Consider the following 72,089-nt stretch of genomic DNA (forward strand, 5'->3'; position numbering starts at 1 on the left):
TAAACTAATGATACGTAAGTAATCAAGTATGGACTTTAAACAATAACTCATTACAAGTTAATATAGATATCAGTGCAATATTGACAGGAAAAAAATCCTTGCCAATCGAAGTAACAATGACGTTAAATAAACGACAATTAGAGAGGTTATACATTGATATTGTTCTTAAATCATGCACTTATGCTAATGGGATTTATTTGGAAATGTTCATAATGTATGTTCCCAAGAGATGACCATTTAGATACTAGTAATAGTACTATCGTCATGATTTCTTCATTTTGTCAATATCAAATTAAATTCCAGACAAACTGCAGTCTCGTTATCTATATATACACACATGGTTGTCAATATCAGTTGCAGTCATTATACATGTGACCTTCATTAAATTATTACGTTCTTTAAAAAGGGTGAGTTCGATTTGGTTTTAGTCTGACTTCCAATTGAATTTAGCTTCATTTGAACATGATGGTCCGGATTGAAATATGGCATACAGATATTATGGAATATTTACGAAGTCTTCACATGACTCATCAGTAAGGATCAGATCAAAATAGTTAGAAGACCAAAACAAGTACAAAATTGAAGAGCATTGAGGACCCAAAATTCTAAAAAATTGTGCCAAAGCCTTATTATTTTGATCAATTCATACTTTTGCAACCCAAAAAACAGATCAATACGGTAGTCTCTTCACTTGTATGACATTAAGTGCCATTGTACATACATTGGTAAACCAATTTTGAATTAAAACGGTCATTTTGATATGAGCATTCTTTAAAAGACAATAACACAATTAGTATTTCTGTTAATTGTCAGGCTAATTCGCCATTTCTGAATCTTAAGGACTATAGATTATATCATTGTTCGTACACCAAAATGAAAATAACGCTACGCCATTGGATGGATTATCATTGTTTAGAACATGTTTGGCTAATCACAACGTTTTGGGGTACGCTTTTGAAAATGCTACTCAGAATGCATTAGATCCTGAAACGACGAATTCACTACGGTAAATCAAGTACTGTTTAGGTGGTACCTAACAAAACAGGGAGATAACTCTGTAAAATCAGCTAAACGTTTTAATTACGTTGTGTTGTAAAGGGAAAATAAAGCTTCTCAATGATCAAAATTGAGTTTGTCAAACTGCTATATAACCAGTGTTATTTTTCTGATAAAGTGGTTGGTTAAAATTTTTAAAATTTATATATTTTGGACAAAGGGTCAAAGTAAATACTTTGTCAAAATTTTATGAAAATTAAACGAGCCAAATTAATTTTAGTAAAAGTGTTGGGTTTCACCTTTAGCCAATCTGCTGGCAATCGCTTTTAAAAGCTGTCTTCAGTATTTGTCCACTCTCAGTCTGTATTTGCCTGTACAATACTGAACATCATTATGAATACAAACAACGATATAACTAAAAATATAGATAGAAACTTTAAACACATTGAATTAAACAATTTATCAACTAACTTTAGTTATGTACAGTCTTCCAATGTTTTTTTTGTGTACAGTTGATAGTTTTTGCTGAGAAAAAAACTCGAAATAAAACACTGTGAAAATATTTTTAATAAAAAAATGAAAAATTGTTTAAACACTCAAAAAGATGTAAGCTCAACCTGTTGTTATCTTTGTAACTAGTATAAGTTAAGGAGCCCCAGTTATGATTATATGCAGACTTTTTGAATACAATTAGTCAAGTAGTTTAAAATTGAGAATGGAAGTAGGGAATGTGACAAATGCAAAGAAACAATAGAAGAGAACAAAAATCAGCCATAAGCCATTGATGTGTTTTCAACACACAGAGAAAATCCAGCCCCTAGAAAAAGGAACACATACAAGAAAAACACAGTATGGTATAAGGCACACTGTTCTTTCATTTAAAAACAATATTCATTAACACTATAGATGTGTATAGCTTTTGTCCAGAGTTTTACACCAGTGTTATAATGCGTATAACATGATAAATATAGTTGGCAATCACATCAATTAGTTTTCAAAAACTTTTTTCGTATTTTAGGGGGAAATCAAATGCTTGACTGGACCCTTTCTGTATTATTTTGTAAAAAGAGGATCCATGTTCTACGTAGAGTTTGTAGCATGAGAAGTAGCCTGATGCTTCTTTGTCTGATATAAATTTTATTTTAATCAGTGAGGACTATTTGAATATTACCACACAGTATTCGTGATTTTCCTTTGTTGTGTAAAAAAAAGTTGACCTCTTAGTGTTAAAAAATATTTTTTACTTTTGAATATTTGGCGTGTTGATCTTGAACTTAGCTCTGTTTGCACCTTAATAACTTATTTTTGGATCTGACGCGTCTGCTGATTGGCTGACGTTATTATGTTATGAGCATTTAGACATAATTAAGTCATGTGACCGTGACGTCATCAACGTTTTTTTTATGGTTTTCTATGGTTTAAAATGGAATTTAGAATAAAATTAAAAGAAATGACTGTTATATTTTTTCTGTCTATTCGAAATATTATAAAAATGTGGTGCACACTGTTATATAATCCGCAACGCGCGTTGTTCAGTGTGCACCACATTTTTTATGTTATTTATTTATATTACAGTCATTACTGTTTGACCGGCTAACTTCGTGATTTCAAATCTTTTATAGTTCAGTTTCAGACTCCCACGTGAAGTAGTACGAATTCACTTTAGCTTCTTTAAAAACAGGAAAATGTGTATTAAATTTGCATTGTCATTGTAATTGACTGAAGTGATCAGGCACACTATGTTTTAATGAATTATTCAATAACTATTCAAAGTAAACATAATTTCTTGGTATATACTTTACGGAAGCTCTGATGCTTAGGGTTGGTTGGTGTACTATAAACCTTGGAGGTTTATGCTCTGACTGGTATAAGGTAAAGGCATTAACTTTAATACTATCATGAATATTGATAATGCACAAGGTACGGTTATAATATTAACTGGTTTGTCCAAATACTAGAACGTTTATCTTTGTTTCTGTGTTGTTATTTTTAAATACTGAAAAGTAACCAATAAACTCATCATAGATACCAGGACTAAATTTAGTATTTACGCCAGAACCGCATTTCGTCTACAACAGACTCATCAGTGACGCTCGAATCCAAAACAATTAAAAAGGCCAAATAAAGTACGAATTTGAAGAGCATTGATGACCAAAGTTCCTAAAAGTTTTGCCAAATACAGCTAAGGTTATTTATGCCTGAGGTAGAAAAGCCTTAATATTTCAAAAAATTCAAAACCTTGTGAACAGTAAATTTACACATATAACCAAATCAATGACAATTCATGTCAACACAAAAAGTGCTTACTACTCTACCAAAGGGATATTCAAACTCAAGAGTCGAAAATAATATTACAATGCCTTGGTTAAAAAAACTTTAAAACGACGATAAGAAAAACAACATAACACAAAACAGAACAAAAATGGAAAAACTTAACTCAAACCAACACGTACAAACTAGGGATAATCTAATGTGCAGAGTCTCATGCTAAATAATAATCAGGGAATCAACATTCGAATATAATAAAATACGTGCTTAACGATTTTGTCATCTTTGATTTTATTGCTCAATAATTTAATTTTGGATGTAACACGTCTTCTCATTGGCTGACGTTATTTTGTAATCAGCCCATAGACATACTTTAGTCATGTGACCGTGACGGCATCAGCGTTTTGTCATGGTTTTCTACGGTTTAAAATGGAATTTAGAATTAAATTTTTAAAAAATGATTTCAGAATGTTGGTGTCAGATTGATTGAAATAAATTGGCTTGAAAAGCTTTTATATATAATAACTTAATGGAATTTTACATACGTCAACCTTCATTCCCATGGGTTTTGTATTGTCACTGCACTGTAAATTATCTATTAAACTACAGACTTAAGTATTCTACAGTTATATCACCTTATTGCCCTCGGAAAAAACTCTTGTGTTGATGAAAACATTTTGAATATAAATACCAAAGAGTCTGAACAATGCTTTTTTTGTTAGATTTTGAAAAGCAACTCAAATCATTTTCTTTAGACGCACAGAAATTATTTAAGGTGGTATTTTATTTTAAAAGGTTTATGTTAACCCATAATATCAAATTGTAATTTGTTTTTTGTGCATAGAACCTATAACCAGATTTATTTAACTAATAGTATTTGCTGAATTTTTGATAAAATTGTCGCTTTAGAAAACAACAACTTTTAATCTACAACTTCTTTATAAATACTTCAAATTTATTAAAAGCGTTCGCAGTTGCAAGTGAAAGCCATCTTTAAGAAATAATGAATAATTTTCATTTATTATTCTAAAATCACAAATACAATGTACACACATGAAACTGATATTCTTTAAATTAATTAAGGTTACTTTTCGAAATGTGATGATTTATATGCCATATATAAACCTCCCAATGATGAAAAGGGTTTAAACTTGATTAAAAAAAAAGTTGCAATTCATTTAATTCTTCCCGATATCAACTGTTAATTAACGACAATCTTTGTTTTTTAAAACAGGTAAAATGTATTTAGGTCATTTGCTAAATAATTTCTGTACGATTTTCGCGTTATTTTGTTTGAATAAAATGATTTGCTAAAGATGTCTCATCTGACAGTTCTAAGCTCAATTTGAATTAGTATAAGACTATTTACCGGATTTGTTATAACATAAGCAACACGGCGGCTGCCACATGTGGAGCAGGATCTGATTACCCTTCCATAGCACCTGATATCACGCCTAGTTTTTGGTGGGGTTCGTGTTGCCTATTCTTTATTTTTCTATGTTGTGTCATGTATACTATTGTTTGTTTGTCTGTTTGTCTTTTTCATTTTTAGCTACAATGTATGGCGTTGTCAGAGTATTTTCGATTTATGAGTTTGACTGACCCTCAGGTATCTTTCGTCCCTCTTTGATAAACTATCAACAAAGGACCAATTGAAAGGAAATACAGTAATATGTATTGATCATGATGATGTAGGAATGTCTTCTTTAAAAACAAGCTGGAATATGTTTTTAATCCGATTCTATCAAAATAGTGTTAAAAAAGCAGACAGAAATTATAATCTATTTGGACATTTATGCATGATTTTAATCCCGCTGCAAATGTTTGCACCTGTCCTAAGTCAGGAATCTGATGTACAGTAGTTGTCGTTTGTTTATTTAATTTATACGTGTTTCTCGTTTCTCGTTTTTTTTTATATAGCTTAGACCGTTGGTTTTCCCGTTTGAATGGTTTTACACGAGTGTCTAGTAATTATGTTGCCCTTTATAGCTTGTTGTTCGGTGTGAGCCAAAGCTCTGTGTTAAAGGCCGTACATTGACCTATAATGGTTTACTTTTGTGAATGGTTATTTTGATGTAGAATTGTCTTATTGGCACTCATATCACATCTTCCTATATCTTATATCAGATTGTACACGACACTTAATCCCACAATCTCATGCGAAGTTCAAGGATGATTAAATCTATCATTGTTGTGGTTTAAAATGTGCTCCACTTGCAACTCAACCATGTAAGCTCATGGAAAATGTGGTTATTTTCCATATGTTCTAGAAAAACCTGTTTTAAGATATTTTTTATGTGTTTATACTCAATTCTAAGTGTGGTTGAGTGGTAGCTAATATGTTTTCTCTAATTCTATGGAAATTTATCCCTTTCTGAACCCATTGTATTGATTTTAAGGGTCATGACCTTTTTAGCGAACTAAATGATTCAAACTATTATAACAGGTGTTAATGAAATTGACAACTTCGTGCAATGTGAAAGGCACTCGAAGGGGATTTTCGGTTAACAAAAAAGAAAATGTCTTTTTAATCATTAGAGAAACAGATTCTTACATAGTTACTCGTGAATTATCGGATTTATCCAATCTCGATAGTTAAATTATAAATTTTAAAGTCCTCGCCGAGGCGGCTCGGACTTTAAAATTGATAATTTAACTATCTCGATTGGATAAATCCGATAATCCACTGGTATCAATGTAAGAATCTATATTTATCTTTCTGTATATGTAGGTGGTTAACGTTTAATGATATATATCGTATCTTGTCTTCGTTACTTAATTTGCTGTTACTTAATTTGCTGTTATTTTTCTTGTTTGAATTGATTTACATTTTGCCATGTCTTGACCTTTAATAGCTTACTCATACATTCAAGCATGTTAATTGTGCATTATCTTAAACCGTACGGTAACATATAGATGGTTACTTCCTCTATATATTGTTCTCTTGTAGATAATTTTCTCATTTCCAATCATACCAATTCTTCTTAAAAGTTTTATATCAATAAAACATGTTTTAAGTGCTAGTCTACCTAAGAATCAGGCAGTGGTGAAAACATGACTAACAAAAACCCACTCAGGTTGACATTAATTTATGTTCAAAATGTATAATGATGCCAAAATATACATAACCACTCGTTTTCTTATACTTTTCTGGTAATTGGAGATAACATTTGGTTACAATGCACTAGAAATTAACAATTAAGGGGATCTAACTATGTGATTTGCTATCATTCTATTAACCAAAGTTTATCTAAAGATTTCTCAAGTTACCAGACACTCAGACACTAAATACCTACCATTTCAAACTCAGGATGAGTGTTACTTCAAAATAGGATGGCTAGGTAGGTGGGTTTTTTTCAGGCATGTTTTGATTTTTATCAAAATTGCCTGGTTCTTACAAAGACTGGCACTTAAATCTACAAACAAAAGATACTCGTGCAATTATGCCATTAGTGTTACTGTATTCTCCATTCATACAGATTTGGAATTCGACATAACACCTTCAATGCTATTTTTAAGCGTAGTGTATTCTCCTTTTAAGTTATATAAGAACCTGGTAGACAAAAGAAATTATTCTATATATATTCCCGGAAGTAATTTATAAAAATGTGCTTATATCTCTCGACATCGCCCAATTGGTTAAATTTTAAATCTGTTATTATAGATTTCAAAAAGAAGCTTTTGTTATCCACTATAAAATCATAGTTAATGCCTCGTGCGATTATTATAAGATTCTCAATATTCATTCTAACACAGATTTTCGATAATGGTATAATATCACTTAACGTTAATGCTCTTGACTACTAATACAAAATAAACAATTAGTAGGGATTAAGTGGTGTAAATAAACATTCAGTTCAAAAAATATAACTATTAAAAAGAGAGATGTTGTCCAATTGAATCACGTAGACAGCTACGGTGTTCCATAGATATGCGTACTTCAATTTTGATATTTATAAGATCAGAGACTTAACATGTTGGTACCATGTTAAGCAAAATATTGGTATGATATCACTTAACGTTTAAGCTCTTGACTACTAATACAAAATAAACAATTAGCAAAGATTAAGTGGTAAAAATAGTAGAGAATAATAGTAAAAAGAGAAAAATTGTCAAAAGATTTTAAGAATTTTAGTAAGGTCGGCAAGTCGGCATACATTTTGCTGTGTTGTTTGTCTCGTCTTGTCTTTTTTTAATTTATTTTTCAAATGCTTGAAATAGATAGAAACGCAATATTGTATGAACAAAAAAACTATGGGCTCAAGTAGGATATAGGGGAAAATAGTTGCGATTAAAAATATATTCATACTCTCAAAATATAAAAAAAAATCATACGCGCAAAGATATTTTAAAAACTTACTAAATGTATTCGAATAACGTTGTAATTGTTTCTATCAGTGTGGTCGGCAGTCGGCAGTCACCAGTCGGCACATAAAGCATACTAATTAATAAGGTCGGCAGTCGGCACGTATTAGTGAGTAACTGTGACCTAAAACGGTAAGGTCGGCAGTTTGACAGTTGGCAATTATTAATGAGTATATGTTAACTAAAGAGAAAGGTCGGCAGGTCGGCAGTCGGCACTTATTGGTAAAGTTTACTATAAAATAGTAAGGTCGGCAAGTCGGCATATATTTTTCTGTGTTGTTTGTTTCGTCTTATCGTCGTTTTTCTAAAAAAAAAAATCATTTGTATTTTTTCATTTTTTTTCACTTATAATATATTATTGTCCCTTTAGTTTGGGTTCTTTTTGCCCTCGTTTACGAATATAGGATCAAACAATTTTGGTTTCTTGGCTTACATTCACGGAAATAAACGTATTATTCTATTCTAAATCACTGTAAGTACAGTTGGTTCAGTTATTATCCCTATTCCTAGTCAATAATATATTATTATGTTTTTTTCTTTCTAAATAGTCTTTAAGTTAACACGTAAATAAACCTACATGATATTGTACTATTAATATCTATTTATTGTTCAAGTGCTTAGAATAGATAGAAACGCAATATTGTATGAACAAAAAAGCTATGGGTCAAGTAGGATATAGGGGAAAATAGTTGCGATTAAAAATATATTCACACTCTCAAAAAATAAAAAATAAATCATACGCTCAAAGATATTTTGAAAACTTTAATACTAAATGTATTCGAATGACGTTGTAGTTGTTTCTATTAGTGAAATCAGCAGTCGGCAGTCGACACTTAAAAGCATACTTATAATAGCGTATTAGTGAGTAAATGTGACCAAACACGGTAGGGTCGGCAGTTTGGCAGTTGGCAATTATTAATGAGTATATGTTTACAAAAAAGTAAAGGTCGGCAGTCGGCACTTATTTGTAAATGTTTACTATAAAATAGTAAGGTAGGCAAGTCGGCATATATTTTTCTATGTTGTCTGTCTTGTCGTGTCGTCGATTTTCTAAAAAAAATCATTGGTATTTTTTTATTTTTTTTCACTTACATGTATACTATTTTATTGTCCCTTTGATATGGTTTCTTTTGGCCCTCGTTTACGAATATAGAATCAAACAATTTTGGTTTCTTGGCTTACATTCACGGAAATAAAAGTATTATTCTATTCTAAATCACTGTTACATGTAGTACAGTTGGGTCAGTTATTATCCCTTATCCTAGTCAATAATATATTATTATGTTTTTCTCTTCTTCTAAATAGTATTTTTTTAAATTAACACGTAAAAAAACCTACATGATATTGTAGTTTTAATAATAAGTACGATGCAGTTGACAAGATAGGATGTTTATATTTATCCAGTACGTTTCGTGCAGAGGCAATTAAAAGTAAAACAATAGTATGCTGATTGTAATTTTTTATTGTTTGTAAAACTCCTATCGAGGGTAAATGTTATTTGATCCTTTCTGTCAATGAATGGTATACAAAGAGTTAAATCGCTTCTATAAATATTTTACAATTCATCAGTTTCGCTTTGGGCAAAATTTTTGACATTATATTATTTTACAAATTATGATGAATTGTTTGCAATTATAAATTATATTTAGATACATGTATGCGTAAATGTTAACCTTTAAAGGGTGTTTCCATAACACTAAACGAATATTTACTGACAAGTTCTTACAAATTAAAAAAAAAATGTTCATTCATGTTTATGTTATTTCAGGGTGATTTTAGTGCACAGGGTCTGGGGAGCAAACTATCTACTAGTATTATGAGGCTCTAGGTGAGGTTTACAAGATATCAATGTCCATTTAAAGATACTGGCCTACAAAATTAAGAATACATAAAAATAGGCCGTAAACCAGGACTCAGTATAGAATAATGAGGGGAAAAAAGAGAATTATTTTCAAAAATTATTAAAAAAAATATAGAAACAAGAATGTGTTCACAGTACACGGATGCCCCACTCACATTATCATTTTCTATGTTCAGTGGACCGTGAAACAATTTGAGTCAAAATATAATTTTGCATTGGATTTAGAAAGATTATACCATAGGCACAATCATGTATACTTAGTTTCAAGTTGATTGGACTTCAATTTCACCAAAAACTACCTTGACCAAAAACGTTCACCTGAAAATTGCACTTTCATTTTCTAAGGTTAGTGGACCATGAAATAGGGTTAAAAATTATAATTTGGCATTTAAATTAAAAAGATCATATCATAGGGAACATTTATACTAAGTTTCAAGTTTGTCGGACTTCAACATCATATTCAACTTAATCAAAAACTACATTGACCAAAAACTTGAACCTGAAGCGGGTCGAACGAACGAACGAACGGTACGACAGAAAAGACGAACGGACGAACAAAAAGACGAACGGACGAACAAAAAGACGAACGGACGAACAAAAAGACGAACGAACGGACGGACGGACAGAAAAGACAAACGGACGCACAGACCAGAAAAGATGATGCCTCTCTACTATCGTAGGTGGGGCATGAATAGACCCCTAAATCCTAACCCTCTACTATTGCAGTAAAGATCTACTACATGTATGTTGTATTAGAGTTGTTCTATATATATCTTTGAAAACAGGGGCCTGGTTTTCGAAAGTATCTTATGACTAAGACATGTCTTATGATCGTCTTAGGACATGTCATAGTCGTAAGATATGTTTTCGAAAGTGTCCTAAGTTACGATTTGTCATTACTTTTGTCGTAAACTTAAGACCCCTCGCGACATGACTTATGATGGTCTTATGATTGTCAACTATAATTTTTATTACTTTTCATGACTTTTTTGGCATAATTTCATATTAATTGTAATAAAAATATTTGTTGTATTTCTCGGTTAGCTTTTAATAGTAAAGATTTTATTACTACGTGAATTAAAATTTGAATCTCCTGCGACATACAATTTGTAATTCTTTTTTTAACTTATGGTTTTGTACAATAAATATACATATTATTTTGTACCTAGTATATTTAATAGTACTATATCTTCTATGTGCACGGGCATTTCGTTAAGCGGGTACTCGATGTACCGAATCTAAAATGTATTCACAGTTAAGTACCAATGCATGTATGATGATACACGAAAGCGAAGTTCAAGATTAATCATATATTACAAACTAAATTTAAACAAATTATCAACTCATATTTCAATTCCTTTTTGCATAAAAGGAGTAGGTCCGGTAAGACCTTTTCATTTGCATTCTTATATTTTATTCTTTTTAAACATTATCTCAAATAATATAAAAAAAAAATCACTTATGACAGTCATAAGAGCACCATAGCTATGACTCTCTTAAGACAGCTTTGATTTACATCCTATGACATATCATATGAGTCATAAGATGATCATACAACATGTCCTAAGATATATCTTATGACATATCTTATGATACTTTCGAAAACCAGGGGTGGTGTTCTCGAAACTATCTTAGGATTAGGACGTGTCCTAAGTCTATCTTATGACAAGTCTTTGTCATAAGTCGTGTTCTTGAAGCTCTCTTAACTTATGGTATATCTAATTTTTCGTCCTAACTTTAGGACACCCAATAAAGTGTCTTAAGATCATCCTATCTTCATCCTAGCATAATAAAGTTTGGATTTCGCTTTTTGCTCATTATTTTACATGAAAATGAACATGAAATGAAACGCACCATCGGTTATTATCTCGTATATAAAGAAATTGTGCATGATTTTAAACTTTGAACTTCGTGTTTCACGATACGATTATACTACAAATTTAATTCTCATTTCAAAACAAATTGTTTTCGAGTTTAAATTACAATCCTTTTTGATATAAATACATTGGTAATTATGCCTTTCATTCTATACATGTTATTATAAAATTCGTAAACAATTTTATTAAATAATTTCGTCATTAATAAATGTTTTACAAAAAAATTACTTTAACGATTTAAAATTTCGACTTAGGATATGTTTAGGACATCCTAACATAAGAATCGTCTGAGAGAGCTTCGAGACACAACTTAAGAGTGTCCTAAGTCGATCCTAAGTCCACCCTAAAATTGGTCTTATCTATGACTTTGGACGAATCTTAGGATACTTTCGAGAACACCACCCCAGGCCCCAGTTGTACGAAGATCATATTCGGAACTTTTCAATACGATTCATCATTGCCACCAACGCTTTTGATAGAAACCGTCCTGTCCAATCACAAGAATGGCATTTATCTAACATTTACAATTCATGATTCATTCTAACATTTGAATACTTTAAAATATGTTAGTGTTGCTTGCATCAATTGAAGGTGACCGATTTTTACTGTATACGGTGTCTTTAATTAAATAAATAATAGATACATGTATATACAAAAGTTAGTGTTTTTATTCTCAGATGTACATGTACATATGATACGTGTGTGTGTCAAAACCTGCCATTTGATTTTTAAAAGTCGTAGAAATTTTATATATTGTAAATAGTATTTTATTTCATATTGTGTTTTATATCTATGCATTTTGATAGTCTCTTACAATTCTGTCTAGAATGGCTCTTATTTTATTTAGTGTTATTTTATAATGTATAAAGATTGATTGTACTTCTTGAGAGATGAGGCTTTAATAAAACATTGAATTGTATAATAGGAAAAAAAAATTGGGATGTCATGATCAATGTTAACGAACCAGTATATGATGCAGAGCAAAAGACACACCAAGAGCAAAGGAATTATTATAGTGCTTATACATGTATTAAAGACGGTCCTTCTACCAGCTTGAGCGGGATTCCTTTAAAAAAACAAACATACAACGTACTATTTACATGTACCTACTGTTCATTAGTTACAATAGAAATACCATAACAGTACAATTTATGTACTTTTATTTTTTTAAGTAGGACTAAATAACAATCATAAATTAATACGGGTAAGTAAAAACTATGTTCATTACCGTCATTATAATACTAAAATCCTCAAGCTAATGTAGAGAAAATATGATATATTTATATTTTGTTTCTATATGAATCTAGTAAATGCCAATTGGATAGATAATAAAGATAAAGAGCCTTATACATGAACAGTTATTGCAAACTCCATGTAGATATTTTAAAATGTCAGCTATACATAATGCAAACAGAAGGGGTTAACAAATTAGTTGATTAATTAATTTAAAAATCGAATCAAAATTGCAGTGGCAAGCACTTGACTACAGGTCAATTGTGGGTAGCTGTACTAAATCATATCGTTTGTTCCTTCAGTCTTTGTTATTCAGTGGGGGATCCAGGGGAGGGGTTAGGCGGTTCGAACCATCCTTTTTGGGTCGATCAATTAATTTGATTGGGGACATATAAATGCCCCCCTTATCCTAGGTTAGTTGGATGTGCCCTGGTGGTTAACCCCAAACATAAACTTGTTGATAAAAAAATAATTTCCTTCACATTGGAAATCATTTATTTACTATCTATCCAAATTCTAAGTCTGAGGAGGGGACGTACAATTGTGCTAAAAGTGGAAACGCTTGGTTGGGAAAAAAAATATTAAAAATTATATTTTCTTAAGTCGAAATATGTTAGTTCTTACATTTGTAGGCTTGTCGCACTTGTATCACAGCCGCATAGAGTTCTTTAAACGATGTTCTCATGTAATATAAATCCTTTTCGTACTGTGTTTGGGTTTTTTTTGGCTTATTTTGTTGAGTTATTTATACATGTACGTTTACCACTTAGTTTCCTGTTCTAAGTGTATCCTCTTTAAAGGTGGTATGGGAGTCTAAATTAATGCTGAGTTCACACGTAATTCGAATTAGTTTAATTTGCATTCGAAACGTTTGACGTCCTAACGTCAATTCTAATTCGAATTACAATTGCACGTCAAATTTGCTTTACTGTCCAAACGACGTTAACTTTTAAATTCACATTCACAAAAGCGTATTCTAATTCAAATTGGAATGCGCGTCAAATTGAAAAAAAAAGATAGAATTTGTTCATACTTTGCCAAAACGTGGTATTTATTGATATATGTTCAAAAATATATATAATACAAAATGATGACCGCGCATTTTCTCAAGCTACAGGTTGTGACAAGATGACACATTTTGTGGATTATGCAGGAAAAAACACCATTATGTGATTAGAAGCCTTACTAAATGATAAAATTGTAAATACAATACGAGAAGATAGTTTTTAGAAAATACTTTGAAAATATCAAAAGAAAAGATAGGCTCACTGTGCGTTTTTTTCGGCTAAAACAGAAAATAACAAACTTCCAAGTAGTTCTTCCGTAAAAAATGCACTATGATTTCAGTATAAAATTTTGCTAATTTGATTGAAAACCTGGACATAAGATTCTCTGTTTTTTACAATCCAAGTTGGCGAAAGACACAAATACCACCTGAAAAACTACATCGTATCCTCTATTAAATGCTACATCATTATGTTTATTTTTAAAGCATGTTAATTAATTTTTATCCAACAAAATTTAGTACGGACAGATTAACATTTACCAGAGACGTACTAAATTTACCTATATTTTGCGTATATTTTTTGTTTTTGTTTATATTAAAAAGGTCGTTAGTTTTCTTAGTTGAATTATTTGACACTAAGTCTTTTATGTTCGGGTCTTTTAAAGCTGACAATACGGTTTGTGTTTTCGAACTTTTGTAAGCAGCACGGTTGCTCTACACTTGCCTACATACACTTAATTTGAACTTTGGTGTATATTACTCTTGTTAGCAATCATACCACATATCCGTATTTGACTATAGATACATATTTATTTATTTTATTTGAAACCATAAAATGTGTACACTTGAATATACTATCTATAACCGAAAGGTGTTCTTACGCTAAAAAATAGCATGGTAATGCGATACGGTTAAATTAAAAAAAACCCAGAAAATTCAGTATTCTTTTCATTAAACGAATGAAGCCTACGTCATATTTTATGTAAACAATAATATTATTAATTATTATGTATTTATTTATTTCCATCATAATTATGATCGCAAGAAGCGATACAAAGAACTATACAAATTCAATGTTTTTTATGAAAGATTTTTTTTTAATTGGCGCGAAAATAATTATCATCATGCTGCCTTATGACAAACTTCTGTCAAATATTTCTTAATGTATTTGTTTTTTACACATAATTTGCATTTTAACGTCACACATCTACAACAAACCTTGCTAATCATGCCTATAAAATCACTTAAAAACAGAACAAAGACGGAAATCAATTCCGATTCAATTAACCAATGACGTAATATCAAAAAGTAAAATAAAAAGAAACAAAACGATAAAAATAAGACCAATAATTTTATCGATAATTAAAGACCAACTGCTAATTGCGTTAATAAATTCGAATATTTAATAAACTGTTAAAATCATTAGTGATTTTGACTTAACGAGACGTGAAATAATTATTATTCCTCAGATACTTTTGATCAATATAAATATTTTATATAGCATTTAACAATAAGAATCATCTCTAGGATTGTCATAGAACTAAAGAAACAAACTGTAAAGTGCGTGGTCTGGAATGATGCTATATAAGTAGAGATTTTATCGGATCTCAATCACTTAGATTGTCACCATCGTACAGTACTGATAAGCCTCAACATGATTAAAACATTTCTGATTTTACTTTGCCTCATTGAGAGTTCCATCATCAACGCACTTCCATTTAAGGTAATGTCACTTTCATTTTTTTATTTTGCCTCATTGCAGGTCATCATGAGCAGACGAACTTTTAAATTAATGTCACTTTTTTTTTTGCTTCAATGCAAATCATCGTTAACATAATAACATTTAGGGTAATGTCACTTTCGTTCTTTTATTTTGATTAATTACGGATCATCGTCAATGCGCCAACTATCATGTCACTTTCATCTTTTTATTTTGCCTTATTGAGCGCTCCCTTATTAGCGTTATTTCATTTAAGGTAATGTCCCTTTAATTTTAATTTTTATTTTGCATCATTGCAAAACATCGCCAAGGCACTTCCATTTTATAATATAAAGGCAATGTCCCTTTTATTTTTTAGTTTGCCTTATTGAGAATCATCGTAAATGCGCCAATTTTATAGCTATCATTTAATGTCACTTTTGTTTTATTTTGCCTCATTGAGAGTTCCGTTATAAGTGCACTTCCATTTTAAGTAATTTCCCTTTCATTTTTTACTTTGCCTCATTGAGAGTTCCGTTATTAGCGCATTTTCATTTCAGATTATGTTCTTTTCATTTTTTGGTATTTTGCATCATTAAAAATCGCCAAGGCATCACATTTGAAGGTAATGTTTCTTTCAATTTTTACTTTGCCTCATTGAGAGTTCCGTTATCAGCGCAATACTATCTATGTGTCATCGCATTCATTTTTTACAGATTAACGTGATTAAGCTAATGTCATTTCCATTTGGTTTTCATGTCTCATTGAAAGTTCCAACGAGAACGAACTATTATTACAGCAAAATAAATACTGTTTATTAAGAGAAAAAAAGATCGTCGTCAAATCAAAGTTTACACTTTAAACAGTAATTAAAATATTGAAGTTGCTTATTTAATAGAATAGTTTTTGAAGAAAAAAATAAAATAAATATGTTATGCTATGCTTTCGTTTTTGCAAAAGCTTATATATCAGGGTTGAAACATGTTATTCGCTAGAGAAGTCAAAACTTATAATACGGATACGAAGGGAGACATATCCTTGGATTTTATAAGTAATTATTTACTCCAATACTTTAGATAGATTGGACCGCTTTGGATTTTTAAAGTCTAACAATTCGTATAAATCAGATTGTCTCACGACATGTGTCCAAGTTTCGAGAATTTGATTGATGACTCTACAGATTTAGAAGGGATGTCACATTGACGGAAATCTCTGTTGTGCAAGTTCAGAAGTTAGGGAAGGAAGTCATAAAACTATGCTCAGTGCTCGGAGCACAAAATTCATGCTCAAAACATGAAATCCAGCGTTTTGATTGGTTGATTTTAGAGTATGAGTACAACAAACTGATTCGAAAGTTTTATGACTTCAAGCTTAAGGCTTGGTCTAATTGGTAACGATAATTTGAACGAAAAAAACATCAATCTTAGAAAAGTGATTGTCGAGAACGGAAGCGGGTATACATAATGATCTTTGTGCATTGGAAGTTAACGCTGAAAGTTAGTTTTATAAATAAAAACATAATTTATAATAGTTTAGAACAATTTTTTCTATACGTTTTTTGTTAATTCATTGAATATCAAATATATTTTTTTTAGTTATACAATTTTCTGTATAACTATATTATCTGCTGAAAAAACTCTCACATTGTAGCTGTATATTATTTTCATTTTATATCCTGATCTTCATAAACATCTCATAAAGGTCGGTTTTTTTTCTTTGGAAGATCTAATTCAATTGCCTTGTTACATTTAATACATGTACGTAAAGCCATGCTTGTAAGATAATTATAGAGTCTTTTTCATGGAACATTTTATAAAAAAAACTTCGAGATTAATGTTCGAAAAACACTTGCGGCCAATCAACCGAGAAAAATTTAACAGCGAAGTTTTCGACATAAGACAACCGATTTTTCAGGATCGTGCTAGAAACGCAACGAATAAGGGAACTTTTCTTTTAAGTTTCATTTCGCTGAACTTTTATGTATTACTGTAAAGGTGATAGCCAAAGCTTGCCCCCGAATGCGGAATTTTCTCGCTGCGTTGGAAGACTCTATTCTGGACTCCGGCATCACATAAATTCTGCTATTTGGTCGGGTTGTTAAATTCATCTCTTCTAGAGTTTGTTTAGTCTCTCCTTGAATTTGAATGATGTGGTAAAATTGTTCAGAAAGGCATGGTGTATTGATTATAATTCTTAAAATGAGTAATGCGTTTGTGAAATGCGGATTTTTATGCATTTTTATGATTCATATATTTTAAAAACCTGCGTTACATAGCTTCAAATATACTTAACAGAACAGTTGACACAAGCATATACTTTACCGTGTGATGTACCTGCATGTGTTATGTTTATGTAATGCCCAATAACTTTTTTAAATGTAAAACTAGTAATTCAGATCTTTGCAGATAGGCCAAAGAACTATAGAAAACTTGATATAACCGAATTGTATCTAGAAAACAATAGGCTCCGTAAAATATGTTTTAAACAATTGACCTCTGACATGATATAACAAATGCTTATAGAGCCATTCTACTTAAAAGTGATTTATATAATTCCGAAGTTTACCGATGATTTTAAAAGTTAGCCGAAGTCTGTTCGCGTATGTGTTAGGCTCAAAATTAACAATTGTTGACATTATCCACCAATATTGTATTCTAAACTTGATACTGCGTGCTATGTTTTGATGGTTTTTTTTTTACAGTTCTAACTTCACGTATCCAATTAGTCCTCAGGGATATACTTGCCACTGGACATTAATTAAATAGTAATGAATCACTCATTATAAACCATTTTTTAGCAAGTTGTGTGTGGAAAAGTGCAAGGAATATGAACGATAAAATGCAAGCATATAAAGGGAAAGTTGCTGCGACTTAAAATTTAAAGGAAACACAATAAGAAATTTAATTTTATTGCATAAGGAACTTCTCCACGAAAAATGTTCAGAGACAACATTAAGACATCCCCTGGAATACGTGTAAACTCGTTTAAATATCAATGTTAAATAAGTGTACATATATTAGCAAACTGCCTGAAATTCTTAAAAAAAAAACCTGATATTTGTGTAGAATTTACTTTAAATAGCCCTTTTTACTGTTATTGCAGCCATTTTGAATAAGGGGCAATTTTTTATTATCGATTAAAAATTACGGAAAAATAGAACATTTACATAGAAACACGCACATTAGATCGACCATTCCCTTCCTAATTGAAATCTTTAATCGGCTACTAATGCAACTATTATGAAAACAGATGCACTGAAAGCACTTATTCAATCAAATCGCCTGCTAGCAAATTGGCGGGAATTTTCTTGGTCACAAATAACTGTACGACCGTAGATTGACTTACTTTCATGCTTTGTACAATACAATTTTCATTATCAACAGGCGATGTTGCTTCATTGACAATTTTGTCGTAATGAAATGTTCATTTCATTTTAAATCCACTTTATGAAGTCATGCTTTAAATCTAATTCCTGTAAACTGATGTTAACAAGTTATTATTGAACTTTGAAACGTATTACAAATAAATGAAGTTGGTTTAAAACAAAATAATCTTGTTTATTCTTGTTATTCAGGTCACGTTGAACTTGTTTTTAAGTAGGGTGTCATGATGTTTTTTTTTTTTGCCTCGCCTTGTCTATATAAAGATTGAAATCAACACTATAGATGCGTTGAGAACCATGCAAATTATATAATCATGAAATTACAAAAATAGTTACATGTATACCATGCTCATTAATCAAATAAAGTGTGCCAGTTGCATTTTAGGTTTATAAAAGAAGATTAACCGGTGTTTTTTTACGTAAAATGCATATACCCTCACCTAAACATATTCAAGAAAGTAACATTTGTTTCCTATTCGATTCTTTGGATCATTGTCGAACGTTTAAATTTGTCCTTTTTAGTGATACTCGAGGCCATCATTTTGAAAGTTCATTTTTTTTGAAAATCAAAGTGCAGTAAGCACGCTCAGCAGGCATAAGTTGTTGGTTCTCTCCAAAACTCTCTATTTGTAAACATTCTTTCTTTTCAAAGAGCTGAAAGCACGCTCGATGTGCTTAAACTGGGTCATTTAAATATCGGCGGCTTGACTTCGGTATTCAAATTTATTATGATTTGTTTGTAATGAATTTGTAACCTTGGAAAAAACTTTATGTAAAAAAACAATTAGAAATTAACGAAGAATTAATCATGCTTGCATGGAAGTTCATGTACGGTGAAATTAAAACAGTGTCGCAACATATGTACATCACTGGTTCAGTGAGTTCGGGATTATTATTTTAATATAGTTATGTATATGACAGGTCCGCAAAACAGAATTGTTTATCTATGTAGGAATTTTTCACTACATGTATCTCTTAGCGAAACGAATTATCTAAGTAGAAATTTGACCAAAATGAACTTCTATTAATCCTTATTCTAAACTCTAAATTATCTTATTCTTTATAAAATATCATCAGCATTTTCATTAGCAAAGTCAACATGTCGTCTGATTTTCTCTGTTTTCTCCATGCAAATAACAAACTAAAACAACAACAACAATCGGATTAAACAAACACCCCCGTTTCTACTGTAGGTATTCAATTTAATTCAAAAGATAAATAAAACCTATCTTGATTTTAACATGTTTATTCAATTGCACATATATAAATATTTTTCAAAACGTTATAGTAAGAGCAAGAATAGAAAGCTACTGAATGAATGAACGTTGCTCGTTTGGTTAAGCCGTCGCATTGTGGGTGATACATTTCTACCGTTTCTTACAATGCATATTGTGTCAATCGCATTTTTAATTTGAATTAAAAATTCAAATCTAGTATTATACATTTCGGAGGCGGATTCGAGACAAAGTCGACGTTTGTACATTATAATAGAGCGGATGACTGGGGGTTTACAAATCTTCTAGTTATGTAGACCAATCATTTATATCTTAATACAAAACTTTGGTCGATCAATTTGCTCTGTGTGGTGCAAAAATACGCAGCCACGTCCGTTCGGATCAGTATCGGCTTTAAATCTTATGCCTAATTTGAGAGATATGACACATTCCCTACAAAAGAGAGAAACAGCTCTTCTCCTTTTCTCTTCCGGTCGACCAAATTTGAGCAGAATTTACCAATTATTTAAGATGCTATTTTTTTCTCGTTTTGAATTGACATGGGATATTGGCCACTGAACGTTTAGCAAACAAACAATCATCTGTGCATTGATGGCCAGACATGACAGATGACAACGAAAATTGACTTGGACATTTGTCAACGTATATGCTACATTTACACAGCACGTAATTCTGTTCATGAAATAGTTAATGCCTTATTCACCACGGATGTCATAGAACTAACCCTCTTAACCGTAATTATATCTTCACGCAAACCAATGCTGCTATTGTAATTGTTATACGATAATAACTGCAAACAAATGAAGCTCAATCCCCCCACCCTCCCCCTCTATCTGCCTCCCTCTCTTTTCTAATAGTCAGACAAAATCAAATTGTCTACTCTGGGACTCGGGTTATAAAAATACATTGTGCGTTGAACGAAAATATTGATTTAAAAAAAAAAAAAAAAAAATTTCCAGTAAATATATGGATCATAGTGTCAAACGAACTTTAAGCTTCTTTTTTAATTCTGTAAAATATGGATACTTATAACGTATTAGCAGAACTGAATGTCGCAAATGCGTTACTGATTAAAAAGCCATCTCTCTTAAATCAAACCAATTCCGTTAAAACATGTCCATGTAAATATCACATGTACATTTTAAACAACGTGAACTTCAAAGACTAGATATTTATTTTTTTCTTAAATCGTAAATCTGTTAAAAACTAATAATTTGGAAAATTATAGTCATCATTAAGTTAGGAGGTGTCTATGCAACCAACGTAACAGACGGATGTAAAACCTTAATTACCGCCAAATTATTATCTAAATTAAAATCATAAATATATTAGTAAGTGCAAGGCTGATTGATTATTTCAAAGGTGCCAGAGTTTCTTAATGTAGCTCTCAGAAATCTGTAACAACAGTTTTAACGTAGGTTATAATAGATGTAAATCAGCTGCAATATTTCATTCAAGTGTGTATACATTTTCTACGATATTTCCTGAAAGTTAAATACGGTATGATCGAATTGTCACTGTAAAAACTATGAAATTGACAGAAAACGGATCATGCACAATTATAAAGATTAAACTACATTATGCGGAATGTCATTTTGTCCTTCTGTAATACGGATTAAGTAAGCTTATAAACTTTTCATTGTGCAGTTTGAAATTCTGCGAATATTCAATCTGCCACGCTTGCCTTAGTTGCTTATTCTGTGGAAGCAATATTATTGTAACAAACTATGAAATCAACAGAACACAGATTATGCAATAATGAAGATTGAACTATATTATGCGGAATGATTTTTTGTCCTTTTGTAATACAGTTTAACTAAGCTTATAAACTTATCGTTGTTCAGTTTGAAATTCCGTGAATATTCTATTTGCAACGCTAGGCTTACTTCTGTGTAAGTGATATTATTGTAACACACTTTGACATTGTCAGAACACAAATTGTGCAATAATAAAGATTGAACTATATTATGCGGAATGATTGTTTAGTACTTTTGTAATACGGGTTGACTATAGAGCTTATAAACTTATCATTGTGCTGTTTGGAGTTCCGTGAATATTATAAAATTTGCCAAGCTGGCAGTGATATTTTACATCAAACTGTGAAATCGACAGAACACAGATTAAGCAATAATAAAGATTGAACTATATTATGCGGAATGATAGTTTTGTACTTTTGTAATACGGGTTAATTTACAGTATACACTTATCATTGTGCAGTTTGGAGTACCGTTAATATTGCTACACTCGTCCTACTTATTCTTTAGGAGCGAACAAAGTCATTTCCGCAGTAAAACTACGACAAAATCACTACACTCGTCTTACTTATTCTGTGGGTGTGAACAAAAAAATGGCGTCATTCTTTAAAATTACCCATTGAACAAAAGATATCTTGTAGGGTAATCAAAGGAAATAGGAAAATAAATAGAATCAGCGAGGACGGGGAAATGATACGTTATTTGATGCTGCGGTCATGTCAGTTTTCATCAATACATTAATTTGTCGTTAAATTTACCTAATCAGTTTTGCTCTTCTTCAACACGCTTCTTTCAGCAGCAAATGAACTTGCATAATTGATATTATTACATAAAATAGAAGCGCTTTCTTCTTCCTTGAACCATTTTGGCCTACAATAATTGGGTTTCTTACGTTTCGTTTCGTTCATGGAAAATAATTATAATCGATGACGAACTTGAATTAGCTGTATTACATTTGTATTTGAATGATAATTTGTTTTTAATGAAAATAACATCTTATATTTGACTTGTTTTCCGGCTCACCTGGCTCAAAGGTTCTAAAACTAATATACTTAGAGCAAAGCTGACACAAAAGGACACATTGAATTATTATTTTTTACCAATCTTAGTTGTGTTACAAAACATCTTGAAAACTATAAAAAAAAAAATACACTTAAACTTTAAAAGCAAGAATGATCAGCAACAAACGATATGCAAATAAATCTACAGCAATGAAATAATCAAGTGGCTCTTTACAGGATAATCTAAATTATGACACATTGTTCACTTCTGTTGATAATTGTAAAGTTATAATGGATAACCAAACTCTAAATTGGTCAAGCCAATATCATCATCAAGATAAATTAGATTCCAGAGATTTTCTTTTTTGTTAATATTCAAATCACAAAATTTTCAATTTTAATTCTATACATTTTACAAATAAATATTCGTCCGCATGTTCGTTTTGTATGTTATGTGAATACTAAACAAGTACGCTATTTTTAAATAGAGGCGTGCTACTCATCGATCATTCATAAATACCGTTGTATTATCTATTTGTGAATTTCAACTTCATAATTCCCTTGGACTGTCATAAAAGTGAGAGGTTTAGTAAGCTGTAAAACCAGGTATAATCCACCATTTTCTACAAAAGGAAATGCATGTACCGAGTCACGAATATAACAGTTATTATTCATTCGTTTGTTTTTTTTTAGCTTTTTATTTTGCCATTTTTAATTAGGGACTTTCCGATTTGAATTTTCCTTGGAGTTCAGTATTTTTGTTATTTCATTTTTACTTTTTACAAATTAAAGGACAGACATACCATTTATTCATATCACAATGTACTCATAACAGTACAGTTTATTTATCTTCACTTCCGGTAAACATGCTTGTTCTCTAATCCCCTCGATAACTCCAAACCACTGTATTGCTCTTAAGTTCGCAAATGTTAATGTAAAACGATATATGTTACTTAAGCATGATCAATCTTTATCTTTTCTAGTCTTTCTCGATTGAATATCTGTGATAGTACGGTAATTTACAGGATGGATTTAGAATCTATTGAGAATCATGAATAGGGACAAAATGACCCAAACATTTGTCAATCCCGTACAAATATCAATATAAATCTACTTTAGACAGACAATTGACAGCATATAAAAGATATTATTTCTGCATTGAAAACCCCGATTGACGTAATCAAAACCGACTATATCTATCGTTTATAGGTACCCAGGGTCATGACTTTAATCATAACAGGACGTATATCAGCGGATTTACGACCAATAATTATTTACAATGATAACGATAGATAAAACTGCTTTAGCTGAATGCTTTTATATACTTATTTTATACGATTAGGAAAATGTCGTCATTGGTAATAGTTTCATTTTATAGTTGCATTCGTTTGTCTTTCGCTTTTTGTTTTGTTTGTCTATTAATAAGTATAAAAGGAATCACCAAGAAAAGCGTCAGTCGTCAATATATTTTCGGATGAGAACTCTTTGGGACGAGTTGATGAACTAAATTCTTATTTTTATTTTGTGATTTAAATAATGAAATAATGGTCAGCATGTCTCATTGTTTTTTGCGCCATTCATTCTTAATGAAGTTCGCTTCTATCATTTTCAAACGTTTTTCCAGATATGTGGACTGTTTTCATCTTATAAAATCCTTGTTATTTTCAAGGTGTTTAAAAGAAAAGATGGAATGTTTTAAAATGCATGAAATGTCTGTAGAGATTTTTTCCCCGTCAAATGATCAATGGCTTCTATCTCGAAACCAAGCACAAGAACTTGCCATTATTTTCTGCTATTTAATTTCTTTTAATTCAAATACTATTGATTTAAAACAGTCTTTTAAAACGCTTCGTTTTTTTAAAACAAAGTAGCGAATATCTTTGAGGTAAAGCTTACCTACTTTTGAATGCCTATAATTGTAAGACAGATGTTATTTCAAGTTTTTTTCCCGCCAAACACCTGGTAAATAATTGCAGACGTTAAAAATTAAATTAATTTAATCTTGAGATGAAGTTACTAAGAGTAACAAATCGTTATGTTAATCTGATAACGGATGCTAATGCATGGTATCTTTAAACTTCTAATTTGTTTCTACAAGTGAATCGTTCAATATAAGGGTTGTTGACGTCAAACAAGTATTTATGCATTTAACTGTAGCCAACATGCTTATTACCAATATGGTATTTCTCCAAAGATGATCTGTTTATATCAGATAAATGGGATATTCCATATAGCATTTGTCTTCAATGATTTGTAGTTTCCATGGCCAGTTCAAGCTGTGTCGTTTGTTTTTCTCCAATCTAAGGGTGCATTTCTTTCTTAAACAAACTATGCAAACGACTAAGGGCGCACGTCTGCAGTTTGTCGTTTGTCGTTTGTTAGAAAAAACGCTACATTTGTTTCAAACACCAACCTTATTAATCGAAGTATTTGTTTCTACGTTTGTAAACAGTCTGTTTACCAACAAGATGTGCATGCATTACAGGGTCAGTAAAGACTTATCAAACGTTGCATTTGTTTCTACTTCTGTAGCGTTTAGAAAACAAACTACAAACGCGACACAACGTTTACAAAATGTTGGTTAGAAAGAAATGTAGCCTCAATAAAAAGAAAGACGAGAAAAAAACAGTCGACAGACGAATTACTTCTTATAACTTATACGTACATGTACTGTACATTAGTGTATTATTATTTGAAATTCAGAGATAAGCATTCATGCTTCTTTTGTAATTTGCATATCTAATACTTATATATTATGACATTGTAACACTACATGTTCGTCGATCTCACTGCAATTCACATAAAAAAAAGTTCTGTTCGAATAAAAGTTGAAATTGAATTAAAGAAATCAGAAATGTTTTGCATGATATATGTAGATACATAATGTATACATGTATTTATACAGCTTTAACACTTTTTCAACAGAATGATAGTGTGTAAACTTAATTGGCTTATCACAAATTAAACTGAATAAAATTTTGGAATATCTATTCAGTTTATCGGTTAATTGGCCCTCTTAACCTTTAGAAACATTTGGAATCATTCTATATCTTTTGATTTTATATTTTCATCGCGAATTAAGGTTTATTTATTGACACTCAGGTAACAACATTATCTTGTTATCTTACCGCTATGTGTTAAGAAATAAGCCACTTTGATCGAATAATATAAAATGTACGATTTATCAGAGAAGAGTTGAAATCGTAAGATTAAATTACAACTTAACGATGGTTGTGACGTGTTATTGATGTAATAACGCAAATTTCTCTTTGAAAAAGTAATTTTCATTTGTATCTCTATATGTATATTTGTATATGATCTAAGGAGTATATAGCATTTAGTAAAGTACATTCTATAATTACTAGTTAATAAAACAAAAGACCTGTTTGTAGTTTTGTTCCAGACATAAATAAATTAGTATAATCTGATTACGCGTAAATAAGAGGATATCAGGGGATAAAATTGTAAACAACAAACAGCTTACACAGTAAGAAATCACAGGTTCACAATATAGGCCGTGTGATTGTTTACTGTCGTTTCAAACTTGAGAAGAGTTACAGCCGATTTCAATAAATTTGTAGGCAAAGGTAATATATTGTGTTAGCTTGCTTGCTAGCTGAACCGTTAACTCATTGTTAGAGTTGGTTATCTTCCCTTTTTTAAGAGTAGACCAGTACGACAATCTATCTGTCTGTAGGACTATGCTACTTCGGCAGGAGGGTAGTATACCTTACCTTATTGAAATCGGCTGTAATACAAGAAATTATTTTAAGCACTAGTTCAGCAAATCTTCCGGTTGACTGTAACATTTTAAACAAATTGCATGTTTTACATAGTTTGACCTTGCACCATATGCACGTGTTTGCCCCAATGCAAGTTAGCAACCGTTATCACCAATATATATCTTGTCCAATCAAGATGCTTTGTTTTCCTTACTTGGAAAATTTGGGGTTGTCGACAGATCGTTTGCATGTTGCCCATTATTATTTCGTTTTGTCATTTTAGCCGATGGGTTACTGTTTCATTGACGACTAACCAACTGCTTCTTTTTTCAAATATAAGTCAAGGAATTAAAGTTATTCTATGGTATAGTCTATATAAAATTGCGGTTTTTATCCAACACAATCATAGGTTTCAACGTTCTTTTCAATTTAGACTTAGGAGATACATGTAACTGTATTGTATTTTAAGCTCCGACGGCATCAATTGGGGACTTGATGGTCGCAAATTATGTTTAGTTGCGACGCGTTAGCGGAGACAGAAACGGGTATTTGCGACCATCAAACCCCAAATTGATGCCGTCGGAGCTTAAAATGCAATATTGTTATCTCCATTTTAATAAAAAAAAAAAAAAATGACAGAAAACAACGTTAAAACATGTATTCATATGCCGTACGTCCAATAGCATCAATTGTCAATTGATGCCATGTAAGAAAGTGACGTTATCAAATCAAAATGAACGTTACAAACGTTGTTGCATTCGAATTGTTAATATTATATCAGGTATTACATACAACAGTGATTTACGAATGGATTTTGATAAAATATCAGATGATTTTTTAACTATTAACCCATTGACCTTAAACATTTATAATATCTTCATATTTCAATTTACGTTTACAATAATGTAAATCACGTCACCAGTATTGATATCAAATAACACTGAATGGTTCAAGTGCGAGATTTAACGGTAAAAGTACAACAGAGGATTAATAATGATCCTTGACCATTAAAATGGCCATCCGATATTACGTAGGGAAGTGAGATATTAATTACTGCTTAACAACATAATGACCTTATATGTCTGATAACAAATCACCGTAATATAATGCTGCATTCACACGTAATCCGAATTGGATTCGCATTAACTATTTGGAACTACACTGTAGTTGTATTCGCATTCGAACTTTGACGTCCAAACGTAAACTTTATTGCGAATTGCAAATGCGCGTCAAGTTCGCGTTACTGTACAAACGACGTTGCCTTTTTATTCGTATTAACAAAAAACTTTTTGTTAATACGAATTGGATAATGCGATTTAGCCAATTCGAATCAATTCGAATTAAAAATTGATTAGCGAACTCGATTCGTATTCGATCCGAATTAAATGTAAGTGTGAACGAGGCATGAAATGAGTATATGTGGTATGAATGTCAACTGTGACAACTCTCCATCAGACATTAAAATACTTGAAAGTAGCGGAATCATCCGAAGAAAGCCGATTGAACCTTTATGGCAAAAGAAATGGTATGAATCAAACGGTTTTAGTATTCTAAACAAGTACATGTAGACTTCACTCGTCCCGAATGAATATGTACCAATCAATGAGCAAACAATAGAAGTTCGACCAGTCTACCATGCATAAAAACGAATAACATAGAAACAACTAGTGAATGAGTTTTCTATGGTATTTGTAAACTCATTGTAATGTTGTATTATCATAAATAAAATAACAAGATGTGACATGACTGCTAAACTATTCTCCATAGACCAAAATTCAAAAGACGATTAATAAGGGGACACTCATCAGTCAATAATTAATACAGACGATACCGTATTACAAGCTACAATATAGTACATAATACCTTGTAGAACAGAACAGGCACAAAATAAAAATTAGATACCAGATGGCATAATTTAACTTGAGGCGAGATAAGTTGAAGTAACTTACGTTTTTGACAACAATTTTTATAATTTTAATCTTGGTTTCTAAGAGTAAACAAGATGTTTTTTTTTAACAGGGTGCTCAAAAGCATTTATGAAACTTACTTCTGTAAGCTCCGACATTTTTGCGCGTGTTTATTTTTTCATAAATCACATAATGCGACTGGGTCGGTATCGTACATTTTTTGTAGTAATAAGTACAAGTATTTTTGTTTATTCATGAAAAATCGATTTTTTTTATAAATTCCCTCAGTAATTTTGATTTGACAGTATTATAAACTTGAACTTTTTATTCTTGATTTTACTTTCCGGAACTATTTTAAATGAGTATATTATTCCTTTGTCCATAAACTCTCATTTTATCATATAATTCATTTGGTTGCTTGTTTATTATCTCATCCGTGATCGCTTTGTAAATTAATGTGTGCTTCTTTCGTTGCTGATCATAGATTTTGTCAATAATTTCTTTCTTATTGCAATATTTCTAAATTTTGAATAGTTGTGGTTTTTTTTTAAAAGAAATTGGTATTAGATCAAGAAAAAATTGTAACTGTACTGAGGGAAATATATACAAAACTACAAGAAAAAAAATATAAATAAAAACTATGTGACTTGAAGCATTGCATGCCAGATTCAGTTCTGAAAAAAAATAGATACATGTACTATACATGTATGTACCAGTAAATGTTTTATCTCCAAATCATTTATCTTAATGACGCATGCATATACCTACTACCCTTTAAAACAATGCTATCAGTTACATATTGATAAAAAAATATCCTTTCATACCGCTTTTTTTTTTAAATAAAAATTACCACCTCATTGTCTGGAAGCTTTCCTTAGTCCATTGATATGCCCGTAGGTAATTTGTATTTGTAATTCGATCAAAAAGACAATAATTGACCAAAGCTTTTACAATCCAATATTTGGTGCATTAAATGGATATATTCGCTTTCTAATGTTTTTAATGTTTTCATTTAATGATCCGAGGTAATATCAGATTTATGACCTAAAGGAATACATTAAGAATGTGCTAAATACGACTACTCGGTCTCCAGTGTACAAAAAAAAAGGATTGTTTTGAAATACTTCATTGCGTGTAAGAAAGCATTGATACATTTACAAGAAGAAATACACCACTTTACATCGTATAATATCATTTTTTTAGACTGATAAGTTAATATCAGTTGTCACCTGCAAATTGTCTCCCATTTGCAATTCATTTCCGTAACTTGAACTAAATACCAGCCAAACAAACTCTTTCGTAAGCGCTTCGTCGACTTTAAATTGGGTCTTTAACGAGTCTTTTGTTTTCTTTTTACTATTTTCAGGAAGACAAAAATCCTCCTGATGACAATAAAATGTTCGACTCTCATGTTTTCCCTTTAACCCACCCTCCCAGTTTTTTACGTATGTGGGATTTTGTGTAGTTCATGTGACTTTTATGTTCTTGGGCTTATATTTTTATCTATTTTAATCAGAAACAAATGTGTGAATGTGATTATTACAGGAAAACATGTGTGAATGTAATTATTACAGGAACAAAATATGTGAATTTCTTTTTGCAAATTGTTCCGCATTGTGCTTTCTTCTAGTGATTATTTCATACTCTATCATCATGACCCTAAATTCTCTGAGTGAATATCAATATATCAACCAAATAAAGTATAAACATATATAGACCATTAATACAATGTTTCCAATATTAGATATCCCGCAGATGTAAATAGTTATTTAATTGTTTAAAATTCTTCCGATGTTTCTCCTGTTTATATGTCTCATTGTATTACCCATTTATTACGGAATCATAAGTTACTGACAGGCAGTTCACACGATCTAACAGTTGAACTTGACACATTTATAATAACTACTTTGATTCAATATTCCGAATGACCGGAACTGACAGTTATACAATTATTAATGGCTTCCTTTGATAAATGAAATCACGCGTGATCTAAATGGATAATTACCCGATTACCGGAAAATATGATAGATTGTTGTTAGGGAAATTTAATAAATAAGTAAAAGTCACACACAGAAAGTTATCTGACTTTCGGGAAATCTTGTAAAACAATTAATTTTTGTATTGTATAAACTTGACATTTTTACAAATTAGAAGTCACCCTGGTTCCCAGAGCGATTTGATTTAAACCAAAAGAAGCCAGAGAAACATATTCTGTCTGCTAATGTGGGAAACAACTACCTACATTTTATTTAAGATATATAAATAAGAAATTTCAATTACATTTGAGTTTCGCCGGATAAAAATTGACCTTATGAAAGTGCATGTATTCAGTACATGTATGAGCCTTTGCATGATTTTTGAACATTGAAATACATGTACTAAAAAAATATGAATTTTAGTCTGTTTTGCAATGTTTTTTTTTTGTTTTTTTTTAATTAATTTTCAAACAATATCTGTTATCTAGCATTGTTTATTTATGAATTATCAATAGCTGAACTAAGAACAGAAATTATTTTTTCATTCTTTAAACTTGTGAAAATTTTATTCAGTTTTGAAACGTTGGGGTAACCGTGTCTTGTGTATATATATAATATAGTTGTCGAAATTGAAACCTGCAGGTTATGATTTAACAAATGATTGAAATTATTTGTTCTTCCTGTCGAATAACACCACATGACATCACATATAAAATGCCATTACCAGATCAGTCTTTAATTAATTCTAAAATTATACAAACTTCATGTAGGTAGTAAATAATTAAAAGTTTATATCAGAATTCTGAACACAGACTTTCAGGAGTGACGGAACCAAATATTTTTCAACATGTAAAATGCCAAACACAACATAGCCGAAGGACACATTTGTTTCAAACATGTCATGTGGTAATGGATTTTAATTGAAACTGAAACTCAAGAACTGCTGTTGTGTGTGGTTACGTAAAATGTATTCATTGGAATTATATAATGAGAACTCAATACAATATACTATCTTGTAATTTCAATTCATAAGAGAACAGATGTTTAGACATGCATATTAGCAATTAAACATCTTGCGTATAATTAAATGTACTTAAAAGTAAATATCTTTATAAAACATTTGTGACAGGTCATACATAATGATCTGTCAGAAATCGTATTAAAATTCTTCTCAAACAAAACCTCTCAAAAGCCACATTTTGAAGAGCCTTAAATAAGATAAATATAGTAAAAATAAAAGTAAAGATTTGAACAAAAGGGGTGAACAAAAGTCATCAGCAAAGTTTAATATTTTTTAATTTAAAATTTACCTTAAAATATATAACGTGTTTTTTTATTTCCGATTTTACTTAAAATGTTGAAAGTTATTGTGTCATCCCACGCGTATGTATTAATGAGATCTTTTCGTAAGAGCAACTTCACATACTTGAGTGTACGAGTGAAATATAACCCAATATTGACTGCAGTACCCCATTTTTTTTTCCTATGTGTATGTTTGTTTCGTTCACATCACACATTGTTTTCATTTCAATGGAATTTTACGCGACTGTTATGCAATTTGGAGGTTAAGCTAGCTAAAAAGCCTGGTTTAATCTACCATTTTCTACGTAAGTAAATGCCTGCGCCAAATCAGGTTATGATAGTTGTTATCCATTCGTTTGATGTGTTTGAGCTTTTGATTTTTTACCTTTTGATAATGAATTTCCGTTTGTAACATTCTTTGAAGTTGGATATGTTTGTCATTTTACTTTTAACAACAGCAGTGACGTTCTTTTAGATTAATTGAATAAAATACATGCCTTCCTTAGGTACAGCTTTATATTCAATTGTGCTAACACCTTTATACCGGTATTTCAAAGTAATTTTTGTTTCTTCTGTTTTCTTTTTTGTTATTCTTCTATGAATCTCTTGCTAATCCACTGCTACAGATTTTGTTTTCATTTCCTCCAGATCTTGTTATACCGGTCTAATGCCAGGATATAACCAGATGTTAATTCAATGTGGGATATTGATGATATATCTCAGAAAGTCTACATTTGGAGCGTTTATATTTGCAACGTTTGACATACTGGGTATTTGTCTTTTTTTAGGTATTTGTCATCAATAAAAAGTTTCTGTGTCTAATTAGTTATCAAAAGTACCAGGATTATAATTTTATACCAGTTTTGTGTTATAAAAATGTTTTGTTTTCTTTTGTAGAATACAAAGAAATATGACTTTCTTAAAAGAAAAACAAGAAGTACAAATGGAGATATAGGTGAATATAAACTAATCTTTTAATCATAAAACAAACTGCAAAAATGTCAATAAAATTGAGAATGGAAATTGGGAATGTGTCAAAGAGGCAACAACCCGACCACAGAACAAACAACAGCAGAAGGTCAACAATAGGTCTTCAACGCAGCGAGGAACTCCCGCACCCGGAGGCGTCCTTCAGCTGGCCCCTAAATAAATATATATATACTAGTTCAGTGATAATCAACGCCATACTAAACTCCAAATTATACACAAGAAATTAAAATTAAAAATAATACAAGACTAACAAAGGCCAGAGGCTCCTGACTTGGGACAGGCGCAATGTATACCGCACGTCTTCTATTTAGACAATTTATTCGGACTCCAGGATTAATGTTAGTATATTAGTTACTGACATTCAAAAGGAAAACAATAAGTAAATAATTCAAAAGAAATATCGACTTGTTAGGTTTAAATTCTTGCAAAAGAAGAACATTCTGCTCAAAGGTGAATATGACAGTCTTACTATACATCATCGTGAAGTCTAAATTAGATATATGTGTTAGATGTAAATAGTTATCAAAAGTACCCGGATTATAATTTAGTACGCCAGACATACTTTGATGCATCTGTTTTTAAATATCCGAATACTGATTGTCCAATTACAATATGTGTAAAAGAAGAGGGGCGAAATATACCAGAGGAACAATCAAACTCATAAATCGAAAATAGACTGACAACGCCATGGCGTAAAATGAAAAAGACAAACCCAAATATTCATGATATTAGTACACAAGAAACAACATAGAATACTAGAGACTGACCAACACGAACCCCACCAAAAACTGGGGGTGATCTCAGGTGCTCCGGAAGGGTAAGCAGATCCTGCTTCACATTTGGTCGTGTTGCTCATGTTATTACAAACCCGATAAAATGTCTAATTCGGTAGGTGACAGATATACGATATCAGACGAATCGTCTAATAAAGAATAATGGAAAACACACAAATATAAACAAATTCCCTGAGACAGTATATGTAACGTAAAGAACAATACTTTGCAAAAAGATAAACAATTACCTCAGGCATATATTACCGTAGCTGTATTTGGCAAAACTTTTAGGCATTTTGGTCCTCAATGCTCTGCAACTTCGAAATTCAAATTTCACAGCGGTCGCAATTATCAACAGTACTACATAACAGGATTTGTTTTATTATTTAACGATAGACAATTTGTTCGTCTACATTGGATATTAAAAAGATGTGGTATGATTGCTAATGAGGTAACCCTTCACAAAGGACAAAAAATACACAGAAAGTAACAACAATTGGTCACTGTACTACCTTCAATAATAAGCAAAGCCCATATCGCATAGATAGTTACAAAAGGCCCCGAAATGACAAATGGAAAATAATTCAATCGAGAAAATTTACGACCTGATTTTGTGCGAAAAATGAACGAAAAACAAATATGTGACACATCAACAAATGAAATCCACTAAATTCCAGGCTCCTTCCATAATTTGACTCGTTAATGGCGCTCGAATCAACGCATTCAGAAGGTTAAACCAACAACAAAGTTGCAAATTCCTGACTATAAAAAAAGAAGAACAGCGTGAAAAATCCTATGCTTTGCGGTTGTAAAACCGCAATGTTTCGAGTGATTTTATCGTTTTTCTAAGTGACAAATTACAGAATATGACAATAGCGATGACATATCATGCCAGCACAAAAGTGCTGACTTCTTGAATTTCGATACCCCCGGGATGAAATGTACACAAGCAGTGACATTGAACGAGTGAATTTAAAACTATATTATTGATAAAAAAAGTACGAAAGAAGCTTTGTGTCAAAGATAGTTATTAGTCTTTTTTGAAAAGAATCAATATAGGAAAAAAGTAGGTGAAAATACTGAAATCGTATGATGGTGTTAACTTTCATGCATGATATTCCCCGAGTGCCAACCATACTCAGCGTAAGCATGTCAGTATCAGGAAATATCGTCTTGTAATGAAAATACCAAGGCGACAATCAAAGTATACAATTCTAAATTTTTATTGTCAAAAACAAAGGTATGGCTTGTCCAAAACAATATTCTTAATTTCCTCTAAAGATTAGACCGATTTATCTTCCAATGATCTTGGACAAACATCACTGACAATGATTAACCTATTGTCTTTTTATTTCCTAAGGGATTTTTTTTTATACCACGACAATTTCAATGTCAGCTTAGATCAGTACAAAGAAAAGGAATATTGTATTTCAGAATATTTTAAGTACCTATTTCGCAGCATTATGTGTAGCAATTTGTGTTGTCCTTCAATTTAAAGATCGTGTAACGAATGATTTTTTTCAAATGTATAAGTTTGAAGAATTTTAGCCAGACAATTCAATTAGGTTTCCTTTATACACGTCATCTTTTAAGATACTGTTATAATCATAAAAAAATATTGATATATTTTTGCATATATTACACCTACTGAAATTCACAGTTGGTTTACTTAACAAAAAATCAACTTTACGGTTCCTACTCTCTCAGATAAATTTGGTAAGAGATTACTTTGTCTATTGTTTTTAGATTCCGTTTGTTCTAAAAGCTTGTCACATTACCAAGTATTTTGATTTACATTTGCGTTTTGCTTTTTAGAGTTCATAATTGTGGTTATCAATACATAAAATTATATAACTTCTTAACTTATTTCTTAAAGTAATATTTTAATTCACGCCTTAATTACATACTAACACTATTGTTTTTATCTCCCTTTATAGGATGTATGCATATGGCAGCTGAACCAGGAGATTACAAGTTTTCATCTGACGGCAGTGGTTCCGTATGCGGTCTGTATTTTATAGGTCCACCAGAAGACGTCATTGAACTACAATTTTTAGATTTTGATATAAATTGTGAATCAGGATTATTAGCTGTAAGTTTGTTTTGTATCTTTATATGATATTTTTTTTACAGATAAACTATTCTATTGTTCATAAAATTAACAGTACCAATTTTCTTGCACCAGATGCGCATTTTGACAAAACATGTCTCTTCAGTGATGCTCGTAGCCAAAATATTTGAAATCCAAAGCTTATATAAAAGATGAAGAGCTATAATCCAAAAGTTCCAAAAAGTATAGTCAAATCCGTGAAAGGAATCAGAGCTTTGCATGAAGGAGATACATTCTTTAATTTATAACAATTTCTAATATTTTGTAACAGCAAATTTTAATAACACAAAAAATCCGTATTTTCATGCCAGTTCCGCATACTACGCGGTTTATTCATAAAACATGTTTCCACAATTCATGTAAAACGAAAAGACCGAGATCCTTCAACCATCGTTTCAGTATTGATGGTTTGTTTTAAATTTGCGGTAAATTTCACAATGTAAAAAAAATGATTTCATTCTCCTACTGTTATTCGTTTTGTTGTCAAACTTCAATAGAGTTGTGTGATTGATCAAGTACTTATTTTGCACATTTGCTATACTAACTAATATATTTAAGTCAAGTTCACATGATAACCCCGACTACAGGTTTATCTACCTTTAAACCAGATCAAAATATAAGAAACAGTCATAAGAATAGTTTTCCCAATTGGTCCGTATACGTCTTGCAATAACAACACTTAAAAGTTTAACGGCTGTAAAAGTGATCTTGAGAAATAAATATATTAAGCATTTCAGACAGTACTGATGATTCTAAATAACACCCCCATAATCAAGTTAAATGAGACTCGGAAGAAGAAGCTAAATCACTGGTAACACTATCGAATGGCTTTTTACTTAAGTGTCAAGCCAAGATCAAATTATTGTATATCTGAATGAAGAGGAGTCGAGCATGCAAACTAACCAGCTAAATCCAAACTGTATGTCGTCATGTCCGATTAAGTAGACCACAAGAATCTCGTCGTCAGTAATAAGGTATAATCTAATATATGTTTTACCATCAATGAGTTTGTCAATGTAAACCAATACTTCTCTATCTGTTAGAGGAACACTGAATTATAATGACTCTCAAAGTTAGTAACATAATTTTTCGATGTTTTGCCATCAATGAATTCGTCAATGTAGACCAATAGTTCGCTATCTGTTAAAGGAAAACTGAATTCTAATGACTCTCAAAGTTAGTAATATAATATATTCGATGATTTACCATCAATGAATTCGTCAATGTAGACCAATAATTCTCTATCTGTTAGAGGAAAACAGAATTCTAATGACTCTCAAAGTTAGTAATATAATATATTCGATGTTTTGCCATTAATGAATTTGTCAATGTAGACAAATAATTCTCTATCTGTTAGAGGAAAACTGAATTAAAATGACTCTCAAAGTTAGTAATATAATTTATTCGATGTTTTGCCATCAATGAATTTGTCAATGTAGACAAATAATTCTCTATCTGTTAGAGGATACCTGAATTCTAATGACTCTCAAAGTTATTGATATAATTTATTCGATTTTTTACCATCAATGAATTCGTCAATGTAGACCAACGATTTTCTATCTGTTAAAGGAAAATTGAATTCTAACTACTCTCAAAGTTAATAATATAATTTTTCGATGTTTTGCCATCAATGAATTCGTCAATTAAGACAAATAAATCTCTATCTGTTGGAGAAACAACTTGATTCTAATGACCCTCATATAAGTTCTAACAATAGCTAATTGGTTGAGATTGTTTATATATTCCGACTTAATTTTATTAGATTACATTACGGAAACAGGCTTACCGGGTCATGGAGAAAACAGTCATTATATGTCGTTTGATGTTATCCATAGATGATTTGTAGAAATCTTTTATTTCGGTCTAATCTGTTCATCGTTTATTTATTACCAGAAAATAGATTTTGAGGGATAAAGTTCGTACGCAGAAGATCATTTTCAATCAATTTTGCATTTGATATAGTCACTTTTGTGCTGTTTTGATTTATAAAAAAAATAAAAATAAAAAGAATGTCGAACTTTATAACTTTCTTTGAAAAAGTTAAGACGGAAAGAAAAAAAAACTGTCATATTTCTAACTTGAAAAATATGGGTAAAACCTGAATTATAGCTATTTAAACTGAAAGCAATGTGAACTTGACTTCAATAAATAAGTTAGCAAATGTTCGAATGTATTACTTGATCTGTTACACAACTATAAGGAAGTTAGACAACACCACACTTAAAAGTAGGAGATGGAAATGATGATCAAGAAAGAAAGAAATAATCACTTTAAGTGATTTACGTCTATTGAACCTTTCAGATGTTTGGCTTTGATGCCTCTTGATTCGTGAAATTGCGACAGATGGATACAACTTATAGTATTATTTTTTTATTTTAAATTCGTTTGGTGACCATTACACACATTTTTATTGTGTCTGTTTATCTTTCTCACACTACGTTGTCAGTATAATTGAATTTGATGCTACTATCATACACGTGAGAGGTTTAGCTAGGCTATAAAACCAGCTTCAGTTGTTATCTATTCGTTTGAGATTTTGATATTGCCATTTGACTACAAACTTTCTATATGAATTTTCCTCGGAAAACGTATTCCAATATATGTACAACTTATCCACTGCCATTTTTTTACGGTAATTTTTATGTGCAGTAACAGTTCAAGTCGAAAATTGAACCGAATAATTCTTGATGCATGCATAAATGAGATGCCTTTAATTTTCAACTTTCAAAGTAGATTTTTTCGCTCACAAACAAGTGAAACGTTTTATATAAAGTTTTTGAGTGACAGGGCTAGTATAACTTAAAGTGTATAATTCCATTAAAATGCATTTAAACATAAATAATTAATGACATTATATATTATTCCAAAAAATTGCATTAATATATAAATACCCATCGAACAATTTCATTTACCTCTACCTAACATTTCTAAGTTGCAAAACTTGTGTCTAATCCTATTGTCAATGTTTTGGACAATAAAATATGTTTAAACTAACATTTCAACCCGTGTATTAATTCATGATTATGACGTCACATAACAGATAAAGTGTCTTTTTGTTCTCTTGTCGCTCACTAGTTTTTGCATTTTCACTTGATCATCTCTTAAGGTGGTATCCAACACTTTCACTAAAATTAATTCGGCTCGTTTAATTTTCATAAAATGTTTACAAAGTATTTACCTTGACCCTAAGACAAAATTGTAAAAATTTCAAAAAATTTGAACCAACCATTTCATCAGAAAAAATACACTGGTTATATAGCAATTTGACAAACTCTAATTTTGATCATTGCGAAACTTTATATTCTATTAACAACACAACGTAATTAAAACGTTTATTTTACAGAGTTATCTCCCTGTAGTGTTAGGTACCTCCTTAATTACAGTCAAGATTATATATAATTCCGGTGCATACTAGGAAAGAAGAAAATATTGCGTGATAATAGCATTTTATCAGTTCTCTAACTAGGAAGTTAAATAATTCTTCTTGTGATAGCTTTTAAGTTTGAAATGACATGTAATACAACGCACACAAAAACACTTACAATATGTAAGAAATTAATTGTAATATTTATTTCATGATTCTATAAAACTTAAGAACTTACTACAGAACACAAAAGCATTTCATTTTCGATAGCTATTCCTGTTCTTATAACCTAGTTGTATTTGACATGCAATTTAAAAGGCACACACAGTCAGAAATTAAGTTTTATATTGTCGCACTAATTATATATAATTTAGGTGCTGACATCAAAACACAAAAGTATGTCACAGGCTTACCGGGTCATGGAGAAAACAGTCATTATGTCGTTTGATGTTATCCATAGATGATTTGTAGAAATCTTTTATTTCGGTCTAATCTGTTCATCGTTTATTTATTACCAGAAAATAGATTTTGAGGGATAAAGTTCGTACGCAGAAGATCATTTTCAATCAATTTTGCATTTGATATAGTCACTTTTGTGCTGTTTTGATTTATAAAAAAAATAAAAATAAAAAGAATGTCGAACTTTATAACTTTCTTTGAAAAAGTTAAGACGGAAAGAAAAAAAAACTGTCATATTTCTAACTTGAAAAATATGGGTAAAACCTGAATTATAGCTATTTAAACTGAAAGCAATGTGAACTTGACTTCAATAAATAAGTTAGCAAATGTTCGAATGTATTACTTGATCTGTTACACAACTATAAGGAAGTTAGACAACACCACACTTAAAAGTAGGAGATGGAAATGATGATCAAGAAAGAAAGAAATAATCACTTTAAGTGATTTACGTCTATTGAACCTTTCAGATGTTTGGCTTTGATGCCTCTTGATTCGTGAAATTGCGACAGATGGATACAACTTATAGTATTATTTTTTTATTTTAAATTCGTTTGGTGACCATTACACACATTTTTATTGTGTCTGTTTATCTTTCTCACACTACGTTGTCAGTATAATTGAATTTGATGCTACTATCATACACGTGAGAGGTTTAGCTAGGCTATAAAACCAGCTTCAGTTGTTATCTATTCGTTTGAGATTTTGATATTGCCATTTGACTACAAACTTTCTATATGAATTTTCCTCGGAAAACGTATTCCAATATATGTACAACTTATCCACTGCCATTTTTTTACGGTAATTTTTATGTGCAGTAACAGTTCAAGTCGAAAATTGAACCGAATAATTCTTGATGCATGCATAAATGAGATGCCTTTAATTTTCAACTTTCAAAGTAGATTTTTTCGCTCACAAACAAGTGAAACGTTTTATATAAAGTTTTTGAGTGACAGGGCTAGTATAACTTAAAGTGTATAATTCCATTAAAATGCATTTAAACATAAATAATTAATGACATTATATATTATTCCAAAAAATTGCATTAATATATAAATACCCATCGAACAATTTCATTTACCTCTACCTAACATTTCTAAGTTGCAAAACTTGTGTCTAATCCTATTGTCAATGTTTTGGACAATAAAATATGTTTAAACTAACATTTCAACCCGTGTATTAATTCATGATTATGACGTCACATAACAGATAAAGTGTCTTTTTGTTCTCTTGTCGCTCACTAGTTTTTGCATTTTCACTTGATCATCTCTTAAGGTGGTATCCAACACTTTCACTAAAATTAATTCGGCTCGTTTAATTTTCATAAAATGTTTACAAAGTATTTACTTTGACCCTAAGACAAAATTGTAAAAATTTCAAAAAATTTGAACCAACCATTTCATCAGAAAAAATACACTGGTTATATAGCAATTTGACAAACTCTAATTTTGATCATTGCGAAACTTTATATTCTATTAACAACACAACGTAATTAAAACGTTTATTTTACAGAGTTATCTCCCTGTAGTGTTAGGTACCTCCTTAATTACAGTCAAGATTATATATAATTCCGGTGCATACTAGGAAAGAAGAAAATATTGCGTGATAATAGCATTTTATCAGTTCTCTAACTAGGAAGTTAAATAATTCTTCTTGTGATAGCTTTTAAGTTTGAAATGACATGTAATACAACGCACACAAAAACACTTACAATATGTAAGAAATTAATTGTAATATTTATTTCATGATTCTATAAAACTTAAAAACTTACTACAGAACACAAAAGCATTTCATTTTCGATAGCTATTCCTGTTCTTATAACCTAGTTGTATTTGACATGCAATTTAAAAGGCACACACAGTCAGAAATTAAGTTTTATATTGTCGCACTAATTATATATAATTTAGGTGCTGACATCAAAACACAAAAGTATGTCACAGGCTTACCGGGTCATGGAGAAAACAGTCATTATATGTCGTTTGATGTTATCCATAGATGATTTGTAGAAATCTTTTATTTCGGTCTAATCTGTTCATCGTTTATTTATTACCAGAAAATAGATTTTGAGGGATAAAGTTCGTACGCAGAAGATCATTTTCAATCAATTTTGCATTTGATATAGTCACTTTTGTGCTGTTTTGATTTATAAAAAAAATAAAAATAAAAAGAATGTCGAACTTTATAACTTTCTTTGAAAAAGTTAAGACGGAAAGAAAAAAAAACTGTCATATTTCTAACTTGAAAAATATGGGTAAAACCTGAATTATAGCTATTTAAACTGAAAGCAATGTGAACTTGACTTCAATAAATAAGTTAGCAAATGTTCGAATGTATTACTTGATCTGTTACACAACTATAAGGAAGTTAGACAACACCACACTTAAAAGTAGGAGATGGAAATGATGATCAAGAAAGAAAGAAATAATCACTTTAAGTGATTTACGTCTATTGAACCTTTCAGATGTTTGGCTTTGATGCCTCTTGATTCGTGAAATTGCGACAGATGGATACAACTTATAGTATTATTTTTTTATTTTAAATTCGTTTGGTGACCATTACACACATTTTTATTGTGTCTGTTTATCTTTCTCACACTACGTTGTCAGTATAATTGAATTTGATGCTACTATCATACACGTGAGAGGTTTAGCTAGGCTATAAAACCAGCTTCAGTTGTTATCTATTCGTTTGAGATTTTGATATTGCCATTTGACTACAAACTTTCTATATGAATTTTCCTCGGAAAACGTATTCCAATATATGTACAACTTATCCACTGCCATTTTTTTACGGTAATTTTTATGTGCAGTAACAGTTCAAGTCGAAAATTGAACCGAATAATTCTTGATGCATGCATAAATGAGATGCCTTTAATTTTCAACTTTCAAAGTAGATTTTTTCGCTCACAAACAAGTGAAACGTTTTATATAAAGTTTTTGAGTGACAGGGCTAGTATAACTTAAAGTGTATAATTCCATTAAAATGCATTTAAACATAAATAATTAATGACATTATATATTATTCCAAAAAATTGCATTAATATATAAATACCCATCGAACAATTTCATTTACCTCTACCTAACATTTCTAAGTTGCAAAACTTGTGTCTAATCCTATTGTCAATGTTTTGGACAATAAAATATGTTTAAACTAACATTTCAACCCGTGTATTAATTCATGATTATGACGTCACATAACAGATAAAGTGTCTTTTTGTTCTCTTGTCGCTCACTAGTTTTTGCATTTTCACTTGATCATCTCTTAAGGTGGTATCCAACACTTTCACTAAAATTAATTCGGCTCGTTTAATTTTCATAAAATGTTTACAAAGTATTTACTTTGACCCTAAGACAAAATTGTAAAAATTTCAAAAAATTTGAACCAACCATTTCATCAGAAAAAATACACTGGTTATATAGCAATTTGACAAACTCTAATTTTGATCATTGCGAAACTTTATATTCTATTAACAACACAACGTAATTAAAACGTTTATTTTACAGAGTTATCTCCCTGTAGTGTTAGGTACCTCCTTAATTACAGTCAAGATTATATATAATTCCGGTGCATACTAGGAAAGAAGAAAATATTGCGTGATAATAGCATTTTATCAGTTCTCTAACTAGGAAGTTAAATAATTCTTCTTGTGATAGCTTTTAAGTTTGAAATGACATGTAATACAACGCACACAAAAACACTTACAATATGTAAGAAATTAATTGTAATATTTATTTCATGATTCTATAAAACTTAAGAACTTACTACAGAACACAAAAGCATTTCATTTTCGATAGCTATTCCTGTTCTTATAACCTAGTTGTATTTGACATGCAATTTAAAAGGCACACACAGTCAGAAATTAAGTTTTATATTGTCGCACTAATTATATATAATTTAGGTGCTGACATCAAAACACAAAAGTATGTCGTGTTCAATGACTATTCATGTTTTTGTCTAGTAATATTTAATAAGTTTTCATGGAAATGCTTTAAGGTTTGATATCGAATTTAAAACTACGCCTAACAACACAAATATGTCATGTCAGAAATTAACCTTTACTATTTAATACATGATTATATATAATTTAGGTGCATACTACTTAATACAAAAGTATTTAGAGGTCAAGGATTATTGCTGTATTTCTAACCTTATTTTATTCGAAAAGTTTGAATCGTATTGCTTTAAAATTTGACCTTTAATTTAAGACGCACACAATTATAATACACAATGTCAGAATTTTTAATATTTATTTCATAATTGGATAAAAGTAAGGTGCTTTTTATGTAACACACAATATTTCATATTCAATCACTTTTTCTGTTTTTCTAGTGTACATAAAATTAATTTTAGATTTAACGTTCAATTTTAAATGCACACAAACACACTACGCAATGTCAGAACGTTACCTTTAATATTTACTTCATGATTATATATAATTAAGGTGCAATCTACGCCTCTGGGTGCGGAATTTTCGCGCTGTGTTGAAGACATATTGGTTGCCTTCGGCGGTATTCTGCTATTTGGTCGGATTGTTGTCTTTTTGACACATTCCTCATTGCCATTTCACTTTGCAATTTCATGTTGTACAAAAGTCTTCGTGATCAATTACTATTTCCGTTTTCTAAACTGGTAGTATAACATATATTTACATGTGGTTGCTTTTAAATTTGACATGTGATTAAAAACAACTCACAAGACCTCACATACACAATATCAGAAATTCATTTACTAACCCTCTATGGATCAGGTGTCAGTAGCAAACCATATAAACTATGATATACTTAAAATCATATATAACACTATATTATTTTTCAGTTAGTCGATGGTTGGGAAATGAATCATGAGTATTTTCCAAGCCCAGAAGATCATGAATTACCTTTAGAAGAACGTTATCAGGAATTCTGTAATAATAGAAAGCCGTCCAAAACAATTGTGGTTTCACAAAATGTTGCCTTAATACAACACCTTATTACCGAAGCTGGACAGGGATTTAGAGTTAGAGTTAGATTTGTTAAATCGCCACAACGTAAGTATTTATATGTACCGTGACAAGCTTTGGCATGCCACAAAATCAGGTTCAACCCACCATTTTTGTCCTGTACCAAGTCAAAAAAATGGCAATTGTTATATTATAGTTCGTTTCTGTGTGTTATATTTCAATGGTGTGTTTCTGGTGTGTCATTGTTCTCCTCTGTGTTTGATACATTTCCCTCAGGGTTTTTTTGTAACCCGGATTTTTTTTCTTTTTCTCAATCTATCTATGAGTTTCGAACAACGGTAGACTACTGTTGCCTTTATTTCAACACCTTGCTGTAGGTCTTCTACTTTAGTATTCTCTAACTTGTATTAATATTTTTTTGTTTGTTTTGTGGTCCTTTATTCTGTATTGTTTGTGTATGTTATAGAACAAAAGGAATATTGAGGTATCCATTCAGACACAAAATCAGTACACCCAAATGAACGAAAGACTTTGCAAGATGTAACACCGATATAAACTATCAGCGGCCTGAACGGAAATCTTTGCAAACTATCTAATGTTACATGGAAAATCTTATTTCAACTTGCTTTGTCACAGTTTTGATAATTTACAGATCAGTTTAAGTTGTAAATTATTTAATAGAAAACAGTAAAATGATGTTCCGTATTTGTACCTGATAATAAGATGGATGAGGATATAATATTAGAAATTTATTCAAGAACATACCAATTGTTACTTTATAATTTAATCTACTTTCAAACGCGTTGAAATTTAAGACTCCATCAAATTACATTTCTATTTTTGTTAAATACTTGTCACATTGCAGAGGTATGTGACACTTTGCACAAACCAGATAACAACATTATGAGCTTTGTAAGATTGGAATTGAAATTGTTACGTGCACAAAAAGATGTCTGATTTTTTATGGGAGATCATGTACCAAAAATCCTTATCACAATTGTTAGTACATTAATACAAGTACTTCATTTTTTAAATGAATAGTACTAACAACAATATTTGATTTATTTATTTTTTGTTTTAATGCTAATTTTAAGCGTCATTTATATTTCTCGGTGGCCATTTTTTATATCGGTGGAGGGAACCAGGATTGCCACCGACCGTCGATAGTAAAACTGACAATACTAGTCAATTAAGATTTTTCATTTGTTAGTGCTAGTGCCCCCGCGCGGATGGGAATCGAACTCACAACCTCAGTGATTACTGGCTAGGGATTACAGTAGTACAACTACTTAGGCAACTTAGGCCACCGATGCCCCTATAAATATATTTGAAGGATACACGTGTAACTATAACGTATTTAAGACAACACTTTGAAAATGTAAACCATACTCTGAATCTATAAAAAGTCAAGTTGGGTGAAGGGAAGAGGATGCATGCCCCCGTCTTCCTTTTTTTGGCAAACAGTTGTAAGACAAATCCGCCCCTATCATCATGCAGCTTTAGACCATTGACAAGAGAATCAGAAATGTATAAAGTCAACATTTTTCATTAATATTTAAAATTCGTAATTTTATGTGACACAATAGTCCTCTTCAAAAATTATATAAAATTGCATTGATATATATTACGAAAACTAACCATTTTACTATAATCTGCTTTGTATTGTATATGTTTGAGTGGATGGGTTTGTACGTTATTGTAATATTTTCCATGAATGGGAATCAGTTGTATTACATAATTGTAGTGATGGAGTACGTTCTTCGAAAATCTTTGGCTTTTGTGAAATAATTGACCATGCTGCATGTAGTTCCATCAATAATAATACTAACTATTTCAATTCTCGATGCACTGTGTTTGACGTTAATACGATAATGGAATATCAAGAGAATTTCCATATTCGAGTATATTAGAAACTTATTTTAAGACTTCGTATTATCACTTAAGATCAAATATCAATTTATATATCTTTAATTATCGTGATGATTATTTCAGTGACGTTATTGGATAATTCCCTTCTGTCTAATTGTTATATTTGTATTAAGTATATACACTCTTTCTTTACATTTATAATTGACCGTATGTTTAATTGGAACCATATAACTACTCGAAAGTCAAACAGCATGTGTCGACTAGTATGCTAAAAGTGTATATCAAATTTTAGAATTTTTTGACATACTAAGGATTTTCTACCTCATGCATAGTTTACCTTAGCTGTATTTGGCAAAACCTTTAGGAATTTTGGTCCTCAATGCTCTTCAACTTCGTCCTTTATTTGGCCTTTTTAACTTTTTTGGATTCGAGCGTCAATGATGAGTCTTTTGTAGACGAAACGCGCGTCTGGCGAATATACAAAATTTAGTCCTGGTATCTATGATGAGTTCATCATATTAGTCGAGTATGGGCATTTATGAAATAAATGTGGAAGTAACGAGTCTTCCTTCATGATCTAAGTCAACTTGCAAATTATTGTTTAAGGAAATCTTAAGTTCATTGTTTAAAGAACGTTTCAAATGTTTCATGCTTTTAACAATGTATAGTTTAATTAAACAATGGTTTACCAGCATCTCTATATTTCAAAAACATACAAATTAATTTGGGAATAACAAAATAAATATGTAATAGACTGTTTTATAATGGTTTTCATTACATAAACAAGTTCGTCAATTATGTATGAAAGGACATGTGAATTTTTGCCATATAACCTAATTAATAAAGAATTAAATATTTTTTTTTAAATATTTGGAATGCATTAGATACTTAAGTGGACCAATATTAAATAAATGTTTTTATTCATTTTCTCTTGATATTATGGTCATAATGTCGAAATGTGTTCTTGTTTGTAAAACCAATTCATTAAGAACTGAGACCTTCTAGTACATAATATATTGAAGTTCTTTTAACATTGTAATATGATATTGTTTCTTCTGTTTTATTAAAACCAAATGTGTCGCTTAAGTTATCATGTAAACTCATGTTGTTAATAATGAGCATCTTCTTTTTGCTACATTACTCGAACCTTTAATACAGATTGTAATCTTCAAACAACGAGTTTTAATTTCACAACTGGTTAATCTAAACGGTATGCTTTTATTAAATACATAGTAATCCCTGCATCTGCAGATTCATAAATGTTCTTTTGAAACAGTTTCAATCTAATTATGTAGTGGTATCGTATTGATTCATTTTTTTAAGTCAATATGTAATTTGGGATTATTGGTTGTACTTTTGTGGTCGAATAATTATTAATAATGATTATAATGTCATATGGGTTATTGTAATTATTTTTTTTTAGTTTTTGACTATGACAGACTTCAGACTTATAATTTCTAATTATGGGTCGATATCTTAAGTCAGGAATACGACAGTTGTTATCCAGTCGTTTGATGTCTTTAAGCATTTTGAATTGCCATTTGATTAGACATGTTAGAGACTTTCCTTTTTGAATGTTCCAAAGAGTTCAGTATTGTTGTGATTTTTTTTTTGTATGGTTTATGGTAATGGTATTTTTTTTGGTAAATACTATCAATCAATAAATATGTATTTGATACTGATTTACATCATCAATGTAAGGTAATAAATCAATCAAATATGCACAAAAGAACAAATTCGTGCTAGGCATGTTCACACAATGTGTTAATACTTTACATTAAGTATCAACAAAAATACAAGTTTTATTTTAAATCAAAATTGATATCCATAAAAGATTAGTCCACTGTTCTTTGTAAGTTATGTTCTAACAGCAATAAACAAAATAAACTTATGCGGGAATATCAAACATTGATTTCGGTTTTTTTATGTTACAGCTTGCAATGTGGTATCATCAACAGAGACAGGAATCCACACACTGAAGAACTTTGGATCTAGACGAAACTGTTCTGTATCCATTATCTATCCAGAAACTGTCAAACTAGACTCTGTAGACGTTGGGGTCACACCTAAAGGTGCACTCATGGAGGCAGACTTCGGAATAACTAACAAAGTAAGTTACATACGACGTAAGACCCTTTAATCAAATATATTTAATATATTTTTCTTCATTTCATTCGTCATGAACATTTAGGTTTCGCTTAGACAAATATCAAAAATCTTATATATACATGTTTGTTTTAAAGGAGAAATTTTCCCGACTACATCACCCGTCGATGACACTGTGTTATTACGTAGCCAGGTACCTCAGCTCCATATCTACTCTGACATATATATCAAGAAAATTATGCAGACGAAATACACATATCTAGAAGTAAATGACAATCCTGGCATCTGCCATGAGTTTTAACAAGCTGCTGCTTAGAAATCATATATTTATGTAGACGGTTTTGAAATAAAAGCAAATCTCAAGTCTGATTTTTACATTTCAGTGTATGACTTCCAATGGTGTTGATTTTGTTGAGGTTATGGGAGGGAACAGCTTTGAACTGAACAAATCAAACGACAGAAAAGGAATCGTATGTGGGATGAAATCAAACACAGGTATGACAAACCATACATCGTATACCTAAAGGCACTTAAATATTTATACCTAAATATATATACCTTAACCTTACGTCAGACACGCAAATCAATGAATGTGTTTGTAGACAGATGTTTTTGTGTTCTGTTAAATTTTTCTGTTTGAAATTGTTACACGATGATGACTGCTGTACCCTACTTTTGACTATTTTATCTAGTGTGTCTGTTCAGTTAACGCATCATTGTAAATATAACGGAATTGGATGAGACTGTCATCAAAGTGAGAGGATTAGCGTTATAAGACTAGGTCTAATCCATCATTTTCTACATTTGAAAATGCCTGTACCAAGTCAGGAAAATGACAGCTATTGTCCATTCGTTTTTGATGCGTCTTGTTATTTGATTTTGCCATGTGATTATGGACTTTCCGAATTGATTTCCCCCTAGTTCAGTATTTTTGTAATTTTACTTTTTAAGTGTATATTGATTTGTAATATCATAATTAGTACATACTATACAACTCGCTTTTTCTATAGAAGTAGGAAGAAAGATGTTGTTTTTTTTCAAATTTCAATAAGATCCAAACACCATTGTGTAGTAATAATTTGAATAGTTACATGGTTTTTAAAACAATGCTCAACATCATATGAACATTAAACATTTGTTTCGCTTCTTGTGTTTCCTTCAATGATTATGACAATTGTCAAACATACTTTGTTTGATTGGCACTCATACCACATCTTCCTTTTCCTATATACAAACTTAAAATTAGATTGTCTTGCATGTATTTTCAGGACCACTGGAAACAATCGTCGGATGCCAGAACACTGTTATTAGATTAGTATCAAGTGGAAACTTCTACAACACAGTTACCTTCTCCTACCGACCACCACACGGTGAAGAATTTGCAATGAGCAATGCTGTTTGTTGAAAAAAATGGTAGGTCCCTTTTAACGTACTAAGAACATACAATGGGGTGAATACAAGTTGAAAATACCATATTCAATAATAAAAAAATCGACTAGACATACAATTTACTACCAACGACTACATGGAGCACTTAACAGTTATCAAAGGTAACAAACTTATAATGAGATACGCTATACGCGCGATTTTTATACATAAGACTCATCAGTGACAATCAGATCAAAATAAGATAGAAAGCTTAACAAGTTTAAGGTTGAAGCGCATTAAAACACTGATCGACATGAACCCCTTGAACAAAACAGATTTGATGACAAGGGTACCGGACAAGTGACTAGTTCCCTGTCACACTATATATAGCGGCAATATTGTTCAAATGTACATCTTATTTCATATAAGCTTCAATGTGAATTAAAAGTTCTTGAAAACACATAAGCTATACATATACGCAATCAAATGTCTCCGTTTGCATATACATATAATGATGAGGACAACCAGTTGAGTAATTGTATGCCGCCAAATTAGTCATAAACTATATCAACGATTGATTAGGGAGCTACTACTTGACTATATGGGACAGAGTCGGGGTTTGGTAGCTAGAATGAAATTTGAAGAAAGGGCCTTACAGCAGTTTGGAGTATAAAAAGGGAAGGACGAACAACTTTACAAAAAAAAGTCAGGATAACAAATTAAGAAAAAAAGTGAAAAATAAAAAGGCAGGACAGAGATAACAAAAAAGAATGCAGGACAAACTCTTTATCGTAGTCCCCCTCCCATAAAAACCAAATGGTAGCTCCCTTACCTTAAAAAGTGTACGTATAACCTTTTTGTATATCATGCAGAATAGCGTTCTGTTTGATAATCATTCTGCCTAAAAATACTTGTAAGTTAAAAAAGATGTGGTATGATTGCCAATGAGACAACTGTCCACAAAAGACCAACATAACACAGAAATCAACAAGTATTAGTCACCGTACGGCCTTCAACAATGAGCAAAGCCAATACCGCATAGTCAGCTATAACAGGCCCCGATAAGACAATGTATAACAATTCAAACAAGAAAACTAACGGCCTTATTTATGTAAAAAAATGAACGAAAAACAAATATGTTACACATAAACAAAAGACAACCACTTGTAAGTTTTAATATTGTTAGTTAATCTTTTTCATAATGCAATAATCCGAAATATTTGTTTAAACTTTATTAAAGTCGTTCTTATTTTCTTTTATAGATCAATATGGCACACGGATGTTGGCGCAACTTTATTTGTTACACAAATCACTACTGTTAAAATGGCAATCATTGTTTGGGAATTGACTAATGAATTATATAAAACCAAAATATGAAATAACATACAACATTTGTACAACTGTATATGTTTGAAAATAAAATAAAATGTGATATCTTAACTTCCAATAAAAAAAAAATGTGTCACCAATTTAATATTTTTGAACATTTGTAATGCTTGATTTAACTATGTATTGAAATTAAAAATGAATTGCTTCACATGAGTTTGTTGACAAATTTGTGACATTGACACAAAAATAAATATGATTATGACCCACCTAAAGGCATAGTATTTGTTGTGTTATATTCTCTTGCTTTTTATGATATTGATTATTCCTTTGTTTTTTCATACTTTTCCATAAACTCATCATAGATACCAGGAATAAAATTTAATATTTACGCCCGACGCGCGTTTCGTCTACAAAAGACTAATCAGTGACGCTCGACTAAAAAATGTTATACAGGCCAAATAAAGTACGAAATTGAAGAGCAATGAGGACTATATAGGTACAATTCAATCAAATCATATTGCGTCACATACGGTTGCATACTTAACAGGGTCGTTCAAATAAAAAAAATCATCGAGTTTGACAATTGTGGGAAATTAATCCTACAAAAAAGTGCTTGGTCATAAAAAGATATCTTGGGTGTATCAGAGCACCATAGTTTTCCTTTTTTGTTGTTGTTTTTATATAATATTGAAACTTGAGGTGACATGCTTCTAATTCTATTTAACGATGCGACAATTACTGATTACAGTGTATTAATGTGATAATTACAAGTTTTACATAGAATTAAAACAATTCTATATCAAGATTTAAAAAAAAACATTTGATAAAGGGGCGAAAAATACCAGTGGGACTTGAAACTTTTAAATCAGAAGTAAAACTGGCAATGTCATGGATGAAGAAACAAAAGTCAAGCAAAAGTAACAAACACGAAATAGGGTCGTTAAAAGAAATATTCCATTGAATTTGACAGTTGTAAGAAATTAATCCTACATAAAAAAAAGTGCTTGGTCAAAAAAATATATCTCGGGTGTTTCAGAGCACCATTATTTTCCTTTTTTTGTGTTTCTAAAAAAACGTTGAAACTTGAGGTTACTGATTACAGTTTATGTATGTGATACTAACAAGTTGTAATTAAGGAATGGCTATGATATTTTTCTGTCTATGAAGAAATAACACTAAAAATGTGGTGCACACTGAGTAGCCCACGTAGAGAGTTATTTGAAAGAGGGACGTCATGGATGAAAAGACAAATGTCAAACAGACAAACAATAGTACTCAAACCACAAAATAGAAAATTAAAGACTAAGCAGCACGAACCCCACACAGCTATACTTAATTTAATATATCTTTAAAATTGTGGCAGAGCTGTCACTGGCTCAGTTATACTTAATTAAATATAATTATTTTCTGTGACTGTATCTTACATTAATAGATTGATGCGACTGTCATAAAAGTGAGAGGTTTAGCTAGCTATAAAACCAGGTTCAATCCACCATTTTCTACATTAGAAAATGCCTGTACCAAGTCAGGGATATGACAGTTGTTATCCATTCGTTTAATGTGTTTGGACTTTTGATTTTGCCTTTTGATTTTTGATTTTCCATTTTGAATTTTCCTCGGAGTTTAGTATTTTTGTGTTTTTACTTTTTCTTTGATCTTTTACGATAGACAATTTAACTGATTTGTAAAAATAACATCCCCATGCTTTATAAATCATATACTGCAGTACGACGCTAGATTAAAATTTACGTGGAGAGGTAACACTCGACCGATGAAAGCTTAATTTTTATGAAGCCCAGGTGGTCGTGTGGTCTCGCAGGACGGCTACAGTGCCTATTTCTATATGTTGACGGGATGGAGCATATAGACAATAGATGGAACGTTATTTCATAACAACGTTACGATCGAAATTAAATCCAGAGAATTTTTAATAACGAACAATGGCGGAACGTCATAAACCTCCTTAACGACGTCGCCTATAGCGACACTACATCAGCTATCCTGAAGAGTACCAATGGAAGGATGAAACCGATTGAATAAAACTGTTACCTTTTCACTTTTTTACTATTTCATTTAATGAATATATATATGGAAAATGTTGTTTGTGCTGTTTTCTTACCCTTCTACAACGAAATTTGTTTCACATGCACACGTATAAAAAATTGCGATTTTTATCTTCTGTTATCGAACATTCCATTCTAATCAAATGAAAAAAAAAATAATAAATTTTCACTAATTCGGTTTGATAACCTAATTCTGAAATTGATTTTACAGTAAGAAACCTAAATAACTGCTTGGTGTCTATAAACGGAAAATTGACCGAGTTAATGTTCATTTTAAAGTTCAGAATGTGTTTTTGTTTTTAATGCTTTTGCGACGTCTTCCGATATAAAATATGTCAAAAAGGTGAGAATTTGAACATGTATATACAAGGTTTTTGATAGTAAAAGAAGCGTTAATTGGTTTAAGTAGTTAATATGGAAATATGTGGAATTGATAAAAATAAAAATTCCAATATCAGCTTCCTTTATTTGGTTTTCAATGAATAATTAATCCATATAAGATGAGCGTCCCCATCTGTTAACGAAGATTTATGAATAACAAGAAAAAGACAAATGTTCACTAAAAATCTAGTTGGTAAAAAAACCAACATATGTTTATCACTTTGTTTGTCCTACTCCAAATAGACTGGTTAAGATGTTGCGTTAGCGAGGAAGCATGATAAACAAAGTTTAGACTTTGGTTTGATGAATCGAGAATTAAAACCTCCAACTCACGTATATAAGTTGAATACACTAACATGACTTCATTGTTGCAATTGTGAATTTGAAACTTGCTTTTGCGGCATCAATATTATGCTAACACTAAAATCCCCCAAAAAATCAAATGATAAAACACATCAAATGAATGGACATCAACTGTCATATATCTGACTTGGTACAGGCATTATCAAATGTAGAAAATGATTGATTGAACATGTAGCCAATACCGCATAATTAGCTATAAAAGGCACTGAAATAACACTATGAAACAATTTAAACGGGAAAACTAACGGCCGTATGTACAAAAAAGTAACGAAAACAAAAGTTTGGTTCAAAAATGTTTTTTATATTCCTAAAGTGAACCATTTAAAAACAAAATCAGCTGAACATTTTAATAAGCAATAAATTCCTAGTCAAAGTCGAACAGCAAATATGAGTTCGGCGTTATGACGTCGATGTGAGACGTCAAAGAAAAAAAAATCAACTTACAAGACGTCGTAAAATTTGGACTTTAACATACCATACTTAAGATGAACCGTTAACATTAAAGCATTGTATGAATTGTATGCACCGAATAATTTCCCAATAAGGATGTATCGTGTTATCAATTTAGTTGAAAATATAATATGCATTTCCGGACAAGAATATTATACTTATGTTGTACTGTTATACCACTATCCCAGGTTAGGGGAGGGTCTGGATCCCGATATAATATTTAACCCCGCCACATTATTTATGTATCATGTGTATGTGCCTGTTCCAAGTCAGGAGCCTGTAATTCAGTGGATGCCGTTTGTTTATGTGTTACATATTTGTTTTCGTTCATTTTTTTTACTTAAATAAGGCCGTTAGTTTTCTCGTTTGAATTGTTTTACATTGTCTTATCGGGGCCTTTTATAGCTGGCTATGCGGTATGGGCTTTGCTCATTGTTGAAGGCCGTACGGTGACCTATTTGTTAATGTGTGTGTCATTTTGGTGTTTTGTGGATAGTTGTCTCATTGGCAATCATACCATATTTTCTTTTTTATATTAAACTAAACTGAATTTTTGAACGTGCTAATTTATACTGTAAGAGTCCGCAATATTTCATTTCACTTTACCCAAATACAATATCAAAAATTCACAAACTTTGCTTTCAATTCATATTCAAGTCTTTGGTTTTCCTGTTAGAAATCTTACCAACACACTTGAGTTGAGCCACTGATTTTGACGACAACAAACACTGATCAATAGATGTTTGACAAGTAGCAATTAAAGGAAAGTATAAAAATAAATGAGAACTCTGTAATATAGTGTTAACTTTAGCAGGTGCACTCCATATTCAGGTTGTGCTTAAATGTTGGTAATTGGTATGTTTAGATTTTTATTTCAAAAGCTGCAAATATCTTTTTTCACAAAATTTCGTTCTGAGCGGATCCTCCTAGTCAAATTTTAAATTCCTCTCACTATATTATGTGCATAAATTGCATCTGAGATATTAAGCTAAACAAATGGGCACATGATGGGTCTTTATGAAATAAACGGTGAATTCTCCATTGATTTATTCATGATATTATAAAACTATGCATTATTTCATCAGACTAATAGGACTTTTCAATTTGGTGAGATTCCAGAGTTTTGACGTGATCGACGGTGTTGAAATTTCATACATGGCTTAAGTTTAGATTATATCAAGCTGATTTAATATACTAATTAGATCATGAGTACAATGATTTGCACAATTTAAAGTTATATGTGCTATTGGACTCTGTTATAATTGATTGTAAGTGACAAGAGGAAATTTACAGTATGGTTTTACAATGCTGGTTCCAGATCTTATGACAAGCTCATATACATACTAGAATATAAAAAAACAAAAACAAAAAAAACAACACAAGAATGCATGAATTGGAAAATGTCTAACTCTATTTTAATGAAGCATCAATAACTTTCTACAAAGTATTTGATGTTTTAGACTTTCAATAACTAATAGCGAGCAATATATTGATCCGATTTAGAGAAAAGAGTTGTACATATCTTTACACTATGAGCACATGGGAAAACCAACAAAGAAACAGGGCCTAAAAGATACCAGTGCCAAGTTTAAAAATGTTTATATATTAGTTACATGACGACCGACATATAACCAAATGTGACGGTTCTAAAGAAGAAGAGCACATGCGATATACACTAGATGTTTAACCGATGAGTCCTATAGTTAAAATACTAAGAAACAGTATTCACAAAACTGCTGACAGTTGTAAGTATAATTATTCATTATCAGTCTGCATTTTTTCTGCTTGATAGGTCAAACGTTTCTCTTAAAAAATCATTTTCTTTTTATCTCTTATAATTCAATGGATCTGTAGCCCCGATCTTGTGAAAAAAACGGTAGGAATCATAATTTGTTCTTTTTGATTGAATTGATTTAAAATAACATGAGGGAGTTTATGGACAAAAGTGTCAAATGCTTGCTGTTAATAAGTCAAGCATCTTTAGACAGTTACCATGTTACACTAGAACGAACATTTGCTATATCAATTTCGAATGAGACAGGACGAAATTGTATTATCCCTGTTTTGTTAGAGGACGTTCCTCTTCCTCCTGTATTACGTCACATGACATACATCGATTGGAGACCACATGTTCAGGGAGATGTTGTAGCTAAAATTCGCGACGCGTATTGCCAGTCAGGTGATCTATCAATACTGTATTTATACAATTATACTTTATTTGATACGCACTCATATCTTCGAGACTTTAAAATTATAATAAAACATGTAGAAAGATGTGTAGGGAAATTGTAATTTTACCATAGTACACAATTCAACTAAATTTGTTAAGGTAGTCATCACAAACGTCTTTCGAACTTATAAATCATATTGAAACTATCATATTATATGGTTCTCCACACGCGCTTTGTATCTAACCAGACTAATCAGTCACTTTCGGATTAAAACATGTATTGCATTGAAAAAAGATGATTTACAAAAGAAATGCCAGATACGGATATTGCTTTCTTTGCCTGGTTTTACAAAAACTTCGAATACTATTACATGTAATAAACAGCAATTTTACACCAACGTACAATCTTAATCTCTATGACCGTCAAAGTGTAGAGGAACTCGACCAGTTCACTATTCTAAAAGCATAACTAAAGGCTAGACATGTTGATACAAATGAATTTGTGAATGAATACAAATAGTTGTTTGTGAGAAATGACAAATACGCCTTCGAATACCTCCGAAGATTAAATATATTATATATGACATACATGAATGATAGTAATGAAATTGAGAATGGAAATAATGACAACCCGACCATAGAGCAGAAAACAGCCGAAAGCCACTGATGGGTCTTCAATGCAGAGTGAAACTCCCGCACTCAGAGGCGTCTTTCAGCTGGCCCCCACACAAATATGTATACTAGTTAAGTGATAATGTTCGTTATAATGATATAAATGAAAACCAGAACAAACATAAACTGTAAGAAATTGTTATTTCTAGATGAATAATTTTGACATTCCTCCTTTTTGCTCTTGTACGACAACATTCATAAAAACAATTGTCCATATGTATTATAACAATTGAATCATATTCCCGTTCTTTTGAGAAGGTTGTTCTGAAGTAGTTGCAAGTTTATATCATTTTTTATTTCATATTTATTCAATATAAAAAATGTCAAATGTTATATTTCAATAACATGTATACTTATTTAAAATTATTAAAGATTGTTTTTTTCAGCTTATCAGATTGGACTGTCATCAAATTTAAATCAATTTATAGGTAAGCATATAATGTAGAACACATATTTAACATGTTATCTGATTTAATACGTTTTTGTAGTTTTATTTGTTCAATAGGTCAATACGTCAAATTAAAGGTGCATCATTTAGATCTATCAAACAAATTACACATCGAATTGATGAATACAAAGGAAACAACGCGGACAGTTACAACGCTGTAAGTTAATGATGTATATTATATATAACCCAACAATTTACTGATATTGAATTATGAACAATCTTATATTCCATGTTCAATTGTTGATTACCGTCGCAATATTGGAAATTACCTGTAAAAATATGCTGATGAAACACATCTGCTGATATTATTTAAAGGGGCACTAGCTGTCAAATTCATGGTCACCGACTTTTTTTTATAGTCATATTTCATATTTGATTTATAACAATATAAAACATTTATCCAAACTATCAAAAGTCTAAAATAAACAGTTTACAGAGCATGGCGTAGACCATACATAGGTTCATTTCGTGTGTATTTTAGTCCAGACGCCATCTAATTAACAATCAATTTGACCTCAGATGACCATATAAGCGATGTTACGATAAATAAAAATATGAATAGATTCAACCAACACGTGCAATTGGATGTTTTAGGTCTGTTTGGGTTTATTTTAAAGATTATAAATATATGTTTCTCATTGTTTTTAACCGTATAAGAATGATTTTATATGGATCGAATCAGTAATCAGATGATTTAACGTAGTTTCCCTTTCTTTGTTGACATTCTTTTTTTTAAATAATCAGCACACGTGCAATGCATTCGTTGTCAATCTCTAGCAAGGGGTTAAATTGAAGTTCACATGAATACGGATTTAATGAGGTCGACTAATTCACTTGCAAGTGAATGAGTATTTAACAATGTTCCTTCGCTTAATTTGACAAAATTGAACCATTTTGGCTGCTAAAAGCGAATTTTTATTTCACTATTTCACTTTTATTACCGATTGAATAAAAAAAATCTTACTTTATTTTTGTATAAATCTAATAGCTAGTGCCCCATTAACATTGCCAGATTTGAACTTAGTTACAGTCTAGATTGCAAAACGATATGTTATCGGTGTTTGTAAATCATTTAAACTTTGATCATGGCCTCGACTATGTGTTTATTTAAAAAGCAGATTTAAATGGTTACATTTTGTGTCATTTGGTCACTCTGGTGGAAAGTTGTTTCATTAATATTTATAACATATCTTCTACTTTTTGTAACAAAGCAAGTTACAGGTTAATCAAACAGTTATTACGATTATGCTATACCTTCATTAAAGAAAATGTATGACTTTAAATAGATTTGAAAATTTGGGAATATTGATTGTAAGTAACAGAATGTTACATCTGTGTCTGAAACAAGTATGTAATATTCTTACGACAAATTTTTCTGAACACTTAAATGGTGTTTTTTATGAACATAATACGAATATTATAGCAGATGCAAAGCTATGTTGCGCTGAATTAAATAGGTGAGGAATTTTTAAATTAATGTTTTTTATAAGGCATGAATGGTATTATTAGGGATATTATAATAAAAACGTAGATCTCTATACATGTACATCTACATCACTTTTTCAATACTATAATTTAAGGTGACGACAATGGAAAGCCTATTGGTTATATAAAGGGTTATCACGGTTCCTCTAATTGTTGTGGCTGCCGGTTAAAATTTGAGACCAGCAATCTTAACTATGAGGATATCGACCAAGAAACTAGAGGACATGCAAGTCTTTTTATAATTATATTTAAGATAATATGGGAGAAAATCAAATATTTATAGAATATTGTGATATTTTGTCAAAATAAGGTAATATAAAAATCACGAATAGTTGAGAGGGTGATATAACAGGTTGTTAACCGAGACGAAACCAAGGTTGGCAGTGTTGTATTAAGAGGTACATATCTGCTCTTTCATCTTCTTATATCTGTATTATCCAGTTCAGTATACTGAATGTCCTATCATTATCGTATTTTTCTTTTACATTTTTTAATTGAAAGAATTTGACTATAACGTAGCAGTTATTAAAAAACAAAACGTAAAGCAAGATGTTTTTTCAATTGCATTTCTTTAGAAGACTAAACAATCTAAGTTTGCATACGCAATAATTATATCATATTTTACAGTAATGCAATTCTGCTAACTTTTTCGAAGAGATATAAGTATCAATCTGAAAAAAAATATTTCTATTTCAGATTGAACAAATGTGTTCCGATACAACAACAGCTCTCAATTCATATTCCGGTATGAAATGTTATGGTTTATTTACAATGCGCCGAATGTGTATAGGAATGCTAATTGCTTCTGTGGTGTTTGGTGTTCTGGTTGTGGGTGTATATGGAATATATGTTTTGGCAAACAAGGAAGTTTTTAATGGAATGATTATATGGATTCCAATCATGGTCGGAATGCTTGCAGTTCCATTTTTTTACCTCGTGTTTGTTGGAACAGTTGGGAAAAGGGTGAGACAATATTTAACTATGTTTTTTAAATTTTATCAAGGGTATGCACAACCTTAGAGAATGGGCAAAAACGTAGTGTTTTGAGCGTGCGTTTTTCAGAAACAATTCAATTGTGTTTTGTACACCTCCCTAAGTATACATAATCAACATGATGAGAAGAAAGCAGAATCAATGTTGGGAACAAATAACAAGAGGTTGCCAGACCCTTCGTGCGTAGTTTGTTGGAGTCTTATTTCGCTCCATTTTTTGTAGGTAAAATTATGACGACCATGTTAAATGTTTACAGTCTTTTCGTTTATCTTACATATTATGAAATAAAAACCAAAACTTAAATAAATATTGTAATAATGGTGGTAGTGTATATTTAAAATGAAATGGTTCCTACTGTCAAATATGTAGAATATTTTTTGGTTATTTTTTTTTTACATAACAGCTGAATACCTGGTGGTTATTGTAGAACACTTTTTTCGTATTATTTTCATACCGGAATATGAATTTGTATTATTTAAAAAAAAATAATTTCATTTTCCTGTTTCTCTGATCTAGATAACTGTTTTGGTGCTACCGAGGTTCAAGGTTTATATTTAATATACAAATTATCAGAAAAAAGTGTACTACAATAACCACCACGAATGTATATATAATTTGTATTAATAGGAGTCTTTAACATAGAAAACAATGGGGTTATAAATGATACTCCTATTCTACCAGTTGAGAATAGACGTTCTACTGGTCCGAACTGTAAATGTAAAATGAATTTGTTTTCCAATACGTTAGTGTTCCTCTTAATTTTGTGAGTGTTATTTAAGTGAATGTTGACTTGTCCATTGAAAATCATACCATTGAATTTTATATTTATTTTGAGATTTTGAAATCATTATTTAATGTATTGAAACTTATATTCAAATTATAAAGTTGCATCGGTTTCTGTTACCGTGATTGTGTTTCTATTAATAGCAGTTCTCTGTAACCACCAACCGAGTTGCGGCACGCATAGTCTCAGATTTTCTTGAATCTTGGTCTGTTGGTAGCTATCGATAAACTAACAAGAAAAATGTTGACAATTTTTTTTTATGCCCCCGTTGCCATGGTTACGGGTCCCCTTGGATTTTGCCTCAAAAATGCATATTTTGAGAATAAAAAATGAACTATTTTAAGCAGTTATCATGCATACATTTCAATTTTTATGAATATTTTAATTATAATTCATTAAAATATAACACTTTATGAGTAAGATAAAAGATAAAAATTATTTCTGACAAAAGGGGAAGAAGGGGGCAGCACTGGTTCAAATAGTGGAATTTTCCCTGAATTCAAAAATACAAATTTTTAATTCATTCTTCTATTTAGACTCTCAAATTTCTTTAAAGAACAGGTATTGTGTTTTTAAATAATTCACATACGTGAGTTTACTCGTGTAAATTTCAATTAATCGCCAGCAACTTTGTTTCCTGTTCTTGCTTGAATTACAAATGCTGTTTTTTCCAAAGTATTTCATCAATTTTACGAAAAAATACCAGTTGAATCAATATATCATTTACTAGGGGGCTCCTGTTTTACATTTATGTTCTTAGTCTTGAATCTTCAACGCATGTAGAAAAGTAATGGTACAAAACATTATTTTTATTGAAACTTATATGGATAAATGAACAACTTATTAGTTAAAATTACCAACAAGAGTCAATCATTTTCTCAAATATTCGAAAATTTTATTTTACTCCATATAGGCGGTTTGCCTTTTAATGAATACTAGTACTTAAGGAAAAAAATTCAAATAACAGCATTTTTTCTTGTTTCCTTATCCCAATTATGTACTCTTTTTTTAGTTACTCTTGTAGCTATAAATGTTTAGCTTATTCTATATTAATGTATTTAGGTTAATACTTACATAAACGATAGTAACCCCAAATTGACCTTAAAGGGTATTTACAAGGTAGATTCATGGTATAGCGCCATCTTGGATTGTACAATCACATTACCAATTGGTATTGTTATTTGCCTAAATCGGCAAAGGATAAGGTACTTATGAAAAGGGGCGTTTTGGCCACTCTCAAAAGAAGTCTTAATTCAAACCATTGCTAGCCTTAGTATAGACACTTTAAAAACAAAATTTGGTTCCGGTAAAAAAAAAGGTTGCCTAGCAACCATTTTTACTACATAATATAATTAGCACATACGAATTGATGTATCTGTACAAATAACCATATTTTCCATATAAGATGGTTGGTTTGAGAATAACCTGAAGTTACAAATGAATATTTACTTCAATTTGAGTTCACAAATTTCTAATCAACTACTTAGCTACCAAAATATTCCTGAGCAACGGTTAATAAAAGGTGATTTTTGTCCTTTGAAGTATGAATCTAGCAACATAAATTTCATAAAAAACAATTGTCCTTATTTTTTTATTGAAAATTTCTTTTCAAATGAGCCATTTAAGGGTAGATAACTCTTTCAGTAAAAAAAAATATACTGGACTAATAGGGAATTAGTTTTTATTAATATTACTTGCAGCGAGAAAACTAGTTCAGTGACACCATTGTTTCTTATTATTTCTTAAAACATATGATGAAACCTATCTTCCCACAATTATTCAAAATTCTATTTCAAAGAATTTTTTTATTCACACAAGTGTGTTTTTTCAAGAACAATCTAACCAAATTTAGGCAATTTTCAATGACCCGTAGCTTGTAAAATAGCACGGTGACCCAACTGTTTTATTATATTTTTTAAAAAACATAGTAAAATCTTTATTTTAGCAAATAATAAGAAAATTCTGTCTCCACACAAGCTTTCTACTCTCTTATAAATAGCGTTAGAGTGTACTTTTTAAGCAAATTTAAAATATCTATATTTTTGGACCAAAAGGGGTCCTGTTTGGCCTAGTCAAAATACTAACTGTCAATACTGAGACTCTGTTAAAATAAGTATTTTTTAATATTCTTTTTTAATCTTCCACTGTTGATATACAAAAATAGCAATGGATAGATGCAGGGTAGTTGTATTAGTTACGGAAGAGCATTTTATCTTTTGTGATGGGGAAGATGGAAGTTTAACGACATGAATGTGATAATGTCTTGATCTGAAGATAAATAATATTGCCCAAAACATGCTAAAAACAAATTTTTGTACATTTAGATGCACATTTTGAAACTATTTAAAATACAAAAACAGTGTGTACGCAATGAAAAAAAAATCTACGAAAAATATGAAATAATCAAGCATTATAAGTTATAACGATTGAAAATGAATATATTGTATATCAAAACTTCTTTGCTTGAAAGGCCAACTCCAACCAAAATAAACAGGTCGATCCAGTTATATTCCTTTTCTCTTCTTCTTATAGATATAAATAATTTGTTTTTAAATAACATTTGGTTGTCTTCTGGAGAGTTGTCTCATCAGACGACATCTTTTAAATTTTAGTTCCCAGTAAAACATAGTCCTATTATTTCAACTAAAATCAATATTTTTCGAAAAATTATTACGAAGTAACCGTATGTGCGATTTTCATAATATAGATACCAAAAGATGTAGAAATGTCTGAAGTTTTATTGTTAATTTGATAATAATATTACTGATGCTCATTTTAATTATCTGACGAGATAAACACAAAGAAAAATATTTCCTGAAAAGTTTGCTATTATTCTAACCAAATTAAAATCGTTAAAAATTTGCATTAATGTTTAACTCATCAGATGATGAAAACGAAACTCAAGAAAATTATGACTAAATAAACAATAAAACTTCAGACATTTTTACATCTTTTGGTATCTAATTTATAAAAATCGCTCATACGGTTACTTGGTAATATATTTTTGAAAAATATTGATTTCAGTTGAATTGATGGGACTTTTTTTTAGTGAGAACTCACTTTTGTCCCATGACTGTATGTGTAATCAGTCTCATGAAATAAAATTTGCTATATTATTTACTTTTACGGATTAGACATGTGTTTTTATTATTATTTTTTCAAATTTTTGTCCAAATGAAATCTAAAATAAACTGTTGCTGTTCAGTTTTTCTAAATAATTAATTGGTTGCTATGCATTTTTTCAATATAAAGCGATGGTTGCTATTCATTTTCCTAATATAAATATGTGGTTGCTAGGCAGTTTTACACTTTAAATAAATGATTGCTTACAACTTATGTGATGACACCCTCTAGACCTTTGAAGTTAGGTCTATGTTGTAGTTTATATAGTCCTGAATGAAATCATGTGTGGTTGCTAAGTACATTTTTTTTTATCAAATAAGGGTGGTTGCTAAGCACTTTTGACATGACCTTGGCTCTTTATTTTTCATATGTTGATAAGAAGTGGCTTAAAACATCCTGATAATTTTCTCCATGTTAAGTAGCCTCTTTCTATTATATTTCCTTTCAAAATTCAATTAATATACACAAGGTCAAAGGTCAAGGTCATCAATGACCTTTGAACTTTGGAAAAATTCATGATAATTTAATTGCCAATAGTTTGCACATCATAGTCATTCAAAAATAATTACTTTTTGTGGATTATTTTAATAAAATGGCTACATTTTAGAGGTAAAATGGCAAAAATGACACATTTTTGTTTCCATAGCAACCATCCTAGAACCTAATTTCCCAAACATTTTGCTAATTTTTTTTTATTAGAAACATCGATACTTTTCATTCATAACCACAGGTTAAATGGAGGTGGATGCAAAAATGTCTATTTTGTTCATACTAAATGTGTAAAATTTGTCTCCGGAACTATATTGAAAAATGACCTCTGCTTCTGCAGTTGTGACAATAATCAGCCAAAATATTTTTTATATATGACATTGCTATTTTGTTTGTTAAGTTTCTAAAAAATATTTACAAATATCATTAGATAAAAACTAGTTTTGATTACGAATGACCTGAAAATAGTTGTTTTTTTCAATGCTAAATTCCGCAAAATTTGCCGGAAATCTAATTCACTTGGTTGCCATGGCAACCATGACCTGGCGACATTTAGGTGGGCATTTTTCTTACTTTTTTACATGATCACATGTTTTGGCTTAGTTTCATGAAAATCGGTGACTATGCGTGCCGGACCCCCTATATAAAATGGTTGGTGGTAACAGAGAATTGCTCTTTAAAATTGAATAAGTAGTTACGTATTTGTCTTTTCAATTTGAAATATATTTTTAGTATTGTCCTAGTATTATTATTGTTTTTCAGCTCGCAAGAAAGTATATTGAAACGACATTGTGGAATATACTTATGACTCATTACAAGAAATCGAAATGTTTGATATTCTATGACAATTTACCACTTGGAATATTTCAAGTATCCTTTTTTTAAATCGTCGGCTTTCTTGTGTTGTCTACGGAAGCCGATAAGGGCCATTCAAAAAAAATATTTTATGTCGTAATTACGACATAGCATGTCGTAATTTCGACATAACATGTCGTTATTACGACATCGCTATGTCGTTATTACGACATCGCTATGTCGTTATTTCGACATAACATGTCGTTATAACGACATAGCTATGTCGTAATTTCGACACATCATGTCGTAATAACGACATCACTATGTCGTTTTAAGGTTCATCATAACAAATGGACAAATTATCCGTAGTTTCACCTCAAAAACAACTCTGTGTACAGACTTACCTGTGCTGTTTGGAAAGTTTTAATGCCTAGCATCCACTAGATATATAAAAGTTAAATGCATTTTGTGTTTAAGAAATATAAAATCTTTCTTGGTTTTTGATGGGCATTTTTTTTCCTTTCTGCAGAGGGTGCAAAAATAAACAAACACCTGAATTACTTTGATACTGTCCACTCACTGACTCAGATAAACTCTTTAACTCACCTGTAGTTGTGAAGATACCTGGTGTCCATGTCAATTAAGGACAGTGAAAACAATACAAACCGGTTTTTTACGTGAGGGAGCATCTCATAGTTGTACCACAACTTAGTCATTTTTCACACCTTTTGCATGAAGGAAAAAAAATACCCATCAAAATCTAAAAGAGATTTTATCTTTCTGAAACACAAAATGCATTTAACTTTATTATATCTAGTGGATGCTAGGCATTAAAACTTTTCCAACTTTACAGGTAAGTCTGTACTCAGAGTAATTTTTGGCATGTAAATACAGCCATATTTGTCCGTTTGTTATGATGAACCTTAACGACATAGCTGTGTCGTAATAACGACATTGCTATATATAAAAGAATATGTATTATGATTGGCAAGAGACTAAAAATGACACAGAAATTAACTACTATAGGTCATCATAATGCCCCGAATAATTAGAAAAGCTAAGCCCCGCATAATCAGCTATAAGAGAGGGAGGAAAGATACCAGAGGGAGAGTCCCCGAAATGCTGTGTTGCAGACAGTGTTATTATTTAATTATTAGCTCCCTTGGTAAAACTCAAAATTTCATATTGAATGTATTTTATTGTTAAATAATTTACATGAAGCTTAATAGGTATATATTTATTAATTGCATAGCTTTTTGCAATTTGAATTCATTGGTTAAAGATTTCTATTTTTATTGTAAAGTTTGATATTTGCATCTTCGCAAAATCTTTGGTCACCTTCTTCGGATACCTTCAGTACCTTGAGAAACTTATATATTTTAAAGATCCCAATTGAAGTTAATAATTATTGTCGTCCGTGCAAGGATGACACGCAAATTCGTGAAGCGTTCCATATTTTTTACATATTTTTTAGAATAAAGATAAAAAAAAAGGGGGCTGTATACCCAGTCAAGGTCGATATAAACTTACAATTGATGATGGAGTTAAGTAGATAAAATTGTGTATGATTAAAGCAAAAGTTAAGTACACGAAGAGAAAACAATGCCAAAATTCTTGTCTTATTAACTACATAATTGGGTCTTATAGGAATAAAATGCTTCCATACAATACAAAACGAAGCCAATTAATTCAAACGTCTGAAAACGTCTAAAATCCTAAAGACGCTAATTTCCGACGTTACATGTGCTAAAGTTTCAATTAAATGTTCATGATATAAAATAAAACAAATCGTGTTATGAAATTTGGAAAAAGAGGTTGATTGCTGCCGAAAAAAAAGAACAGTGCATGTTGCTAAAGACTCCGCCCGGTAACATAGGTTCGACACAGGTTAAATGTTGCAATTTTTATTTATCGTATATTGCTTTTAACGAGTTATTTAAAAGATGTAAAATGCGAATTGAAATTTATGTTACGGAAGTACCCCGAAATAGATCATTCAAAGTAGTCACTTCAGTAACTTAAAGGTGCAATCACCAATATTAAAAGACTTAATACCAGTTCACGGAATGTTTTATTTCGCGATTTGTCCTGCTATTCATGTTATAATTGTCGTGATGAAAGTAATTCCTGTACTAGCGAAGCCGGAACTTTTCGCCAATATAAACTTGTGCATAAAATGGAGGTAATTGAAAGACGAATCCCAAACAGCGACGAAACCCGTTTCATCGCATTAATAAAAACCCGGGATTATATTTGCCGTTTTCGTGGACGATCCAGGAGTAGATTACTATATTTTAAAATGTATATATCTGAAGATGACTTGGGAAATAATTATAAAGCTAAGGTTTAAGTAATTGAAGGGGTGTATTTCGACAACATATCTGCGAGGGAAAATACAATTCTATTCAAATTTAACCGAGAGTAAAAATGTTAGATTTACTTGTATTGGGGTTGAATTAAGATATAGAAAATTTACAATGACAGATGATATCACAGTGGATGATATGCACCTTGGAAGTTAAACATCCAATGATAAAAAATTATGGAAAACCGTATACATGTACTTCCGTCCCATCTTTCCTTCCTACATTACTTGCGACAGTACTGCATTTTTAGTTGAAATAACTTAAAGGGTAAACATTATTAAATCCTCGATTTCCACAACTCGAAGTAATTTTTGATAAAATGACATCACAAATTGAACTAAACCAGAATCAACCAACAATGTATAAAAAAAGAACAAAACCAGAATCAACCAACAATGTATAAAACCGAATAAAACTTGCAAAAATTAATTGAAGTCAAAAACCCTCTTCGACACCGCTTTTTAAGTGTAACGTGTTGTAGGAACATCGTGCCCAACGTTTGAAAGTAGAAACAGAACAATCAATACTTCAATTCACCCTTATTACAAAAAGCCATGTAGTTTGCGTTTATTTACAGGGAGATGGGATGCTGGACTTGCAAATTCAATCCCTTATATCAATCCACAGATTATTCTTCCAACTGATAGAAGTTAAATACATCCTTGTCTCAATTTACATCCCTTTTAATAACAATTTTATAGATTGAACTTTAGACTAATGCATCTTATACTTATCTATACTATTAAACGAGAAGACCTCATTTTGGGTGTCGCTTCTCTTCTTTCAACAATTAATTGATCAACACGCCTCTGTGTCCTATAGGTACAGTGCATAGTGCAATTTGTCATCCATTCGTATGATTATTCAGATTGAGTTATTTTTGGAGAAAAACGAGAAAAAAAGGCATCCGGATATTGTCCCGTCATTGGACGAAATTTTAAGTCAGATTATACTTCCGGTTTGCGTTTTTCTGTATACTTTGAACATACATATACAAAGAATAAGGTGTATTTTTAGAATTCTATCTGCTACCATTTTCAAGTTAACTATTCACGGCAGTCACATAGTTTATTAAATAGAGAGGGTCTGTATACTATAGCAATGACCACTATGGATCGATTAGTAAACTTAGAATTGAAAGTCAATACACTATATTGATATAGTAATGAATGTTCATAATATACAAATAACCGCTAAAATATTCATGTGAACTTTTGATACCTTTTTCTGAAATTCTCCAGTCATTAAATCTTTTAAAAAATTCATTGATTACAAAAAAAAGAAGATGTGGTATGATTGCCATGTTGAGACAACTCTCCACAAGAGACCACTTTGACACAGATATCAACAATTATAGGTAACCATACGACCTTCAACAACGAGCAAAACCCATACCGCATACTCAGCTTTAAAAGGCCCCGAACTGACAATGTAAAACAATTCAAACCATACCGCATACTCAGCTTTTAAAGGCCCCGAACTGACAATGTAAAACAATTCAAACCAGAAAACTAGCAGCCTTATTTATGTACAAAAAAAGTGAAAGAAAAACAAATATGATCAAAAATGTAACACATAAACAAACAACAACCACTGAATTACAGGCTCATTACTTGAATGTCCATAACATACTAAATGTATGTTCATATTGAAATTGATAGAAAACCAAAAAAAATGGGAATATTGGAGATAAAGGAGGAGGGATAAAAAAAAAAGGATTTTTCCTGTCCCTTATAACCTATGACTTATGATACTTTTGCTGAATTTTTTCAGTCATTCAATATTTTACAAAATTCTTCCAACAACATACTTTAAACTTTGCTCTGAATGCCCGCGATTTCGCGGGTGTGTTTTAGTACTATTTAATTAACTTCATCAACAAATGAAAGTTTAGAACGTCCTTGACTGGCTCTACGGCCTTTGCACGGGCGGCTACCTAACTTAGGATGGAATCTATAAAATATATAAGTTTCTCACTGAATGTATCCAAAGAAAGTAACCAAAGATTTTTCGACGATGCAAATATTAAACTTTACAATATAGAAATCTTTAACAATGAATTCAAATAGCAAAAGCTATGCGATTAACAAATATAAACTTATTAAGCGTTATGTAAATTATTAAAAAATAAAATACATTAAATATAAAATTTTGGGTTTTACCAAGAGAGCTAATAATTAAATAATAACACTGTCTGCCACAGAGCATTTCTGGGACTCTCCCTCTGGTATCTTTCCTCCCTCTTTTATAGCTGACTATGCGGGGGCTTTTCTAATTATTGGGGGCATTATAATGACCTATAGTTGTTAATTTCTGTGTCATTTAGTCTCTTGCCAATCATAATACATATTCTTTTATAGATAGCGATGTCATTATAACGACATAGCTATGTCGTTAAAACGACATAGTGATGTCGTTATTACGACATAGCAATGTCGTTATAATGACATGTTATGTCGAAATTACGACATAGCGGTGTCGTAATAACGACATGCTATGTCGTAATTACGACATAATTTTTTTTTTTGAATGGCCCTTATCGGCTTCCGTAGTTGTCCGTGTCGAATGTGTATACACTTATGTCTTCCACAGTCAGGGCTAAATGTTATACCAAGCATATATCATTCATAATGATACTTACATATTCCAGACATATTTTTGTGGACCTAGGCTCCGTGTTGAAGACCGTACCTTGACCTTTAATGGTTTGCTTTTATAAATTGTTTTTTGGATGGAGAGTTGTCTCATTGGCACTCAAATCACATCTTCTTATATATAAATATATCTCGTCTTATGTCACAACATTACCATGAGCTCCATTAATTGTTGAGGCATCAATATGGAACGCCGTAGCTGCCTTATGTGTACTTGTTTTTAGATACGCTTATACTTTTCAATATATGCACATAGTTTTTCTATATATGCACATACTTTTTCTCTATATGCACATAGTTTACTTTATATGCACATAGTTTTTCTATATATGCACATAGTTTTTCTATATATGCACATAGTTTTACTATATATGCACATACTTTTTCTCTATACGCACATACTTGTTCTCTATATGCACATAGTTTACTTTATATGCACATAGTTTTTCTCTATATGCACATCTGTTACTTATTCGTTTTGAATGCGCGGAGTATACGTTGCACTTTGAATTAAATCGTTTTTCAATTGTGTTCATGTCTCTGGTGGTAACAATGTGTTCTTACAGATGAAATTACCCTATAAGCGCGATTGCAACCGTTCCAGTGCTCGTTTAATACCCTGTTACCTATTCACTTATAATACGTTTGTTGTACGTAGAACCTTTTAGAAAAGGATTTTCAATTAAGTTCATATCTCTGGTGGTAATAATGTTTTCTAAGAGATGAAATGACCCTATTAGCGCGCATGCAACAGTTCCAGCGCTCTGTTAATACCCTGTTACCTATTCACTTTTAATACGTTTGTTGTACGTTGCACATTTTAGAAAAAGGATTTTTAATTGTGTTAATGTCTCTGTTGGTAACAATGTGTTCTTAAAAGATGAAATGACCCTATTATTGCGCACGCACCCGTTCCAGACCTCGGTTAATACCTGTTACTTATTCACTTATAATACGTTTGTTGTACGTTGCACCTTTTAAAATAGGTTTTTGAATTGTGTCCGTGTCTCTTGTGGTAACAATGTGTTCTTAGAGATGAAATTACCCTATTAGCACGCATGTACCCGTTCCATCGCTCGGTAAATAACCTGTTACCTGTTATATAAAATTAAAGTATTTACATGTTTCTGCTTTTGCACATATTTTCCTTGGAGAACCCTGACAAATATGGTTGAAAATCAAATATGATGAATAAAAGATAAAAAATTGCTCTTCTTAATGAACATTTATCATTGTCATAGAAAATTGTAGATTAAAGGCAATGTCCTTATTTTTTGGTGGCAGCTTTGTGACAAATACAGCTTTAGGTCTTTGCGTCGGAACTAAACACATTTATTCTAAAAACAGTTGTTGGCTTGACACGGGTTATGTTCTTCTCATATATGTTATGATGGTATGATACTAAACCCCTTACGGGAAGGATTGTGCCTGATGTTCATATGATGAAATCATAATCTTTCAGTCAGTTTAATTGAAGTCTGGAGCTGGCATGTCAGTTAACTGCTAGTAGTCTGTTGTTATTTATGTATTATTGTCATTTTGTTTATTTTCTTTGGTTACATCTTCTGACATCAGACTCGGACTTCTCTTGAACTGAATTTTAATGTGCGTATTGTTATGCTTTTACTTTTCTACACTGGTTAGAGGTATAGGGGGAGGGTTGAGATCTCACAAACATGTTTAACCCCGCCGCATTTTTGCGCCTGTCCCAAGTCAGGAGCCTCTGGCCTTTGTTAGTCTTGTATTATTTAAATTTTAGTTTCTTGTGTACAATTTGGAAATTAGTATGGCGTTCATTATCACTGAACTAGTATATATTTGTTTAGGGGCCAGCTGAAGGACGCCTCCGGGTGCGGGAATTTCTCGCTACATTGAAGACCTGTTGGTGACCTTCTGCTGTTGTATTTTTTTTTTTTTTTTTTTTTTTGGTCGGGTTGTTGTCTCTTTGACACATTCCCCATTTCC

General features: G+C 31.1%; 1 protein-coding gene across 1 annotated transcript; it reads left to right on the forward strand.

The window, feature by feature from the left end:
• The first annotated feature begins 15,112 nt into the window (after positions 1–15,112).
• Positions 15,113–51,098, forward strand: LOC134719546 (corticotropin-releasing factor-binding protein-like). The gene is made up of 8 exons (XM_063582538.1): positions 15,113–15,329; positions 32,482–32,539; positions 35,285–35,439; positions 44,093–44,303; positions 48,020–48,195; positions 48,575–48,686; positions 49,460–49,604; positions 50,822–51,098. The coding sequence occupies exons 1-7, from the start codon at positions 15,261–15,263 to the stop codon at positions 49,594–49,596; spliced, it is 918 nt and encodes a 305-aa protein (XP_063438608.1). The 5' UTR covers positions 15,113–15,260; the 3' UTR covers positions 49,597–49,604; positions 50,822–51,098.
• Positions 51,099–72,089: the final 20,991 nt, after the last annotated feature.

Source organism: Mytilus trossulus, chromosome 5, assembly GCF_036588685.1.
Source record: "Mytilus trossulus isolate FHL-02 chromosome 5, PNRI_Mtr1.1.1.hap1, whole genome shotgun sequence".
Classification (NCBI taxonomy): Eukaryota; Metazoa; Mollusca; class Bivalvia; order Mytilida; family Mytilidae; genus Mytilus; species Mytilus trossulus.

What these genes read in the sequence shown, in the direction of transcription:
- LOC134719546 (XM_063582538.1), top strand. Translation starts at nt 15,261, where the DNA reads ATGATTAAAACATTTCTGATTTTACTTTGCCTCATTGAGAGTTCCATC. An exon ending in AAGTACAAATGGAGATATAG is followed by an intron (nt 32,540 to 35,284) that starts GTGAATATAAAC and finishes CTCCCTTTATAG; the next exon opens with GATGTATGCATATGGCAGCT. An exon ending in ACTTCGGAATAACTAACAAA is followed by an intron (nt 48,196 to 48,574) that starts GTAAGTTACATA and finishes TTTACATTTCAG; the next exon opens with TGTATGACTTCCAATGGTGT.